The sequence below is a fragment of the Notamacropus eugenii genome, chromosome 3, assembly GCF_028372415.1.
Source record: "Notamacropus eugenii isolate mMacEug1 chromosome 3, mMacEug1.pri_v2, whole genome shotgun sequence".
In the NCBI taxonomy this organism is placed as follows: domain Eukaryota; kingdom Metazoa; phylum Chordata; class Mammalia; order Diprotodontia; family Macropodidae; genus Notamacropus; species Notamacropus eugenii.
Genome location: NC_092874.1, coordinates 277,360,729 through 277,432,817, shown reverse-complemented (window position 1 = coordinate 277,432,817; position 72,089 = coordinate 277,360,729).

The window sequence follows — 72,089 nt, the reverse complement described above, 5'->3', positions numbered from 1 at the left end:
ATATTCTACTTATTACAGCGTTTGGTCTAGAAAATTCTTACAAATCAACTATTAATTTTTTTTAAAAAAAGAACCCTGGCTGTATCTAATGACACATTCCTTTCTGTCTCTCCAACTTAACTCACCCACAAAGTGTATCAGGTTAAGGGGTTGCAGGCTCTCTAAGCATCATTTTGGTGACCATGAATCATGAGGTTATATGCCTACTCTCCTCTGTTCTGATCAGACTACATACGGTGTGTGATGTTTTGTTCCAGCCTCCCCAGTTTAAGCTGGAGAGTGGCCAGTCCAAGAGAGTGGTAAAGGGCTTTGAGTTTAAGCTCTATAGGATTAGTCTAAGTAACTGGGGATGTTTGGGGAGAAGAGATGATTCCGTGTAGGGCAATAATGATGTTCTTCATGCATCTGGAGGGCTGTCAGGTGGAAAAAGGATTAGACATGATCTGCTTGGCCCCAGAGGGCAGAACCAAGATCAGTGGGTGGAACGTGTGGGGAGGCACATCTAGGCTTGATGCCAGGAGAATCTTCCCACTAATGGGAGTGATCATTAATGGCACAGGTAATGTCAGGAGGGAATGAATTCCCTCTCTCCATCCCAGCAGGTCTTCAAGCAAAGGCTGGATGACCACTTGACAGCTTAGTAACAGAGGGCATTTTTTCTACATGTGAGTTCAATTAGATGGTCTCTGGTGTCTCTTCCAACTCCGAAATTCTGGAATCTTGTGATTTAGAAGCAAGACTATTGTATTCTGGGATATAGTGGCATACCTATATCGCTGGGATATATTCTGGAATACCTATATCACTATTGAGCATTGTGGTGATAAAAATAACTTGCTTTTACGGCTTCCTGGTATACAAAGTGTTTTACACACATTATTTTACTGGAGCATCACAGAAACCCTTTGAGGCATTATTAGGAAGCAGCTAGGTGGGACAGTGAATAGAGCACTGGACCTGGACTCAGGAAGACGAGTTCAAATCCTGTCTTAGACACTTCGTGTGACCTTGATCAAGTCATTTAAATTCTCTGTCTCAATTTCCTCACTTGTAAAATAGGAATCATAATGTCACCTACCTTGTGGGGTCATTTTGGGGATCAAATGAATATCATTATTGGGACAGGTAGGTGGTGCAATGGATAGAGCACTGGGCTTGGAGTCAGGAAGACCCGAGTTCCAATTCAGTCTCGGAAATTTCCTAGCAAGTGGTCTTAAGCAAGTCACTTAATCTCCTTTTGCCACTGGAGAACGAAATGGCAAACCACTCCAATATCTTTGCTAAGAAAACCCCATGGGCAGAGATCCATTATTGTGGGTCTATTATTATGACAGAGATCATTAGTGTCATTATTGTTATGTGGCGCAATGGATAAGAGTGCTAGACTTGAAGCAAGAAAGACCTAAGTTCAAATCTAACCTCAGACACTTCCTAGCTGTGTGACTCTGGGCAAATCACTTAACTTTTCTACTTCTGTTTCCTCATCTTCCATCATCCCCATAAAATGGGGACCATAATATCACCTAGCTCACAGGGTTGTTTCAAGGATCAGATGAGTTATAATGTGTGTAAAGTGCTTTGGAAACCTTAAATTGCTATACAAATGCCAGCTATTATTGTTATCAGACCCATTTGACAGGTGAAGAAACTGAGTCTCGAATGGTTAGGGGATTTGCCAGGGACAGTGCGTCATGGAAATGTTTGGCATCTGGCTGACCCCAAGGCTAACCCTTTCTCGACTGTGCACGGTACCGATCTGGGGACAAATGATGAACTCAGTATAGCTGGACACTTCAGTGAGTTACTTTTCTTCTTTGACAATTCAGCCTTCTGAGAGAGAGAGAGAGAGAGAGAGAGAGAGAGAGAGAGAGAGAGAGAGAGAGAGAGAGAGAGAGAGAGAGAGAGAGAGAGCAGGTGCTTCATTACTGGAAGGAGCAAAAATGAATGTTGGCTCAAATCCCCTTAGTGGGATTCTCCAGGTGCTATTCAAACTCGGACTGGTTTTCTCCTTCCACTTTGTGGTTTGTGTCTGAAGAATCATGGTTTAATCTCTGTGTTTCCTTCTGTGGCTCATGCCCATGGAACGGGTAGACAACCCCCACAGGGTCTGGGGGCAGGGATTGATTTATTTTTTCCTTTTTTCACATCCTTAGATCCATCTGGACCCCTAAGAAATGCTTTTCAAATGATGGACTGGTTGTGTGGACAAAAAAAACCCCAATAAACAAATGACCCATGGGGTTTGGAGGCTAAGGACCTGGATTCTAACCCTGTCTCTGACATTTCCTAGCTGTTTGACCCTGAGCAAGTGAGTGTTAACTCTTTCTTTCTCAGTTTTTTCTACTGTGCAATGGGGATAATATTAGCCTTCTCTTTGTTACTTATCTCCAGTTTCTCCCAACGACATCTTGTTTGTGTGTAGTTCGCATGTTGTCCTCTCCCATTAGACTGTGAGGTCTTTGAGATCAGAGACTGACTTTTGCCATTCTTTGTATCTCTATTGCTTAGCACAGTACATAGTACATAGTAGGTGCTTAATAGATGCTTGTTAACTTGATTTGACTAAAACAGACTTCCAGAACTTAACACTTATGATGGTCAAATAAGGTGGAAGGCCATACATAGCGAACAGGAGCATCTGCTGCCCTCTTTTCATTCTTTTCTTTGATTGCAGTTTCCTCTTTAAGAGTAGGTTGACTTCCTTTTCATGGGTAACTTAATTTCTCCGTGTTCCAGCCTGGGTTAATCTGAGCACGCCTGGGGAATCTGTGTCAGTTCCCAACTGGGTCAAACCTCTGGGTTCAAAACAAGGCTAAAAGCATTAAAGAAGACTTGTAAAAATGTGTGAAGGAGCCTTTTGGAGCTGAGTTCAAAGGAAATTGGGGAGAGGTCTCTGCTAGAGAACCGGAGATGTCCTAGCATTGTTTCTCACATACCAACATCTTGTAATTCCTGCTAAGGGCAATCTTGAAATGTTTCAGTGGATGCCTTTATATAATTTCCTTCCATTTTGCTGAATCTCATGGAAAATAAGCATATTTCATTTCACCTTTAGGAATCATTCCTTTCAGGTCAGATGCTGTTTCAGACATCTTATATGGGTGGTAGAAAAGGCTGTAAAGGTGCATTTCAAAGCCCACCTACACTTCTGTTCATGTGATCTAGTTATGCACCACCTTTTAAAAAAAAGAAAGAAAATCTAATACTTTTGTCAAGGTATGACACAGGTATCGCACAAATGCCATTTTCTTGGAGCATTTGTAGGGTGTGTCCCATTGAGTTGATTCTTTAGTCAATCAGCCAATCCATCGTCAAGCATTTATTAAGCACCTGCTTTGTGTCAGGTACTACTTCTGGTTTTCAGTCTTTCACCTGACTTCCTTCAAACACTCTCGTCTCCCAGTTCCTCAGTCTACTCAGCTCCCATGTTCTGTGTCTTTATTCTGCCTCAACAATGCACAAGAATAGTTTCTACCTCCAACATCACTTCACCCTCCTTCCTACACCCAACTTAACTGAATTTACTCCACAAGCCCAAATTTTGAGTTACTGCACTGAGTTTGGAGACCCTCAGTTTGTAACTCAGTCTTGCTATTTACTACCTATGGGACTTTGAGGAAGCTATTCTGTCTCTATGGCCTCAGTTTTCTCATTTGTAAAATGAAAGGTTGGCCTCTATGTCCCTTCCACCTTGAAAATCCTATGGTCTTACAATTGTGTCCAGGAATAACCTGTCAGCATAGCTGGGCTGTAGCATGGCTTGAATGGTACCAAGAGGGACATGGGGAATCCAGATGGGACATGAGATGAAGGGCAGACCAGCACACTGGGCATATCAGCCAACATGCCAGATTAGGGGCAAGGAACCGTGGGCAGGGATGGAGCAAGAGAGGACCCTACAGAGGAGCAATATAGAAAATACTTCCATACCCATGGTTTGCTGGGAACAGTGTGATTTTCCAAATTCACCTTTCTCAGGTATGGCTAATGAGCCTCCACTGGCATTAACAGACATAGGAGGAGGGAGCTGGGCATGTGATGGCAGAGGGCAAGCACTGTGGCTGGAGGGTGGGGAAGAAATAAACCAGATGATGACTTGGGAGGGTACAGAAGAGGAGCTTACTTCACCATTTTATCTCAAGCCAGTTTCGGGTGAAGTTATTATGATAAGATCCCTTAGGAACGTATTAAAGACACTAAACCTTTTCCAGAAGCTTCTGAACCAACAATGTGCCATCCATGGACCCAAAAGAGCAAGTAGTGAGCCCTTCATCTCACTCAGAGACTCTTGATGTCCGTCCCCCTCGATTTCCTCCTAATCTCTCTTTGGCTAGACTTAACAGAGCTGCAAATGTAATTTGCCAAAGAGTGTGCTCTGAGTGCTCAGGCCATAACAATCCTCTGCCTACAGCTTCTGCTGCTCTGAGCACAGATGAATATAAACTGGACAGGCTCTTGTCAAAAGTGTTCAATCAGAGAAATTTGTCTTCTAATCTCCCCAAGCTGCAGCTGCCCACTTTTTTCTCCTTCCTGATCCCCCTCGCCCCCATCAAAAAGGCAAAGTTATCCAGGGTTGTGCTGGAAGGCTCCTGAGAGTGTGAGCATTTATACCCTGGAAATCAGCAAATGCTAGATTTCTTTAGTCATATTGATCACTAGACTTAAGAAAGTGATGGAGAAAATATTGAGTAATGCAGATTATACTTAAACTAGCGTTGCGCATAGATCCCCCACCCCTCCTCTCAGAGGTGGCTTTTAAACATTTGTGGCACAACCCTGCAGGGATCTGACATCAGTCACTCTCTGTCTAAAAACGTTCTGAGCATGGCGTTCTTTCATGGACATCCTTGTAGTGACTCAGGTTCACAAGAGTCAGACAGAACTCTTCCCTCTTTTCCATTTGTTCTCCATATAAAATTGGAAGCCATCTCCAGTCGTCCTCATCTATATCTGGTCACTGGACCCAGATACTCCAGAGGAGAAAGTGAGGCTGGTGACTTTGCATGGCCCTCCCTCACTTAAATCTATTTCACTCGCAAGTCATGGCATCACCTCCCTGATGTCATGGTCCTCTTTGAAAACAAAGGGCAAATAATAACAACAACTAGATACAATCAGTTGAAAAGTCTTGAGAAAACCTCTTGTGGTTCTGTGATTATAGCCGGACCTGCATCCCCATTCCACAGAGGAGGAAACTGAGGGCTCTCCTCTCCATTCAGATGGCCACCACCAGAGCTCAAGCCCTCATCACTTCTTGCCTGGATTATTGCAATGTGTTCCTGTCTGCTCTCCTTGCCTCTGGCTTCCCTCCACTTCAGTGCATCCCCCATATATCTCCCATAACATACAAAGTGCTTTCCCTAAAGCACACATCTGAATGTACTACTCCTCTCTGCAAAAAGCTCCAGTGACTGGCTTCCCCCTGCCTCTTGGATAAAGTAGATTCCTCTGTTGGACACTGAAGTCCTTCATGGTCTGGCTACTGCGGCTGTCCCTCTTCCAGTTTACTGTACCTCACTTTGGTTCATGCATTCTGCTTTCCCACCAAACTGACCTTTGTTCTTCCCTGAACATGAAATCCCATTTCCTGCCTCTGTATCTTTGCATAGGCTGTTTCCTCTGCCTGGGATGTACTTCCACCTCACCTCTAACTTGTAGTATTCCTAGTTGTTGTTTATCAAAGCTCAGCTTCAGTGTCATACCCTGATATCCCTGTGGTGCTGGTGCCTTCCTCACTCTGGAAATTAGTTTTTAAAAATCTGTGTACAAGTTGGGCCCCTCCCCCAATAAAATACGAACACCTTGGGGTCAGGGATTGTTTCATTTTTCCCCTCTGTCACCTGGTGTATTTCTTAGCACTGTGCCTGGCAACAGTTGGTACTTAATAAATGTTTATTGACTGATTTTTGGACATACAGTAGGTACTTAATAAATTTTCCTTGACTGACTTCTTGGTACATAGTAAATGCTTAATAAATGCTTGTTGACTGGCTTCTTTTCACTTAGTAGGTGCTTAATAAATACTGACGGACTTCTTTTTACGTAGTAGGCACTTAATAAATGCTAATTGACCTCTTAGCACACAGTAGGTGTTTACTAAATGCTTGGGGGAACGAATGACTGAGGAGACAGTTGCCATAGACAAGACCAGGTATTCTTTTCAGTCCTTTGCGACAGGTGACAATTACTGTCTCTGCCGTTACCTAGTCTCAAAAGTACCGAAGTGAATAGAATTTTCTCATTTCAAGGGGATCAAAATGATTTTTTAATATAAAACTATATATGTGTATTTGTAAATGTGTTCTCACACCATCAACAATCCATCACTTCAGAGTTGCAGGTTATTACATTTGTACACAAAATATTAATTTGTTGACATTAGAAGGTGAACTCTGAAAACAGCTGCTCTCCATGTAGGTACAAATGTGACTGAAGAAATATAGCATATGTAGTATAATGGATGGAGCACTAGACTTGGAGGCAGAAGGGTCTGGGTTCAACTCCTTCCTCTGATACATACTTACTAGTTATGTGGCCATAGACGAATCACTTAGCTCCTCTGAGCCTCAGTTTCTCCATCTGTAAAGTGGGACTAAGAATAGTGGTGCCTATCTCACAGATTTGTCGTGAGGGTAAGGTGAGTTAAATTATATAAAATGTTTTACAAACTTTAAAGTGCTATAGATACCCCAAGATTTTTTGTTTGTTTATTTTTGGTCCAGGTCTATTGGTTTAATGGGTCTAGAAAACTCCCAGTGAGGAGTTTCTGCAAACTTCTTTTGCAGTGCAAATCTGTAACTGTTCAGCAACTCATACTAATGGCAGCTAGGTGAAGCAGTGGATAGAGCACTGGTTCTTGAGTCAGAAAGATCTGAGTTCAAATCTAACCTCAGAAACTTACTAGCTATGTGACCGTGGGCAAGTCACTTCACCCTATTTGCCTCAGTTTCCTCATCATGAGTGGGAAGAGGAAATGGCAAACCACTCCAGTATCTTTGCCAAGAAAGCCCCAAAAGGGGTCATGAAGAATTAGACAAAACTGAAATGTGACTGAGCAGAAGGTGGTATGGTAGAGCTTTGGAAGTCAGCGAGACCTAAGTTCAAATCTGACCTGAGATACTTACTAGCTGTGTGACCCTAGATAAGTCACTTAACCTCTGTTTTGCCTCCTAGAGTTGTGAAGATGGAAACTCTCTAAGACTTGAAGACAGAGTGCTGACTTTCCTGGGTAGAGGGTTTCCTCTCCAGGAAGTTCCTCATATGTTGATACTGATCCAGTAACCATCTCTATCTCACCAATGTGCATTGGCTTCCTCTGTCTTCTTGGCACTTCTTTTCATTCCCTGTTCTGGTCTCACCTGTTTTACTGCCAATATTAGAAGGGACTTTGGGAGCCATCTAGTCTATCTCCTATAAGGAAACAGATCACCCAGAAAATTGCCATCTAACAGAAGGGCTCTAAAGTAGATTAAGAGTATATAAACATGGGGGCAGAGCCAAGATGGCAGAGTAGAAGCAAAGTCTTGCTACAGCTCTGCCCCCAAGTCCAGTCAAATACCTGTAAAAAAATTACTATAAATTCTGGAGCCACAGAACCCACAGAATGACAGAGTGAAGCAAATCTCCAACTCAAGATAGTCTGGAAGGTCAGTGAGAAGCATCTGTTGTGCACTGGGAGCAGAGTACAGTCCAACGTGGGCCACATTGGCACAGAGGGGACTGGAGCACCCCTCAACGGGATGGAATCCCTGGCACCTGTGGTGGTTTCCAGACTTCATGACCCCAAAATGCTGAGGACAAATTGGAACATCAGTGGAAAAAACCTGTGGGACCTGTGTGAGCGAGTTGAGTGGTTCAGCCCCAACCTCAGGGTGGCAGAGGGGATGGAAGAGCCCATGGCAGCAGTAGCAGGAGTAGGGGCAGAGGCAGCCACAGCATGAGAAGAGACAGCAACTATTTCTGAAACTCTAGGCCCACAGATTGTAGGGGGATCCAGCGGCTGACAGTATACCCCTCCACCCCCATTGGAAGCAGACAACTACCTTGACAGAGCTCAAAAGTCAAGTAAATTGCTGAGGAAATGAGCAAAAACTGGAAAAAGAATCAGACTACAGAATCTTACTTTGGTGACAAGGAAGACCAAAATAGACAAACAGAAGACAACAAAGTTAAAGCTCCTCCATCCAAAGCCTACACAAAAAATATGAATTGGTCTCAGGCCATGGAAGAGATTAAGAAAGGATTTTGAAAATCAAGTAAGAGAAGCAGAGCAAAAATTAGGAAGGGAAATGAGAGCAGTGCAAGAAAATTATGAAAAATGAATTAACTGCTTGCTAAAGGGAACTCAAAAATGCTGAAGAAAATAACATCTTAAAAAATAGACTAAACCAAATGACAAAAGAGATCCAAAAAACCTATGAGGAGAAGAATGCTTTAAAAAGCAGAACTGACCAGATGGAAAAGTAGGTCCAAAAGCTCACTGAAGAAAATAATTCCTTAAAGATTGGAATGGAGCAGATGGAAACTAATGACTTTATGAAAAATCAGGAAAGTATAAAACAAAACCAAAGGAATGAAAAAATAGTGGACAATATGAAATATCTCATTGGAAAAACAACTGACCTGGAAAATAGATCCAGGAGAGACAATTGTAAAATTATTGGAGTACCTGAAAGCCATGATAAAAAAAGAGCCTAGACAAAATCTTTCAAGAAATTATCAAGGAAAACTGCCCTGATATTCTAGAACCAAAGGGTAAAATAGATATTGAAAAATCCACTGATTGCCTCCTGAAAGAGATTGAAAAGGAAAACTCTTAGGAATATTGTAGACAAATTTCAGAGCTCCCAGGTCAAGGAGAAAATATTGCAAGCAGCCAAAAGGAAACAATTCAAATATTGTGAAACACAATCAGAATAACACAAGATATAGAAGCTTCTACATTAAGGGATTGAAGGGCTTGGAATATGATATTCCAGAGGTCAAAGGAGCGAGGATGAAAACCAAGAATCACCTACCCAGCAAAACTGAGTATAATACTTCAGAGGAAAAAATGGTCATTCAGTGAAATAGAGGACTTTCAAGCATTCTTGACAAAAAGACCAGAGCTGAATAGAAAATTTGACTTTCAAACACAAGAATCAAGAGAAGCATGAAAAGGTAAACAGTAAAGAGAAATCATAAGGGACTTACTAAAATTGAACTGTTTACATTCCTATGTGGAAAGATAATATTTGTAACTTTTGAGATTTTTCTCAGTATTAGGGTAGCTGGAGGGATTACATACTTATAGACATAGGTCACAGGGTGAGTTGAATATGAAGGTATAATATCTAAAAAAATAAAATTAAGTGGTGAGAGAAGAATATATTAGGAGGAGAAAGGGAAAAATAGAATGGGGTAAATTATCTCTCACATAAAAGAGACAAGAAAAAGGTGAGAAGGAAAGAGTGAAGCCCACTCCCATCACATTTGGCTTAAGGAAGAAATAACATGCATACTCAATTTGGTATGAAAATCTATCTTACACTACAGGAAAGTAGGGGAGAAGGGGATAAACAGGGTGGGTGGGTGGGGAGGATGATAGAAGGGAGGGCAAATAGGAAGAGGGGGTAATTAGAAGTAAATACTTTTGAGAAGGCACAGGGTCAAAAGAGATAATAGAATAAATGGGGGAGGTAGGATAGCATGAAGGGAAATTCTTTAACATCATGACTATTAGTCTTTCACATCATGACTATTATGAGAGTGTTTTACATGATTACACATGTATAACCTATATCAAATTCCATGCCTTCTCAGTAGGGATGGGTAGGGAGAGAGGAAAGGAGAGAAATTGGAACTCAAAGTTTTAAAAACCAATGTTAAAAATTGTTTTTACATGCAACTGGGAAATAAAACATACAGGTAATGGGGTATAGAAATCTATCTTGCCCTACAAGGAAATAGAGGGAAAGGGGATGAAAGAAGGGAGAGGTGTGGTAGAAGGGAGGGCAGATTGGGAGAAGGGATAATCAGAATGCACAATGAACCTTGTGGTGGGTGGAGGGGAAATATGAGGAGAAAATTTGGAACTCAAAATCTTGTGGAAGTGAATATTGAAAACTAAAAAGAGATAATTTTAAAAATAAAAAATAAAGAGTATATAAACACAGACTCTGGAAACAAAAGTAATTTCCCTGTATCAGCTACATTATCATGTATGCTCAAGGAAACAACTTTGAAGTAAAGCCTGGGCCCTTACCAGGAATGAGAAGAAGGAAGAGCAATATATAGATGAAGTTCAGATGAGGAAAATAACAAAACAGAAGAATGTATTATCTGGAGGCTGGAATTAGTCATCTGTACACAACTGATAATAAATAAAATACCATAATAACTCCTAGGTTGTTGACCACAATGAGTCATTCTTCTGACAGGGAGTGTGCTTTATTGTAATGACAGAGTCAAGAAGACATGAATTCAAATCCTGCCTTAGTTACTTACAAGTTGTGTGGCCCTACAGAAATTAACTGGCCTCAGTTATCTCACTTGTAAAATGGGAGAGCTGGACTTAACCTCTCAAACCTCTTCTACCTCTAAATCCACGATTCTATGATCCAACAGTATTTCATAAAACTACATCCTTGGGCCCAAGACACATTAGTAGGTACTTTAGAATTAGTAGCATCTTTGCTAAAAAATAAAAGGATGAATAAAAAGAACTTTTTCATGGATGTATCAAAAGATTTGATAGAGAAGGAGTGTAGGATTGTGATCAGGAGGGGCTTTTAAAACTCTTTTCATTTAACCCTCTCATTTTACAGATGAGGAAACTGAGACCTACAGAGGTGATGGATTGACTAAAGTCATGTAAGGCACTGAGCTGGAATTGACTCCAATGTAAGGCATGAATAATAACTAATAATAATAACTAGTATTTGTATGGTATTTTGACATTTGTAAAGTGCTTATAAGTTATCTCATTTGATTCTCACAACAACCCTGGGAGTTAGGTGATATTATTGACCCCATTTTACAGATGAGGTAGAGAAAAGTTAAGAGACAGGGCCACACAGTTAGTAAATGTGTAAGGAAGAATTAGAACTCAAGTTTTCTTTACCCTAGGTATAGTACTCTACCCACTGAGCCACCTAAACACCCTTAAATAACAACTAAGGTACTATTTAATTACTGTAGAATATGTATTCATTCTGGGGTACCATCAGAAGAGCTTAACATTGGACTCAAGAAGAGATGCCCTGGGCAGATGTTTTACAAAAGGTGTTGTAACAGGTTTCCTGTAGTGATCTTGTTTGTTTCAAGGTCAACAGTGAATGCATTTTTGTAATGGGGAAGATGCCAACTTATGCTTGGTATCAAGGTCCCAAAGGATCTTGAAATGGTCTGAGTGAAAATCTCTACAACTAAGATCAATGTTTATATGCTGTTGGAGATAATTAATCTGGGTTTTGAAAGCCTCCCTTTTATGGCCTGTAAGATAAGACTTCCCTTTATTGAGTTTCTGGGTAAACACAACCATCTTAGAATGACTGAAAGAACATGAAAAGCATGAAACCAACCACTGCTGGTCTTGGAAAATGTCAACAGGCATTTACGGAGAAGTATTGGTAAATGTTTATGGGAGAAGGGGGAGGGGAGAGGCTACATGTTTTTCCTCTGTCTCCTTTTTCATTATTCCCTGCCTTTTGGGCTTCATAAAAACATTCCCACCAGAAAAGCAAGTGGATCATCAAGGTCCAAACACAAAGGCAGGCTACAAAGCTCCACTCTGCCCACGTGTCTCTTCCATGAGTTAAGAGAATAAAAAAAACCACTCCTGGCCACTCTCAAAAACAAAGACATGACCTAACTCTTGAAAAGATGTTCGTGCCTTTGATCGTTTTGAAAGGATTTTAAATGCCATCAGGGTGAGGAGAGAGTGCATGTTTCAGAGTGCTGGACAGCTCCTGGCTCTCTGGATCTGGAAGGTCCTATTTAGATGCATTCAGCAAAGAAACTTCTGAAGGTTAAGAGGTTTGTCAGCAAAGATGCACTTTCTATGGCAACCAGAGTGCAAGCCATCTTAGCCTGAATCATCATAATGAGTACTCTCTATCATTGACAATACAATGCTTTTCTTCCTAGCTGCTCAAAGTCTTTCAGAGAGCTTATTTCATTCATATCCCTTCCTAGCATAGGAGGACTCTCTATGCTGAGTGGGAGGAAGGTAAGAGGGGGAACAAAAGCTTAGATCCAGATGGTAACCCACAAAGCAATTCTGTTGATCTATTTGCTGTGTATTTGTATATGTATCTGTTTATGTATATATGTATTCTTGTTTATGTATCTATGTATGTATCTATGTATATGTGTCTGTATCTGCCTGTTTATATATGCAGGTATCAATTTATTTATTTGTTTATGTATCTGTTTATGTATGTATGTGTCTCTCTATCTCTCTTTCTGTCTGTCTGTCTATCTGTCTATCTATCTATCTATATTTGGGACAGACATACAATTTCATTGATTTACAGAAATCCCTCCTCACTATTAGGTACCATTTCTGCATGTGCCACTGTACCCAGGACTAGAATCCCTGACTTTACCCTCCTTCTTAGTTAGAACTTAAACTGATAAAGGATTTTATGATCTACAAAGTACTTTGCATATATAGGATCATCAATTTATAGCTGGAAAGGACCCAACCCCTTCATTTTACAGATGAGGAAACTGAGGCCAAAAGAAATGATGGGACTTACATAGATACTAAATGTCTGAGAGAAGATTCAAACTATTTCTCCCTGACTCCAAAACATACACTGCATCCACTGACATCATCTCATTGGATAGTCACAACAACCCCCAGCAAATAAGGTTTAATTATCCATGTAATTGCCATTATCCCTATTTTACAAGGGAGCAAACTGGGAGTCTGAGAAAGTAAGAGACTTGTTCAGGGTCACAAAGCTACTAAGTGTTTGAGGTGGAATTTGAACCCAAGCCTCAACACCATGTCCCAGAGATAAAGAGTCAGAGGCAGAAAGCCATGATCAACAGTTTTTGTGTGCTAGAAGCAAGGTCTGGGCATAGAAAACAGAACCAGAAATCTTGCAGAGTTCTGTCAACTTGGTGTGCTCAACCTCTGGCTGTTGTTCAGTTGTTTTTCAATCATGTCTCACTCTTCATGATCCCATTTGGAGTTTTCTTAGCAAAAATACTGGAATGGTTTGCTATTTCCTTCTCTAGCTCATTTTACAGATGAGGAAACTGAGTCAAACAGGGTTAAGTGACTTGCACAAGATCACATAGCTAGTAAGTATCTGAGGTGAAATTTGAACTCAGGTTTTCCTGACTCCAGGCCCAGTGCTCTATCCACTGCACCATCTAGCTGCCCCTCAGACTCCTGTGGGCAGACCCATATTTTTCTGCCCACATATGTATATGACTAGTCCACATTTCAGTTTCCTCTCAATCTCCCTTGGCCAGATAACTCCAGGCACCACTGCCCCTTCATTGTTCCCCACCACAACTCCATCCTTTAATCCTGTCTAATCTAATCTCCTCCCAAATTATATCTTGGCATTACTTTTATGTCCTTCCTCTCTTTTCTGTTCCCACTTCCACAATGGTCCTCATTACCTCTAACTAGGAACATTCCAATAAGCTTCCTCACCAGGCTCCTTGTCTCCAGTATTCATTTTTTCCTACTCCAACCCATCTTAACTATCATACCATATGAAGAAGCTCTATTGAAGGAACCAGGGGTATTTAACTTGGAAAAGAAGATGTTTAAAGCAATGTTGTCTTTGAAGGGTTATCACATGGAAGAAGGATTAACTTTACTGTGCATGGTCCAAGAGGGCAGGACTAGTTCCCTTCATTGGTGTCACCCATTTTCCCCTGCTCTGGCCACTTTACCTTTATTTCACATATATACATTCTGTGTACTGGGAGGCAGTATGAGGTAGTGGATAGAAAACTGACCCTGATGTCAGAAAGATCTGAGTTCAAGTCTTGTTTCTAAAACATGCTGCCTATGTGACCTTAGCCAAGTTACTTAACATCTCTATGTCCTAGATCAGAGGCATCAAACTTGGGATGGTCGCAAGTGGTCCCAGTGTAGCCTGATCTTTTATTTGGGAACTGCTTTACAAAATAAATTAAAATACAACTCAACATAGATAACGTTAATTTGTGTTTTTGTAAGTCAATATGTGGCCACCTTCAAGACTGGAACTTGCATAGAATTCTGACCTGTATGCACTGGTAAAGGGAATTCTTTTGTAGAAGCAGCCTATACTGGCAAAAGTACAGGTCCAATTAAAAAAAAAAAGAAATCTTGAATATACTTGAACATGAAGTATTCTCCTACTAGAAGTTGCGCCCCTTGAGGGAAAGGACTTGTATTTGTATCCTCCATATCTTACATGGTGCCTAGCACATACCCACACTTGCCCCTTGCAAATTAGGTTCATTTTTTTCTTAAAAGATACTGAAACCATCTTCAAGATGTAATTGGCTCAGGAGACTAAAGGCTCAGCCTGTTGACATAATTTCCCAGTTACCTGAATATGATATGAGCAGCTCCAGGTATTTTGATGCTTGACTGGTGGACCATGATGGGCAACTCCAAGGCAGAGCAGCATGTCTCAGTTGAAATAATTCTCAGTACCCTCAGAGCCTATCCCTGTTAAATATTCCCCTGCTATGGCTAAATCATTTCCTTTTGTTAATTGTTGAATGACCTCCAGGTATCTCATTTCATTCCGATATCAAACATAAACTCCCAGGAGACTGGCCTGAGTCAGCAACAGTCTGGAACATTTATGAAGTCTTCTTCTACCAGCTGGAAGTGATTACTCCTTCCTTTAAACTCTCATAGCATTCTCTTTGTGTTTGTATTTGTACTTTATTTTCAATATATTCTTTCATAGTCATTTGCACACATGTATCATTTCCTCTCTAAGGTTGGAGGCACCATTAGGGCAGAGACATGACTTTATTTATCTTACTGTCTCCCTCAGAGTCTAACATGGTGGATTAATAGCTTGTGGTGGTCTATATAGCATGAATTAAATTTGGGAGACCATTTCAGCAGAGTTAAGTCATGTGTGTAGTGTCACATTGGCACACATACCAGGTCCAGAAGGGGTTGATGGGTCTTTGTTTGGAATGATGACTGGTATTTGTTCTCCTGCATCTCATCATCTAGTAGCCATGTATTCTCTGCTCTCTATTACATTTTGTCAAGTAGCTGACTGCTATATTCTGTTTTGTAACTGATGAACACATGTATCTCGTTGTTAAGAACTAATGAAACTGCTTTATTTATGCATGCATATATAGGTATCCTTGGCCAACTAAGATTAGGGCCCAGTGATTTTCCATTGAGAGGAGCAAGCCTAGCAGTTCCACAGCTGCTTTAGTGGATGCTTTTGACTGCCTATAAGATGGAGGATGGGACTGTTTAGGAGCAGATTTGAAGATTTGTTGACTTGTATGAACCATGTGCTATTTACCAGCTTGAGGCCTGGGTGCCATACTCTAAAGAGAAATGACATCTCAGTGATGGAGGCGTGTGGGGAATCAGTAGTAGTGTTGTACAGGAATGAGCCAAGTATGTGCCTTGTACCCTCTCTCTCCCAACCCTTGGGTTGCAAGAAGCAGTATGATTTCAGTGTTGAGTTGGATACATGTTTGGTGTTAAGGGCTGAACATATCACACTCAGTGAACAGCAGCTAAGGAGGCCAAAAAACAGTATTGGAGAGAAGGAAAAGAGCAAAGAACAGTAGTGGAAGGAGGAATCTGATCAGAGTCCCACTTTGGCAGTGGTGTACAGCAAGAGAGCATAATGGGATAGATGCAACTAGAAATTAGAAGCACTCGACCATTCTGAGAATCTGTGGGAGCTGGAGTCATGCAGATTGAGTCAGGAGTTTTTCGGGCCATGACCAAAACCAAAATCTTTCCTGACCTCAGAGTGTGAGCTTTTCATGGAGTCATTTCCTTACTCACTGGCATTTGAATCTGTGGCATGTATATAGTACACTTGGCATATGGGGAGCTGAAAATTATGTTCTTGTTTAAGTTCCCCATTCTTTTACTATTCTGTCTCAATTAAATGCTTTGCTATTTGTTTAATAGTCCCTCTCATTTCTGTTGATAAAGAATGAACTATATGGAACCAGAAGTCAAATATTCCCTTCTCCCCTTCCTTTGCATTGAATCCAAGTACCAGTTTAATTCCAGTGTTAAGTTGGATACTTGTTATGTTATTAAGAGTTGCATTTGTTGTCTGACTATAAGAGTAGAAATATGTTAGGGTTTTTTTAAATGCCGAGACAAACTGAAAGGGAAATAGAAAAATCAGACCAAATATTTACAGTGGGCATCTAGTCTTTTTATAGATGTGGAAACAGAGTCTTTGAAGAAAAGTTAAGTTACTTGCTCAAGATTACACAAGGAGTAGGTCCAGCTTGTCTTTGAACCAAGGTCTCCTGAGTCTAAAGCCAGTGCTTTCCCCACTCTGAAACAAACTAAACAGACCCTTTTTAATATCTTGGATTGATTTGAAGTCAGAGAACCAGGTTTCAAATCCCAGCTCTGGCAGTTACCATTTATACACAATCTTGGGCAAGAGTCACCACTGAATCTAAAGGGCTTTAGAGTTTCACCATGAAACTGGCCAGGGATATGACTTTCTCTTTCAGTAAATAAGAATAAACATAGTGGAATGGTGTATTTTTGAAAGACCTTGAAAATATGAACAGAGAGGGAAGGACTTGTATTTTGAAGAGTGAAAATTCATCTTACTCCCCATACAATGCATACAGCATATGCCATGGGTACCGTTGATTAAATTAAATTAATTAAAGGACCCAAATGAGTGACGGCCAGAAATGCTAGCGTTGTAGACTCTAGGTTTAAAGAGACAAGCTAACTTCATTTCTTTGAGTTTCTTTCCACAATTGAAGTAGGGCAAAATAATGCCTGACATGTATATAATATTTTAAGATTTGCAGTTTCTTACATACATCTTTCCATTAGATCATCTAGATACTGTGTGCCATGATTATGTTCATTCTATAGATGAAGAAATTGAGAAAAGGCACAGTGATTTTCTCAGGATCCCTCAACTTGTCTCAGATAGAACTGGAACCCAGGCCTCCCTCAACCAAAATCCAGCCCTCTCTTCATAAGGATTGCCTCTCCATAAGGATTATTCACTCTCAGAAGAGAAAATAGAAATTGTATATTCTGTGGAAGAAGACATCTTCAGATAGTTCCTGGAATTTTTAAAAAATTGTCTACATTTTAATATAAATAAATCAGAGTGCTAACTATATACTTCATTAAAATTTAGACCCCATCCTGAAAGAAGATAGGGGAATAGATAGAAGTGCCACCAGTGATATATAGTGAGGTTCCTTTCAGGGCTGGTGTTTGAAAACTCATAGAGACCATTAGTCAATCAGTGGAATAGCAAACACTTTTGGTCTTTGGATATGCCACTAAATTATTTCTTTATTTTTTGAAACTGGGTCTCTCTATCTTGTCCAGGTTGGAAGTATAGCAGCTGCTCATGGCCCTATCCCTTTGCTACACAGTTTGGGAGCTTTGACCTGTTCTGTGTCTTAACTGGACTGGCTCATCCCTCCTCAGGAAACCTGGTAGCCGATTGCTCCCAGGAGCTTACCATATTGTCCCTGAACTTGGTGAAGATACCTCATCAACGTAGCTTATTGCAGCTGTAATAATCCATTGGACAGCCATCCAGGTAGTAGGGTCTACAGACATGTGCTGCCAAGCCCTACTACTATTTTTTTTAAAAGTAAACAAAAAAAAAAAAAAGATTTCAAGGAAGTCTCTAATAACCAGAGAAGTCCATCTTTAAAACTGAGAAATAACTCCAGTATTACTTTGACAGGAAAATCCTGGAGAATGGTGCTAACCCAAGATTGGTAAATGGCAGAGTTGGGATTTGAACCCTGGTCCTCTGACTTCAAATCAATCCCTTCCTTTCTTGAGGTAAAGAAATTAAGGGCAATAGGAGTTGAGAGTCACCCATGGTCCCTCAGGTAATAAAATAACAGATGAGATTGCCACCTAGGTTTTCCACCTCCAAATCCTCCTGTCATTCACTAGGCTGTGTTGCCTTTCCTGGCTTAACACATCAGCATGGCTTATGCATTCTCTAATCTAAACATTCATTTGACACATGAAGCTATTTTTCATTCACTGCTTATTCAACCAAGGAGAAGGTTATTTCTGCTTGAATCATCACATGCTCCCTCTCCTGGCTTTCCCCCATAGGCCATTAGGATGAGATTTTCTTGGCTGCCTGTGCAGCAGACATTTCAAGAAAATAAGATAATATTAAAATGTCATCAAGCAGCCCTCTTACACTGCTGTTGCTCCTAGTGGATTAGAGAGAAGCCTGTGTTCACCTCCCTCAATTTCACGGGAGAGAAGTAAGCAAGCATCTTAAGGAAATTAATAAGCAGGTACTGGGCCATTTTCAGCCCCATCCAGCTGTCAATTTCTGAAATCGATGAAATGAATAGAATAGTCTCAGAGTGAAAAATGTCACCCAGGGCTGTATCACCTTCTAATTAGATACTTCAGGTGAAGACTAAAAGCCACAGGTGTAACAGGAATGAAAAGCTTCGAGGCACATTGCATCGGATTTCTTGAGAAAAGGCTTAGAGGAATTTCCATTTGAGAATAATTTATGATGATGGGCATTACTGCTAAAGTATAATTACTCTTCAGCCTGAACGATTAATAATTTCATCTCTAAAAGAAGAAATTGGTAGGCTTCCTCTTACTTTTGAGTTATAAACACATTCATTCATTCAGGAAGCATTTATTAAATGCCTACTGTGTGTTAGGTATTAGGATTACAAAGAAAAAAATGACAGTCCCTGTCCTCATATAGCTCATATTCTACAAAGGGGTTCATACCTGTGTGTGAACATGGCTAAAAATATTTTGATGAATTCATTTCAATATAATTAGTTTCTTTTGTAACCTTATGTATTTTATTTTATTTCATGCATTTTAAAGCTTTATTCTGAGAAGGGGTCCGTAGGATTCACCCGATGGCCATGACACAGAAAGATTAAGAGCCCCTACTCTCCTGGGAAGAAACAAGATGTATTTGGAAGGCATCTCAATGCTCATCTACTCTGACATTTCCCTGAATAGCAATCCTCTCTGCAGCGTACCCATCAAGTAGTCATCTGGCTGCTGCTTGAATACCTCCAGTGCTCGAGGAGTTCATTACTTGTTAAGGCAGCCTATTTTGTTATTGTTGTTCAGTTATTTCAGTTGTGTCCTTTCTTCATGGCCCCATTTGAGGTTTTCTTGGTGGAGATACTGGAGAGGTTTGCCAGTTCCTTCTCCGGCTCATTTTACAGAGGAGTAAACTAAGGCAAATAGGGTTAAGTGACTTGCTTAGCTAGTAAGTGTCTGAGGTCAGATTTGAACTCAGAAAGATTTCAAGCCCAGTGCTTTATCTATTGAACCGTTTACTGTGGCTTGAACACCCCCAGTGCTTGAGGAATTCATTAGTTGTTAAAGCAACCTATTTGACTTTGGGACAACTCTAGTTGATCAGAATTCTACTTCCTGGCTATTTCCAAATCATACTGCCTATACTTCAGCCATCTTCTTCACCTACTTTCCACTGGACTCTGCACCCTAGGATCCTAGTTTCTGATAGGTAAGCTTTTGCCTTTTCTTGCCTGGAATTGAGCTTCCCTGTCCCTACCTAGCAATTGCTAAATCTAGCCAGTGCCAGGGGAGTGTTACCTCTCCCTTTATGTATGATCTTTCTTCATTTGAATTTCAATTTCTTAAAGGCAGGTGCTGTCTTGCTTATTTGTAGTTACCTTTAATGCTTAGCACAGTCCCTGGCAATGCTTTCCTTCATTCTTTCATCCATTTACTCATTCATCATTCATTCACAAGCAGTCCTTTCTTATTAAATGAGCTAACATATGTACAGTGCCTTGTAAACTTTAGAGTACTATGTAAATCCTTGCTATTATTATACTATGGCATTAATACATCCCTCTCTATCTTGTCCTTGGTGCTTCTAATTTTATTCTATGGGGTCAAGCCAAATAAAACAAATTCTTTTTATTTAACAGCCTTTCTGATACCTTGAGAAGCCTATCAATTATATCCCCTTCCTCCCATAGGTTTTCTCTTCCAGGGTAAACACCTCATCTGTCTTTTAACTGACCTTTATATAATTTGCTCTCCAGGTTTTCCTCACTATTCTTGGTCAGCCTTTTGAGGATGCACCAAAATTCGCCAATGTCCTTCCTAACGTAGCATCTAGAACTAAATATAATATTCCAGATATAGTTTGACCAAGGCAAAGTACCAATGGACTATCCTCTCCCTCATTCTTGAATCTGTAGGCTTATTAATTTAGCCTTCCATCAGTCAGTGTGTCATAGTTGATAGAGAACTTGTCTCAGAACCAGGAAAACTTGGGTTTATATTCCCCTTGTGACATGTAACTAGCTATGAGACCATGGGCAAGTCTCTTAATCTCTCTGTGTCCTAGTCAGTTCTGTATACCAATGAAATCATGGTCCTTAAACTAGATAACACTAAGAAAAACAAAACCCTTGTAACAAATGTGCACAGTCTTTACAATGTTGTTATTGTATAAATTGTTCTGGTTTTGCTTACTTTACTCTGCATCAGTTCATATAAGTCCTCCCAGGTTTCTCTGAAACTGCCTCTTTTGGTATTTGTTATAGAACAACAGCAATTCACTACGTTCATGTACTATGTTTTGTTATTCCAATTCTCAGTGGATATGTGCTCTCTTAGTTTCAAGTTCTTTGCCATTACAAAAAGAGTTGCTCTAAATATTTTGGTACATATGGATCCTTTTCTTCTGTCTTTGATTTCTTTGGGTTATAAGTCTAACAGATCAAAGCATATGCACAGTTTACTGACTTGGGCAAAGTTCCAAATTGCTTTCCCAAGTGGTTGGATCAGTTCAAAGTTCCAGCAGGTCATTAATGTGCCTATTTTCCCATAGCCCCTCCAACATTTGTCATTTTCCTTTTTTTGTCTTTGCCAATCTGATGAATATACAGTGCCATCTCAAATTAATTGGCTCTGAATTAAGGGTATTTACTCTTATCATATAGTCAGAAAAGTTGGGACAAACTTTCCAAGAGTCAGGGGCACACTGTCCCATAAGTGTATATAGAATTCAGGGAACGGTAGACTCATGCTTAGAGTGGTCATATGTGGCAGACGGGGTAAACTCACAGGTTTGGATTATCAGAAGTCTTTTTCTCCTTTTGTGGAGTCCTCTTGAAATTTCTCTTAGCATAATTTAACTTTCTTTTTTTCTTTTCTTTTTTTTTTTTTTATAATTTAACTTTCTGCTGGAATCCCTATGGAATTTTTGAGCTGCCTTTCCTCAATATGACTAGTTTTCTTCAATATGTCTCTCAGTTTCCAACACACTGTTGTTAGTTATTTCAAGGACACTGCTAGGACACTGACAGGAAGTCCCAAATCCTCCAAGACTGAAGTTCTCAAGGTCATCTTCTGGTTGAATGTAGAAAGGAGGAATGAGAGGCTCTTGCTCTCCTTCCAGATGATTGCTTCGTTCCCTTTATGGAGTCGGCTGAGTTCTGAATTAGCTTGCTATTTTATACAACCCCCACAAGGTATGACTGAATCTCTTCAACCAATCTCAATATACTTCCTATAAAGCATCATTTCATTTTACCCAATGGCTTCCACTCTTTCTAAATTGATTGAAGACTATTTCACGCCTTGTCTAATTCCTTTGATTTGTTCAGTGGCTGAGCAGAGGTGTTCTTACCTTGGATTTATTGATTAATTCAGTAGATGTGTTCTTACCTGATAAAGGATCGTGGTTATAGTATCTTGTTAATTATATTAATTGGGGTTGGATGATTGATTCAATTACTCCTTCCTGTTCCTATATAAGCATGTATAACACATTAAAGGCACTTTGATAGATGCTTATTGGACTGGATTGGACTGACAGTTCCATCAGTGGGGCAAACACTATGTCAGTTGTCAGGGCACAAACTTTGCCAAGCACAGGCTAGAGCTGCTTTGAATATGGTCTTGGGCATTGAATGTATTTCTCTTGCCTAAGAACCAATTAAACTTGGAGAACCTTATCCCTAGTCTGGTTGCAGAGAGATGAATTTCTTGACCAAAACAATTCTTTAGCACCATCTATTAAAGCCTAAACAAGTTGTGATTTACATTGGTAAATGGAGTCCCAGCAACAATGAACTCACCCGTACTCAGTGCACCCTCGATCACAGAGCTGTGTGGGGCCAGGGTACTTCGTGCTACCACCATTTTTCAGTTAGAAGTGGCAGGGAGAAAAGAACTTTCTTTTATGAACAAAGCAAAAACCAACAGTGACATGTGTGGCAAGGCTGAATCATTCCCATTCAAGTCATTTCCTGGATGTTCCACCTCCACTGCAGATGCAGCAAGCTCTTGAATGCTGAGATAAGTTGGAAAAATAAATCTGCTTGGCAAAGAAGATTGCCCTGTTTGGGTGCCCCCAGACCAGGTTTGGTTCTCATATTTTGGAAGCAGGAAAGTGTGGAAACTTAGAGGTCCTGGATTCAAATCTTGATTTTGCTACTCCCTGTTTATGTGATTTTGGGGACATGTCATCTGTCTTGGGGATTTGGTTTCACTGTTTATGACATGATGGAGGCTGGACTAGATGAGTTCTTAAAGATCTTTATTTCCTATTTTTTAAAAAAAATCTGGACTTAGTAAACATCAACTAAAATGAACACTTCCACAACAGGACAAAATGAGAGGGTTGAACCTGAATCTCTATTATGCATAGCTTGCTTTTCTTTTTAAATATGTAATAGTACAACATGAAATTTTCAAAGCTGTTCTGCTTGTCTGTGATTCCTGTTGGGCTTCTTTCTGTTCTCTTACCTGTAGGACTTTATTTTTCTTGTCTTTATTTTACAGCACAGCTAAAATGGAAATATGTTTTGAATAGCATCACATGGATAACTGATATATTGCTTCCCTTCTCAATGGATGGGAGAAGTACCAGAGGGAGGAAGAGAAGTGGGAAGTCAAAATTTCTTTTTAATATTGTAAAATTGAAGTATAATTATTTTTTAAACAAATGAAAGTTACTGAGGGGGAAAAGGAAGAGCATATCTTTCAGAAATCGGAAGGCTAAATGGCTTTAACTGTACTCTGCTTTGGCTAGCCCACATCTGGAAGGCGATGTTTAGGTGTCACATTTTTAGAAAGGAAGTGATAAGCTGGAGAGCTTTGAGAGAGGAGCAGTCAGGAGGCAAAGGGCACAACATTCATGCCAAATAAGAATCAGTTAATGGAACTGGAGATGTTTAGCCTAGAGAACACTCAACGGGAACATGATAGCCAGTTTCAGGTACTTGAAAGGCTGTCATGTGGAAAAGGGATTAATTTATTCTGCTTGGCTACAGAGGGCAGAACCAGCAACAATGAGCAGAAGGTGCAATGAGGCAAATTGAGAAGAAAAAACTTCCTAAGGGGCAGTGAATAGAGGACCGGCCCTGGAATCAGGAGGACCTGAGTTCAAATCCAGCCTCAGACACTTGACATTTACTAGCTGTGTAACCTTGGGTAAGTCACTTAGCCCCAGATGCCTTGCCTTCCACCCCCTCCACAAAAGAAAGAATAAGAAAAAAACATCCTACCGATTAGATTGTCCCAAAGTAGAATGGATTGTGTTCAGATAAAGTGGCTTCCACTTCATTGGAGGTCTTCAAGCAAAACTTACGTGACCATTTGTCAGCCATATTGTAATGGAGATTCTCTTTTGGGTAAGGACTGATAATCACCGAAGTCACTTTTTCTCTTGGAAGTAATCAGAGTTAAGTGACTTGCCTAGAGTCACACAGCTATCTGAAGCTGAATTTGAACTCAGGTCTTCCTGACTCTAAGGCCAGCACTCCATCTACTACACCACTTAGCTGTCCTTTGAAGTTACTTTGAACTCTGGAAATGTGCTTCTGCTTGCTCTTAGCCAAGCCTGTCTCTATCAAAGGCTGTTATGAAGACTATATGGGCAAAATATGGTCTCTATGTTGTTTCTTTGAGGACTTAGTTGCTTTGATGATATATTCTGGGACCCACAGGATCCCCTTTGGGCATACGTGGTGCTGTTTTGTTGTTCATTTGTTTTCATTGTGTCTGACTCTTCATGACCCCATTTGGAGTTTTCTTGGTAAAGATACTGGAGTGGTTTGCTATCTCCTTCTCCAGCTCATTTCACAGATGAGGAAACTGGGGCCAACAGGGTTAAGTGTCCAAGGTCAGATTTGAACTTAGGAAGATAAGTCTTCCTGACTTCAGATCTGGCACTCTATCCACTGTGTCACCTAGCTGCCCCCATATGGAGCTCTTAGGGTCCCTCAATTTGTGACTGCCAGAATCCCCCAAGAATAGACCAGCTCAGGTATTATCAAGGAAGCAGCTGTTTCTCACCTTGTGATAGAACATTATTATAGTCTAGGCTTTTGTGGTAGACTGTGCCTTAACACCTTCAGCAATTTGCATTCAGTACGGCCCCTGTTACGGTAATCTCCAGGGGACACACATGGCACAGATACAATTGTGTAGAAAGCCAGAACAGTCTAAGTGAAAGAATAATGACCCAGGAGCCTGGGCTAGCTCATTGTTTATAAGTGCTCACAGACATTCTTAGAAGGAGGAAGAGGCTGGTGCCCTGCTCTAGGCCATTGGGAACAGCTGTTGACTTTGCCCCAAAGCTGCTTTACTTTGTTTTTCTGACAGTTGGAAGAAGTGCCTTGATTCCACTCATTTACATTCTAGAATTCCTGCTCCATCCTTGAGATGCTCATGTTCATGAAAATTTTTCATTTGGAAGAAAAGCCCTTTCTGACTTGTTTGAATAGCCAGTCACTGGTTTCTGATAGAGATATTCTGGGATTCTCTAGAACTGGCTGAGCGTAAACCCAAACTCGGTAGTCATAGAAAAGAAAGAAAGAATAAAGAGGAATAGATATAGGAATCTGTGAATGGTCTTTGTGTCTCTGTAACTTGGGATGGTGTGCCTTATTTTCACTTTCCTGAGTAAAAAAGGAAAAGGGAAACCAAAGTAATGTGTGACCTGGGAATTCTTAAGAGGACCAAGAAGAATAACATGGGACAAAGTAATAAGTAATGATTGTAAGGAATAAGTAACAGTAGTAAATAATAGTAAGTAATAGAAGTAATAATAATAAGTAATAGTAAGTAATATTAATAAGTAATAATAGTAACAGTAAGTAATAATAAGTAATAAAATAGTAATAGTAAATAACAGTAAGTAATAATGATAATTAGTAATAAATGATAATTATAAATAATAGTAATATTAATAAGTAATAACATTAAGTAATAATAAATAAAAATAGTAATATGTAATAAAAATGAGTAATAACAGGTAATAGTAAGTAATAACAATGATGATAGCTGACATTTAAATAGTTCTTTGCACCCAAATGATCCCATATGGGTGCCCAGAGAATCCATATTAATGGGAATAATGATGCCTATGGTATCTGCCTCATAGGTTTGTTAATAAGTTTGTTACAAGGAACAGTTACAGTTGTAACAGCTGTAACATCTGTCACAGTTACAGAAAGGCACATCTTGGTGCATTGATGTTAAGGGAAAGCTACCACCAATCAGAGCTCTCCCTCCAGAAGTGGAAGGTGCTATCTCTCTCCAGAGGTGATAGATTCCCTCTCACTAGAGTTCTTTGAAAAAAAAATGAATTTTTAAAATTATGAACTGAACAATTATCGACAAACACAAACATCCCACTATATAACGAACAAGAAAGGCTTTTATAAGGAACTCAACTGTTAGCTTTTTAGAAAAGAAATATGTTTTAAAAAAAATATGTTCAATATAACAAGGTAAGGGGAAATGGCTCTATTCTGGTATCCTTTACCTGTTTTTGTTTTCTTCTGTGCATTTAAAAATGTTTTACTGATGCCCTTTCCCCATATCTTTCACTAGCCAGTGAAAGGCAGCGTGGTGCAGTAGATAGAGAGTTGGCCTTGAAGCTGGAAGGAAGTGGGCTCACGTCCCATCTATGATGCAAACTGGATGTGTGACCATGTCATTTAACCTCTGAGCGCCCTACACAACTAAGGCTATAAGCTGCAGAGAAAGGGCTGACTTCCACTGACAGAACGTCTTTGCTTACTTGGGAATTCTTTATCCCAATGAAATCACAGGACTCCTAGTCCACCATTCTATCCATAACCACCTATCTCACTGCTTAAAAGAGGGGGGAGGAGTGGTGTTCTTACTCTCCTCACCAGCACAACCTTCTTGCATTCCCCCCACCAAACCAACCCACCCCCTTATGTCATTTTGACACCTCAGACTTCAAAACTTGATGTGTGATTTTTTATTTGCCCAAAGAGAACTGGATTCATAGGTAACAAACAGCCTCAAAATGATAGTATATGCTGAATTACAAAATGAATTTGAATATTCAAAGTCTGCAGGAGGAAAACACCCATGAATATTTTTAGTACAAACATTATATTCCTTCCACATGTCCCTTAAGACTTTTTTCTGCCTTCATCTTCAGAGAGGACAAGGCCAATCTAATTAGGCCTGAGAAAATGAATTTTAAACATTTCATTCACTGCTTAAACAAACATACATAGTTTTTCTTTCTGAGGAGAGAGCTTGAGCTGTCTGCAAGATCAGAGCTTCTGAGATGGCCTGTTTAAGGGGCTCTTAATTAGTTGTCCTGCCTTGGGTGAGTTTCCAAGAGGCGGAAGGCCTGCATTGTTAAGGTGATTGAGTAGATCTGTCATTAAACTGGCAATGGAGAATCTCCCTCCTTTCCTCCTTCCCTTCCTTCCCCCTTCCCCCATTCCCTTTCTCTTCCTCTTTTTTCTCTCTTTTATTTCCTTCTCTCCTCCCTTTTCCTTCTCTTTCTTCTTCTTTCTCTCTCTGTCTTTCTCACCCTCACCCTCTCCCCTATCTCTTTTTTCCTGTCTCCACTTCTGCTTTCTCTTCCTGTCTCTATCTTGTGTCTTTTCCTCTGTCTTTTTCTCTATATCCCCTGACTCTGAGTCTCTCATTCTCTCTTTTTCACCCTGTCTGTCTGTCTCTAGGGGAATGGCCTCCGTGACACGCTGCAGTATGACTAGCTTATTGTCTCCGATTGTGGGAACATCCTTGTCATTTCTGACTCTAGAATTGAGCCTAGGTGTGTGAATTCTGCTCAATGAAAGTATTGCCCCTTTAAGAAATGGAGGGGTACATGACCTACAGGCACGCTTCTGCTTTTTATCAGAGTCAACTGTGCAGAGAAAAAAATGTCACCCAGGGAAAGCTCTTCTCCTGGCTTGTTAGATTTGGCTCATTTGCCCGTATATGCATGACCCCCTTTTTTGTTTAGTGCTGTCCGCCTTAAGGATCCACAGTCAGAGAGAATGCAGACCCTGGTTTAAAGATCCATCCAATCAAGGTTTGATTGCTGAGGATGGTAGCCACCAGGTGGCGCTCTGGTAGACTCATTCTTCTTCAGTGATTTTTCTAGCACATAGACAAGAGAGTATACTGAAGTCCTTCAGTGCCTAGGCTGTGCCCAGCCTCCAAGGTGGTACCTGGCTTTTTAGCATTTGGCTTGGAAGGGGGCTTTTGCTAGCCAGGTCCCAACTCAATGTAGAAGATAAAATGGGATATTATTTATATATTCCCTTATGAATCAATGTGACTCAAAACTCCAGCCTGTAGGGGTCATAACACCATAGATTTAGAGTTGGATAGTATCTTAGAGGCCATTTAATCCAACGCCTCATTTTACAGATGGAGAAACTAAGGCCCAGGGAGGGTGGATAGGAATTGTTCTTCTAAGGACTCATGATGAAAAATGCTATCCACCTCCAGAGAAAGAACTGGTAGAGTCTGCATGCAGATTGAATCATAGGGCTCTTTTTAACCTTGTTTATTTATTTATTTTTTTGGTCTGTGTTTTCTTTCACAACATGACTGAGGAAATATGTTTTGCATGACTGCACATGTGTAACCTGTATCAAATTGCTTGCCTTCTCAATGAGGGGGGAGGAAGAGAGGGAGGGAGAGAATTTGGAATGCAAAATTTTTTTTAAAAAGCAAATGTTAATTTTTTTACATGTAATTCGAAAAAGTTATTTTTTTTTAAAAAAATGACATTGTTTTACTAGTCTCTCTGTGCATCATTTCTCAGAGAGAGCCCTTGGAATTTCCAAAAATATTAAAAGAGGAGCTTGGACACTTGGTTGTAATGTATAGTGCCTTTCTAGGGTATTTCAGCCTCCAATTTGTACTCATAGGTCGAATTCCCTAGGGAACAACAACCCCAGGTTCAAGGTCCTCTGTGAGTCTATATTCTTAAAAGTATAATTCACAAGCCCCCACCGGTGAGCTTACATTTAATCAATTGACACAATCTGCTCAAAGCAAAGACACTGAGGTAGAATTATAAAAATAATAGCTACAAAACATTTTTTCCATAAATGTGGGGTGCACTTTCTCACAAATATACACATGACCAATGGAAGTAGTAGGCACAAACATAGAGTACCAGTGCAGGCACACATATCTCCAGGTAATTTGCATAACAGATGGGCTATCCTTGATGTCCTGCCTCTCTATGTGATCTCCTCATGTTACTCCCGTGGGTGCAGTATCTCTTCTGGGCTTACCATTCTATTGGGCTCCCTGGGCCTACTCCATCCTGGATATAGCATCTCCTATGAACATGGGTGTCTCCACTATAGAATACATGGCCAATGGGGGTGGACAGAGAGGGAGATAAACAGACTAATTCTTGCCCAAGTGGAATAGAGCAATTCCCTTTCAAGAACAAGGTTCTTTTTTATTAGGTGTCTCTCTGCTTCACTTAGACTGTTCATCTTCTTCTCAGTTGTCTTTAATTCTTGACTGCCTTCATAAAGTGACTCCATGTCTTGCTTTGTAAACAGTGATCAAGCCTGTGGCAGATCCTGTAGCTAGTGATTGGCTGGGTCCCACCTAACTCCATCCTGCTTGATTGAAGGGGCAGCAAAGGGCAAATCTTCCTTTAAATTTCCTTTTAGCGCTCATTTGTCTTTGCCATTTGCCCTTTACATTCTTTGATTTCAACTAGTAGGAAATCAGTTGATCAGGAGTCCTCTTATCAACTGCCCCCCCTTCCATAAGAGATATTAGTGAGACTTGATGGGATGAACTCATGACTAGAACATAATAAGGATATAGCTTATTCAGATGAAATTAAAGGGGAGTGGATTTTAGGACAACAAAAACAGTTTTTATGACTGTATTATGAAGAAGAAAATCAAGGAAAATGATAAGATGGACTATATCGTGCTAATATAAACGTGAGAAGGCAGAAATATTCAACTATTATTTTCTTTCTGTTTTCTCTATCAAAGAGAGACAAAGAGACAGGGAGAGGGAGGAAAAGAGAGAGAGACAGAGATAGACACACAGACAGAGACAGGCAAAGAAAGGCAGACAGACAGAGACAATTGAGAAGGATGGCTAATAGGCTAGGCACTTAAAACCCAAGAGAAGTAAGAAGGGCATAAAAGGGCATGTAGCAATTCTAAGTGAGTTCAAGTTGCCAGTCCTGGGTTAAAATACATGCATGATTTTGAAAGAATTTGTGTATACATTTGCTGAGTCCTATCAGTGATCTCTGAAAAATAATGGAGAACAGAATTTCCATAGGATTGGAGACAAACTAATGTCCCAGTTTTCAAAGAAACTAAAAAACAAAACAAAACCCCAAAGAGTTGTCAGGTGGCTAAATGCAGCCCATCTTGGGCAATCATATTCTGAAAGAGAAACCTGGAGGTGAACTCAGCTGGTTACCATTCAGAATTCTTGTACTAGACAAAATTTGAATCAGCCCAATCTCTCGTCATTCCCACTAGGCACACAGAAACATGAAGGAGGAAACTGATCTGGTGGACTAGCATGACCCAGACTTCAAAGTTCTGCTTCTGTTGGAGATGATAGGAGTGGAGATTTGTGGGAAGGAGAGTCAGGAAGCCAGGGCAGGTAGAGAGATAGAGGAAGCCAGTGCAAGTGAAGGATGCAAGGAAGTCATTATAGATGGCACTGGGGATGCCAGACTGGAAGAGAGATGGACCAAATCACCCTTGCTAATCATTGGAAGCCAGCAGATAAAGATTCCTAGTCTATAATGATATGGGAAAAGGTTTTCTCTCTCCTCCTTTCCTTTCTCTCCTCTTTTTTCTCTTTTTGTGTCTCTCCTTTCCTTCCCTCTTTCTTTCCTTCCTTCCTTCCTTCTCCCTCTCTCTCCTTCCTCTCTCCCCCTCTCCCTCTTTTAACCCCTTCTCTCTCCCCCACTCCCACCTCTATCCTTTCTTTAGTCCAATGAAAAGCAAATTTCCCTGGTTTTAGCCAATCCAATCACTTCCTGTTTTCCATTGTGCTAGATGTTTGGAAATGGGAAAAAAAAAACTAAGGTCTAGCCTTGCTAACCTACTTGCTGTTTCTCATGCATGGTGCTTGACCTCCCATCTATACTTTGTACTGGTTGCCATCTTGTTCCTCCACCTCTCATGCGTTGGATGATCTTCCTTCTCACCTCCATCTCTAAGAATCCCTGGCTTCCTGTAAGGCAGAACTCAAGGTCTAGCTTCTGTAGGTGACCTTTCCTGCCCTCCCCAGATGTGCTGCCTTTCCCTTTAAGGTTACCTTTGATCTACTGAGTGTATATCTTTTATGTGTCTATTTTGTCCCCCATTAAAATGTGAGCTCATTGAGGGTGGGGACTGTGTTTGCTCTTCCTTTGTATCCCTAGTGGTTAGCACAGTTTCTTGCCTATAGTGAGCACTTAATAATTACTTGTTGATTGAGTGAAAGGAAAGCCACACTTTTGAAGGAGAATGAGCATAAAAAGGAAATCCTACCCATGAGGAAGGGGGTAGTGAGTTTTCCTGATATACACAGAGAGGGTTCTAGACGCAGGGTGAGTGACATCTTAATCTGCCTGACTTGCTACCTATTGGTTGAATTTATTTCATCATTGTTTATTCTGAACTGGTATACACAATGTGAGGCTGGGCCTATCAATAATCTCTACTTTTTTAATTTGAAAATTTTATTCATACCTTAATGGTTTTTATATCACCTTCCTTTCTTAGCATTTACCTCCCTTGTCCTACTCATGGAGTCATCCTGTGTTACAAAAAATAGGAAAGAGAAGTAAAAAAAGAAAGTAATTCTGTAAAACTAGGAGCACATCGACTAGGGCTGCCAGTTTGTACAGTACTCCATGCACTTCTGCAATGAATGGGCAAAATTAGGGATTTTGGAATTTCTCCTTTGGAAATAGCCTTGGCCATTATAATGATAAAGATCTTGTTTCTGGTGTTGTAGTCATTACATGTATTACTTTCTTGGTTCTGATGACTTCCCTCCATGACACTTTGTGTAAGTCTTCTCTTGTTTTTCTTCTTCAAATTCATTATTTCTTACAACAGTACAATACTCTATTATATTAATGCACCACAACTTTCCCCATTTGAAATTCTAGCCTCGTATACTCATCATGATGCCTCTGCAGTGAAAGGAAATCCACAGAAAGGCCCACAGTACTCAAGGCTTCCACCTGGACACTCAACCATTCTCACTTTCCTTTGTCAGGCTTCTGCTAAAATGTACACTCAATGCAACCACTGTCTCTCCCACAATGGCCACCTTTCATGTGAACATCCAGAGTTTTAGTTCTCCAATCAAAGGACATGAGTTCTAATTCTGTAGCTGTCATTTATTACTTGAATGACTTGGGGCAAATTTCTTAACCTCTTGAGATACTGATTTCCTCATTGGTAACAGAGAGGAATTACACTGGATTACCTCTGCCTCTATGACCCCACCCAGCTTTAAATCTATGATCCCATCATGTACAATCTCTTTCCCATGCTACTGTAATCCCAGAACCCCAGCCAGCCTTCAGTCTCTCAAAACCATCTACACAAGTACTCTGGATACTTCCTGATGCCCCATGCAGATGGCTCAGGAGGAGAAAGTGAGGCTGGTGACCTGCACAGCCCTCCCTCACTCAAAAAAAGGTCACGTGCAAGTCATGTCATCATTTCTCTGATGTCATGGTCTTCTTTGAAAAGGAAGGATGGACACAACAATAACAAATAGCCAGTACCTATTTGTGTCTAATGGTAGCCATCTCTTAGGCTGGGAGGGGGAGGAGAGAAGGAAAAGAAGAAATTTACATGATAATTTTGTTGTATATTTGAAAGGATTAGCAACTTGTGTATAATAAATTTGTAGTTTCATGTATAATTGTCTTTTTTATTGTATTATATTATGGAAATGCTCATTTGATTCTATAAATTAAAAATAAAATTTGAAAAATTGCAATCATTCCCTCTAAGAGCTGCCCCCCACTACAGCAGGAAATAGAATGGAACTTTTCTGTGTGAGGATAAGTTATGTTTGTTTTCTCCCTTCAACTCTCTAGTGTTCTGAGCTCCTGACAGGGGCCATCTTCAAAAGGTAGTATAGTGAGTTTGGGCTTTGATTCCTGCAAAAGTCTATAATGTTTCATTCATGGTTTTCAAAGAGCCTTTGGGTTTTTGTGGGGTCATAATTTATGATTTCATTGGTATAGGGGACTGGGGAAATATGTTTCAGTAATGCAGACTAGCTTCCACTTATAGTCTTAAAGAGTTGCTTAGGGCAGTGAGAGGCTAAATCACTTACCAGGGGTCGCACAGCTAGTACATGTCACAGGTAAGACTTGAACACAGATCTTTCTAACTTCAAAGTTAACTTTCTACTCACTGTGTCACATAAATGCCTTTAATAAAAGTACATTTAAACAGGTAAGTATCTATTAAAAATGTGAGTTTATGAAAAATAAATCATGCTAACCTAAAAGTATTTTCATTTTGCTAACTTGAAATGATACAGGACAAGTAGGGAGCACAGGAGATAAAGTGTTGGGCTTGGAGTCAAAGAGACTTATCTTCCTGAGTTCAAACCTGACCTCAGAAACTTACTAGCAGTGTGACAGTGGGCAAGTCTGACATTTGCTTGTAGCAGTTGCTTGTAGCAAGCAAAATTTTGTACATTAATAGTCATGGAGACCATAGATTTTCAAAAATGTTAGCTGGATGTTGTAATGACTTTCCAGCTGTACCACTAAGGAAAGACATGTGGCCACACTAAAGAAGTCAAATGTCATTATTCCATTGTGAGATTATGATTTTTGTTAAATATTTTTCATTTGATCAAATTTTGTTTGGGGTATTACATATTCTATTTTATTAAAATCCTGCACACTGAAAAAATTACTCCTGCCTGCCTCAGTTTCCTCATTTGTAAAATGAGCTGGAGAAAGAAGTGGCAAACCACTCTACTATTTTTGCCAAGAAAACCCCAAATGGGATCACAAAGAGGTGGATGTGACTGAAAAATAAATAGTAATACAAGAGGATAATGAACCATCCCTCTTCCTCTCTTCCTTCCTCTCCCTCTCCCTCTCTTTCTAACTCTCCCTCTTCCTCTCTCTCCTTTTCTCTTCTCCCTCTCCCTCCTTTACTAGACTTGTAGCTGAAGACGATGCCATAGACATAGTATTTCTGGATTTCAAGAAAATGTTTGAAAAAGCCTTCCATACTCAAATTTTTTAAAAAAATGAATATCAAAAATTGTGTTTACATGTAATGGGGCAGAATAAAATATTAAATTAAAAAAAATCTTCCATGACATCTTTGTGGACAAAATGACATCATGTGGGAATAGATAACTAGTTGTCAGCACCATGGCCAGGGGTATTAGTGAAGCCTAGAGCCTTGAGGCTAGTCAGATTGCAGCATAGGACAGTGCTAAACTGCTTACAGCTGAGTAATATGAAGCTGTCACTATAGGCTGACATGAATTGGAGGATTTAAGGAGACAGAAGAACAGAGCCTACTCCATGCAGTAACAGACTTGTTGAGCCCCCTGGCAGTTTTAGTTGCATATGTACTGGGGATTTTAGTGGCCTGTAGGGCAGCCGTGGGACATAGTGGCCAGAAAGAGCAATGTGACCTTACAGCAGTGGATCAGTGGTCTCAGTAGTGAGGACGTCTTTCATCAGCACAGACCACAACTCCTCCATAACTTTTCATCATCGAACATCAGTGCAGAGACAAGGAGCTTTTCTTTTGTGTAATTGCAATGTCCTTTTGTTTTCTGACATCATTTGTGGGCCAGCTGTCAATCTGAATATTATTATGCATTTCTACAAGAAGTTGATTGGTCACTAGGGAAACCACCCCCCCAATTTTGGTGCATAGTGTCCATTCAGTGATACATTGGGCACCCAGATATCAAGTACTTCCCATGTGTAAGGCAGAGTACTATGTGCTGGAGATACAGAGATGAAAACAGCTAGTCTCTAGTCTCAGAGAGTTTTTGTTTTTCTGATAGGATACTACATATACATATAATTAAATACAAGATAATTTGAATCAAGAAAGAGCACTAACCCCTGGGGGGAGGGAATATCAGGAAAGCTTTGTGTAGGAAGTGGAATCTGAACTTAACCTTGAAGGAATCCAGGAGACTTAAGAGATGATAAGGAGTGACCAAAGGCATTTCAAATGAAAAGATATGAAGGGTGAAGATGGAATGTTAAGTCTGAGGAATGTCTAGTCTGGAATGAAATATGTCGGGAAATGTAAGTTGGAGCCAGTTTGTGAAGGGTTTCATATGTCACACTGAGCAGTTTGTATTTTATCTTAGAGGCATTTGGGGGCCCCTAACGCTTCCTGAGCAGGGGAATGACATGGTCAGAACTGTTTTAGGACTTCCAGTTTGGTGACTATAGGGAGAATAGACTTAGAGTGAGGAGAAAGTAGAAACAGGAAGATTAATTAGGAGGATATTGAAATGGATGACAGGGAGGGATCGTTGTCAACTGAATTTAATGCACAGCACCCTGCATATAGCAGGCACTTCATAAATGCTCCTTTGACTTGATTTGAATGAATGTGAATGTCAATGGGCAGCTCGGTGTCACAGTGGATGGAGGGCTGGACCTGAGGTCAGGATGACTCATCTTTCTAACTTCAGATCCAGCCTCTACTAGCTGTGTGGCCCTGGGCAAGTCACTTAACCTTGTTTGCCTCAGTTTCCTCATCTGTAAAACAAGCTGGAGAAGGAAATGGCAAACTACTCCAGTATCTTTGCCAAGAAAACCCCAAAGGGGGTCATGACGAGTCAGACACAACTGAAAAATAAGTGAAAACAACCATAAGGAATGCCAATATGGGAACAAAGAATGGCAATTAAGCTATAGTTATGGCAGCAAGGGAAATCATTACCACTGATACTGTTCATAAATAACTAACAAGGAAGAAAGCTAGAATGTGGCTTGGTTATGTAAAAGTCATCTGAGAGGAGAAATACCATGCTTGGCTTGGAGTCGAGAAGAACTGTATTCAGATCCTCTGATACTTACTAGCTTTCTGGTCCTGGGCAAATTATTTAATCTCTCTCTTATTCAGTTTCTTCATCAGTAAAGTGGGTGGATTGGACTCACTGGCCTTTAAGAGACTTCCATCTTGAAAGCCATAGTACTATAAGCATCATAATTACAAACATCTATTAGGAGAATTATTTGGAAAAACTTGTAAAATGGGGATGATAATAGCACCTACCCCCCAGAAATATTGTGAACATAAAATGTTTGTAAAGCACTTTGTAAAACTTAAAGTGCTTTGTAAATACTAGCTAGTTGATTAGAGCTTTCTGTAATTTGAATAAACTACCTTGGGAGACACTGAGTTGACCATCATTGAAAGTCTTGAAGTTAGAGTGGGGAGAGGGAAGAAATGTGAAGATGAACATATAGGGGAGCAATACAAGGTTTTAGGGGCTAGATATGGTTGGGCTATATGATCTGTGAGGTCCCATCCAACTCTGAGATTCTGAGGTTCTCAAGCCTTACATTTTCTGAGAAGTCTTCCCTGATCAACAACACTTTGACATTTCTGTTACTTTGCAATGTGTAGATGAAGGAAGAAGGTTGAGGTGAGCCTTGAGGTGATTTCACAAAATTCATGTGACTTTCTGTGTGTGTGTGTGTGTGTGTGTGTGTGTGTGTGTATAAACATTATTCTAATCTTTCTATTAGGAGGGAGAGAAAAGAAATACTTGAAAAAAGTACAGTGAAATAAAATTTGCATTAAAAAAGGAATTAACCTTATTCTGCTTGCTTCCAGAGGATAGAACACAGAAGGATAACAAGCTGTCCTAACAATCAATGCACTCCCAAAGTAGCATCACCTGCCTTGGGAATTGTAGGTTTCCCTTCCCTAAAGGTCTTCAAGTAGAGGCTGAATACCCTTTGGTTACTGGAGTTGCTGAGGGAGGATCTTGTTTGAGTACTAGATGGCCATTGAGGTCTCTTCCACATCTGAGGTGCAGAGATTCTGCGTCTCTTCTTCTGGACCTTGATTTTGGTGCTCCACCTGTGCTTTTTCAATAATCCCTGATTTCACCAGTTTAGGTTATCCCTCCATAGATGCAGATTGCATCCTGAAAACTAGAGTAGATCATCTTTTAGGATTTCCACACAGGGCTGAAAAATTCACTTCACCTCATGCCAACCTGGGGAAGAGGCTCTTAGAACTTAGTAGAATGATAATAAGATGACAGATATCCTGGAGTCCTTTCTAGCTTGATAGAAACTGCCGGAGCTTGAGCTCTGCTGCCTCGCCTTGGAGAATGCAACATCATCACACTACAAAGAAGCCATTAGAAGAGGATTTGAATGGAGACTTCTCACTTATTCTTAGAAAATCACTTTAAAAGAAAAAAAGCTTCCTTACTTTCCTCTCCCACCAGCACCCTGGCCCATCTCCATCTTTTCCTCAAATAGTATTGAAAGATTTAGAAGACAAAAAAAGTGATTCCATTAGATTACCGTTTGTTGTTGTTTGGTCATTTCAGACATGTCTGATTCTTCATGACCCCATTTGGGGTTTTCCTAGCAAAGATACTGGAGTGGTTTGCCATTTCCTTTTCCAACTCATTTTGCACATGAGGAACCTGAGGTAAACAGAGTTAAGTGATTTACTCAGGATCTCAGAGCTAGGAAGTACCTGAGGCCAGATTTGAACTCAGGAAGACGAGTCTTCATAACTTCAGACCTGGCACTCCATTCACTGAGACACCTAACTGCCTTCATTAGTCATAAAAATCATTGAAACACCCAGAGTACACAAAGATATGCCTATCCACATTAGGGAGTTTACAGAATTTCAATTAGACATGGTCTCTGCCTTCAGGGAGTTTACAATCTGTGACTGGCAGTATGTTACTTCTCAAGATGGAATTTGTTCCTGTGTATCACTCAACTTTCAAGGAAAAGAGTGATTACAGTCATGGGTTTAGATGGATGATGAAATGGGGAATATTGGATGTATGTTAGGTTCTATTTCTCCCTTTTGAATGTTTGAATGATTCCTTGCATGGAAGGTATAGAGTCAAAAAGGAAACAGGTTTCTGATCCATTCTGGATTCACTTTTGCAGAAATTCTCAAAGCTGGTTAATGATAGTCTTGAGAATTTGGGGGGTTCAGAGAACAAAGACGGGATTTGTTTTGTGCATGCAATTTTCCACATGATAGATCTGTAATCAATAGGTGGGCCCAGGGCTTTATTTTCCGAAGATGAGAAATTTAAAGAAGTGATTGTCTCTGAGTGCATTGACCTTGTGGTGCCATGTGACTAATGCCTATTTAGATGGAAAAACTCTGAAAGGCATTGTAAAGCTATTGAACTGAGGTCTTCACTGTTCTTTGTAATGAGCTTGTTCCAGTCTATTAGGGGATTAGCGTTAATTAAATCAGTTGCTACACTAAGAAATGGTTTTGTGAATTTAAAGAACTCTAATTGGAAGGAGGAGAAGGTAAGAGACCCCATGGTATAGTAGACAGAGCACTAGGCTTTGGAAACTCCGATTCTGAGTCTGCCACCTGCTATCTATGTGTGCCCATGGGCTGGTCAACTTCTAAGCCTTGGTTTCCTCCTTGGTAAATAGTGATAATAATAATTATATTACATGTCTCACATTGCTGTGGAGAATAAAATATCTAATAAACCTCAGAATGCCATGTTAATCATTAGTTTGTTGCCCGTGTTCCCCCCAACTCTGAAATTACATAAGCTGAAACCCTCTGGATTCATATTAAGTGTGTATATGGAGGGAGGGAAGAGGGTAATTTGGAGGCTAAATGTTCTTCAGTTGGCTCCAGCTTCCATTCTAGCACAGCTTGGGCACTTTTTTGTCTTTTGACCAGATCTACGATTTCTTTAGGGAAGGGAGCTCCAGGTGAATAACTTCCCCTTCCAATGCAGGTGAACACTTTCTCTTACTGTATAGTCTTAGAGAATTGCCTCTTGCTTTGAGAGATTTGTTGTTTTGCCCAGGTCCTGCAGCCATTTTATGTCAGAGGAGGGGCTGGAACCTAGGTCTTTCCACTTCTCTCAACTGCACACTCGTAAAATCAACAAAACCCAGTTTACAGAAGACTAGCGGATCAGACAAAGATAGTGATAGTAAGATGACAGACATAAAATACTTTCCCAAACGAGCACAACATCGTTCCTAATTTCCTCCCAAATAACCTAGGAAAACTGTGTCTCTGTGATTCAGGCCTCTGAAATGGGAAATATTCTCTCTCTTGTGAATTCATATGGCCATAGGAAGCTTGCCGAGAAGGGTTTAGCCTCTAATGCAGGAATCCTTTCTTGAAGACTGCATTTATGGTATCTCACTGTTCCATCTCTCCCCTCTACTCTTGGTAGCCATCTTCCCTTGCTCCATGTTGTCTCATGCTGGGACTCCTGGGTTTCATGGACTGAGCAAATGTATTCATTCCCTCCCATGTCCTTCTTGGAAGTGTCTTTTGCCCTTTCAATGCAATGAATATTGCAGTGACTCACAAGAATTGAATTCCTGAGAACCTTGAATCAGGCTCATTTTTGAAGCTCAGTGTCTCATGGGAAATGTAGTCCTTTCCTTAGATCTTCATGGTGAATCTGATATGAGCATCCCACCATGGTTGGGACATGAAATACTCCTAAGTCATTGAACAGTTCCCCAAAGGGGTGTTCTTAGCTATAGCAAAGAAAGAATATCAAAAAGGGTACTGACACCCTTGGCTTCAGTTTTTGATAGACGTGCTTTCCTCCATTCCTGGTTAGCATCTGTTCATGAAAACCAGGTATATTGATTCTCCTGGCATTGTAACACCCATCAAGTATGAAATGGCCAGACTCTATATGAGTGGGACTTTTTAATGCCCTTAGGTGACTATAAAGTCATATAGATATGACCAGAGACCTCCAGGAAGCTGTGTTAGGAGAATAAGGAGCAAATCAGATCCTAGGAATAGCTTTGATGCCTTTAAGAGAAATTTAACCCATGTTGAAGGAGGAAGGTGGATTCATGGGAAATCCTAATAGATACTGGTTTTATCCCATCAGACATGCCTCTATTGTATCTTATTATAATAGTGTTGAAGATGATGGTAGAATTATGAAAGGAACAGTGATAAGATACTATAGCAGAGCAGAGCTGGTAACTTTGCATCATCAAGACACTGAAGGTAGCGTGAATGAGAAGTATAAGGAGATAAGTAAAATGAACACTTGAAAAACCTTTATCCTTATAGCTGAGAAAAACAAAGAAATCCATCTAAAGGACAGTTACCTTTATCCAAGGATGAGAATCATAAATTTTTTTGTATCAGTTCTAGACACAAAGTAAGCACTAAGTGAATAGATTCATAGAATTTTATTTTTTTATGTCATTTTCAATTCTAAATTCTCTTTCTCCCTCCAGCCCATCCCCCACACATTGAGAAGGCAAGTGAGAATGATACCCATTGTACATGTGCAGTCAGATTCATAGAATTTTAGTTAGAAAGGACTTCATGTTACATTAATTCAACTTCCTCATTTTATAGATGAGAACATTAACGTCCAGGAAGTTAAAATGTTTGCATAAAGTCAACTAGATAGAGAACTCATTCTCTTCTCCTCCAACCCTCCCCCAGCCTTCCATTTTCTAAACTTCCCTATTACCAACAAGGGTACCACTGTCCTCCCAGTCTTTCCAGCCTTGCCATCTTTTCAGCTGCCCTGACTCCTGGCCTGCCCATGGATACAGTCTGTTGCCAAACACAACATCCCTCATATGTCTTCCCTTCTCTTCACTCTCACCACCCCCTGTCCAAGACCTTCATTGCTGAAGAAGACCATGCCATCGGAGAAATGATGGCATGACTTGCACTTGACTTTGCTTTGAGTGAGAGAGGGCTGTGCAGGTCACCAGCCTCACTTCTCCTCCAGAGCCATCTGAATCCAGTGACCAGATATTCATCAGGATGACTGGAGATGATCCAGGATGAGGCAATTGGGTTTAAGTGACTTGCCCAAGGTCACACAGCTAGTGAGTGTCAAGCATCTGAGGTGAGATTTAAACTCAGGTCCTCCTGACTTCTGCACTGGTGCTCTATCCACTGCACCACCTAGCTACCCCCATTGATTTGATTACTGTGCTGGAGAAAGAGGTGAAAAGGGTGGGCAGGGGGAGGGATAGATAGTACATGTGGAGCAGCAGAGCACATAGCAAGATAACAAGAATGTATGACTGATTAGGAAGTAAAGCATACTCTGCTGGTATGAACTTTAGCCAGATAGATATGCTGGTCTAGGTACCTTAGAACTCACACAAGCTCCAATGTCATGGATTCTAGAGAGTCAGAGCTAGCGTAGAGGATGCTGGGCAGGGTGGGGAGAAGTATGGCAGCCATGGAAGGAGGGATGGTAAAATGGGTAGGGAGTGGTGGAGATATGAGCTTTAGGTTGATAAGAATATTGTCTAGCTTCCTAAACACCATCCAACCCAACCTCTTTTTCCTAGTAAAAACATTTGTGTGTGTGTGTATTTTAAAGTCATAGAGTCTCTCAACAGTCCTGTGAAATAGGTACCTCATATTTTGTTATAGGTGGTAGGTGAAAAAACACATTCAGTGAGATTGATTTGCCCATGGTTATACAATTTCTCCATTGTTTCTATGTGTATTTAGTCAGGTTTAGCTTCTCTTGTTATTCATTTTTCAGTAACGTCTCACACTTTTTGACTCCAGTTGGGGTTTTCTTGGCAGAGAGATTGGAGTGGTCTGCCATTTCCTTTTCTAGTTCATTTTACAGAGGAGGAAACTGAGGCCAAAAGGGTTAAGTGACTTGCCCAGGGTCACACAGCTAACAAATGTCTGAGACCAGATCTGAATTCAGAAAGATGAGTACTCTATCTACCATGCCATCTAACTGCCTGTGAGCTTCTCCACCCAACTTTGTCTTTTCAAGTGCCATTTTTCACTCTTTCCCATGATATTTTAGATATCCTGGTGATAGAATCCCAATGTTGCCATCTTCCCTGCTGATGCTTGCTATAGATCATGTTAGAAATAAGAGCAGTTCTATTTAATTTCACATCTGTTCATTGAACAGACCTCTGCCCTCAAGAACTTACATTTTGATGGGGAAAAAAAAAAACATGTATAGGGGAATGGTGAGCAGGAAAAAAAGGAGGTTTGGTTTGGGAATCAAAGGGGTTATGAATAAAGCCAGCAGGCAGTTGATTGTCACAAACTTTTCAGGAGCAAAGGTAGTTTTGATTTGATTACTATTTCTGGAGCAAAAGGAGGAAATTTCAGGATTGGGAGCAGGTAAAGGAGGAACATGTGCAATTATAAGGCAAGTCAGATGGCCAGGTGCTGGGGTTGGCTGTTTCCTGGGGTGTATGGCTGGATGGAATGTGAAACATGATCTGGAGCTTGCTAGATATCAGCGGGCCAGATAAGTTTGAGCTCTTACCAGTCAGGACAACCCAGCATCAGGGTGGAGTTCCAAATCTGAGAGGGTTAACTCCCTAAGAGGAAGGGCATGCCCGTTCTCTCCAGGGTAGCAGATAGCAGGTAGAATGTATAAATACAGTTTCTTCCCTCAAAGAGTTTATCTGATTCTTACAGCAACTTGGTGAGATAAACCCTGCAAGCTTTCCTCTCCCCATTTTAATAGCTGAGGAAACTTGAACCTCCACAAGATTAAAAGATTTGACCAAGGTGATGCAATTGGTGTCAGAGGTGGGGTCCAACCCATAGCTCCAAATCTAGTGCATTGTAATATGCTGTCTAACCTGCTACATCATTAACCTGATGGTATTCAGAGGGAGAAAGCATATGCAGCTGATGAAATAAAGGGAAAGGATAAGGGAGGAACCAGTGGGCTCTATCACTTCTACCCATCATTCAACAATGCAGTCAGCAACCACAGTCGTCATGCAGATAGACAACCATAGAAATCCAGACAGGATGTTTTCTTTAATAAGCTCATAAAAATACCTGCTATGTTCAATACGACCATCTCTGTGATGCCATTAATATTCAAGAAATGTAAAAAAAATTATTAGGGTGATTCATCTCCAGTCAATAACTAATGTCCTAGAGCATTTGGCAGTCAGAACAAAGGGAATTCGCACACATCTGGCAGAAGTGTTTACAGGCTTTTAAGCCTCTGATTTTTCACTGATGCTTGTCACATCACTCACCTGTCACAGCAGACTGAGAAATGCAAGCTCATTTCGATGCCTTAGAATGCTTTCCCCCCCTTCATTTGGCCAGTGAGGCGTGTAGGTATCCAAATCACTTCCCTTCTACTGTGCCAGTCCTCCTAAATCAGGTTTTTACTTCTCTCTGTTTCATTTGTCCTATTAAGAGCGTTTGAAGAATTTTGCTCAGGAGACCCTGGATTTCTTTATGGGAGTCATGCAACATCCTACTCTGTTTTTCTTTAGTAAGCATCCGGATCCCACAGTATTTGCATTTCCATGGCTAGGGAGAAAAGTCACTTCTCTCTCACTACTTTCTCACCAGGTTTAAGATTTGGAGTTGGAAGACTTTTGGGAGCGATCACTAGGGGAGAGAGTTACTTCAGAGTGGGCAAAAAAGGTCTTTGGGAAAAGTGGAGAGAAAGGAAGGCGTGTTGAGTTGTCATTTGGGCCATGGCTCCATCCCCTGCCCGCAACAAACATCGCTGGCTCCCTATTGCCTTTAGAATCAAATAAAACTTTTCTTTGACATTTAAACCCTTTCAAGAATGTGGCCCCAACTTTCCCTTGCAAACTACTCTGTAGATTTGTGACACGGGAAGTGCGGTGTGTGTGTGTGTGTGTGTGTGTGTGTGTGTGTGTGTGTGTGTGTGTGTGTGTGTGTGGCCCGCCCGTGGAAGCTCATGTCCCCCGCCCCCCGCGGCGGCGGCAGTCTCCGGCCACCTCTCGGAGGCGCCGCACACACGCATGTGCGGGAAGGGGGGAGCGCAGCACTCGGGGCTCCACGGGCGCAATCCGCTGCTCCGCTCCCGGCTCCCCAGGCTCCCGGCTCCCCGGCATCCAGGCGGCCCCGGCCCCAGCCCGGCTCCAACATGCTGCTGCGCAAGGTAAGGAGGCGCCTGAGCGGGACCGAGTGATCCGTGACTAAGTCGGCTCTGGCTTCGGGGAGGCTGAGTGTGCGGGTGCCTCCGTGTGTATGTGTGCCTCTGGGTGTGTGTGTGTGTGGGCACGTTCGCGAGTGTGCGGCAAAGTGTGTGCGTTAGTGCATGGGCACGCGGCAGCGAGCGGGTGCCTTCATGATGAGTGTGTGTGTGGAGGGGCGTGTGCGTGTGCGCGTCCTCAGGGGGCATGAGTACATGGTAGTGCGGGCACACATTAGCGAGTGTGCGTGTCTCTTGCGGGCTCCGGAGAATGCCCCAATTCTGAGCCTGGAAAGCCCAGCCTGGGGTAACCCCGAGCGCCCCTGAGCGTGGAGCGGGGCACCCGGGGGCCGGAGCCCTGGCACTGGGACCGGATCAGGACCGCATACCTGGCCCGGGAAGAGCAGTGCGCTCCCCTCCTCCCGCACCGCGTGCCAAGACTGCCCCTGAGCCCGAGCCCCGAAGGAAAGGGCTCCTAGCTTTTGGAGGGGAGCCTTGGGTCCCCGGCGCCAGCCTGAGCCCCGAAGCTTGGGCACGCCCCCCAGCTCCGCCCCCTTCGAGCTGGAACTCCCTGAACCCAAGCGCCCACTAGGGGTCCCCGGCTTCCGCGAGGCAGGGCGGCCACATCTGGGGGAGTGGAAGCCACCCCTGGCCACATCTGCCTCCCCAGCCCGAGTGACAGCCGCCACATGCCTTTGGTGAGCCCAGGAACCGAAGGGGCGCGTCCCTCCCGCTCACCATTTTCCTGGGCCATCATTCCCATCGTCTTGGTCCCCCTTGGCCGCTTTGGGGGCTCTTTCACCGCACCCCTCCGCCCTGTTTTGTCCTGGGAACCCTTTCCAAACTTTGCCCATCTGCACCTCTTCTGCAAGCGTGGGCTTTCTGGTTCTTTCCCACCTCTCCCTCACGCCCTGATTTTTTTTGGAGGAGGAGTGGGTGATGGTAGCGAAACGTCCTAATTCTAGGTCAGGTTTGATTTTAGACGTCCATCCAGAAGACAGATTCCATGAGAAATCCTCCTTTTCTGCCTCCAATATACTCATGTGCATCTGTTCTCTCTCCGTCCTGGAGCGTTTCTTAATACTGAAGTCGGCTACTTTGAAGCACTCTGGTGGAATGTTGCCAAACTAAGGTCTCTGAAAAATAGAACTTCGAAGTTTAATAGTTTGGGAATAGATTTGATCATTAAGGCCCTACTGTGTGCCCGCATTGTGCTGGGTACAAAGAAGAAAAAAAAAAGTCTCTGTCCCACGAGAAGTTACATTTTACTTAGATGGGGAGATTCAGGGATCCTTTCACCAAAGAAATTTTCCAGTACTGGCTGATGTTGCTCACTTCACAGGCTATCAGGAGGGGCTTTGGGTTTGTCCTAATGAATGGAATGGTCTTCTCCGTGGTGTCCACAGTTTAACATGGGGTCATAGCTTTTGAGCAGGTAAGGACCTTGGAGCTTATCTAGGCCAAGTTTCTTAACCTGGGGGACGAAAGGGGGGGGGCAGTTAACTTTTAAAAATTATATATTTTGAGAACTATTTCACTGCAATCCATTAACTTTACAGTCCTATGTATTTGATTTTATGCTTTGAAAAATATTCTGTGAAGGGTATCCAGGCTTTACCAGACCAAGGGGATCCATGACACATCCAACCTCCTCATGTTACAGATAAGGAAACTGAGGTTCAAAGAAATGAGTTGCTCAAGGTCACACAGGGGAGCAAGTTTTGAGTTAGAGTTCACAGTGAATTCCTCTGATACCAAATCTAGCAGCCTTATTACTTAGTGTTATGAGGCTACCCTCCTGGAAATCTGGGAGCTACAAGGGGGAAATATCTCTTTCTTTTTGAGTTTTCACTTAGGTCTTCAGTTATTTCCTGAAGTTGGTAGTTTGGACTAGAACCAGAGGTGTCAAATAAGTGGGCCCAAACCAGATTAAAATGTAGTTCCTGTTTAATTTTAATGTGTTGGTATATTTTAATATATATATGTATGTATACATACATATGTACATATATAGTTACCACCTGATTTTAATGTATTGATGTAGTAAAATATACACACACACATACATATATGTACACATATAAGTTCCTATGGAATTTTAATATGTTGGTGCATTAAAATATGCATACATGTGTACATATGCACATGCATATATGTATACATGTGAGTACACATCCCATTTTAACATGGTATATTTTAATATACATGCACATATGTATATTCCTATATACGTGTGTGTACATGCATACATTCCTCTCTGATTGTACTATGTTGGTATATTTTAAAATATGCATATATGTATATATACATTTCTGTGTATAAAGATGTGTTCTTATGTGATTTTAACAGATTGCTATATTAAAATCTGTTTGCATGTATGTATATACATGTGTGCACATATAAGTTCAGGCCTTGTTTTAATGTGTCATATTAAAATATACATGCATATATTTACATACACACATGCTTATGTGTACATATAAAACTCCTCTCTGATTTTAATGTGTTGATATATTAAATATACATACACATATCCTTGCATACACACATACATATGTACACATATAAGTTCCTATCTGATTTTAATGGTGTATTAATAATTAACACATATACATATGCATATATATATATATGTGTGTGTGTGTCTACATATAAGTTAACCTGCGGCTCACAGGGATCCTTTTATGTGGGTTAGTGGCCCCCATTTCTATCAGATCCTGATGCCGCTGGCCTAGACTTGCTGCTAGGCCCAGCTTGCCTCTGTGTTCACAATAGGTGTGAGCAGTGTAGCTTTCCTGCCCTGCTGGGCTGCCCTGCTTTCATTTCTAGCCCCAGACCGACAGAAAAAAGTGAGTAAACAGGGAGCAGCAGGGCTGATTCCTTTTCTGAACAGCCCTGTTCCAGAAGGCAGAATGCTTCCCTTTAACCCATAAAGGAACAATTTATTTAGAGTTCTGTGGTCCTGGAAAGGTTGACAGAGTACTTCCATCCCAGCAGCAATTCAATTCTTATTCCCATTTTGCAGATAGGAGACTGAGGCTCAGGGAAATGGACCAGCTTGCCCAGGGTCATGAAGACAATAACTGGCAGTCCTGGGATTGAGAGGCTGGTGTGTTTTTCTACTCCAGCCCTTTCCTTTGGTTACCTCTTTCCTGAGACCTGGGGACAGTCATCCATCTAGGAAAATGGATTTAATAAAGGCAAAGTCGCACTATGTCTTTAAAACCCTCAATGCAGTGGAACCCCATTCACTGCTTATATTATGGGGGTCCTCTTGGAAAGAGTGATGTCTCAACCCAAAGGTGGGATTTTTTAGGACCTGGGTTTGGGAGCTCCTTTAGGATCCTTTTAAGGTTCTCTACTCATGGGATAAGCAGCTGGATGGTGAAGTGGATAGAGCCAGACCTGGAGTCAGGAAGACTTATCTACCTGCATTCAAATCTGGCCTCAGACACTTACTAGTTGTGTGACCTTGGAAAAGTCTCTTCACCCTGTTTGCCTCAGTTTCCTCATCTGTAAATAAACAAACAATAACAATTTTCACTCACTCTACATCTTATCTTAGAGTTGCCGAGGGTCATGATTCTTGCCTAGGGTCACACAACTAACTGTCTGAAACTGGATTTGAACTCAGGTCTTGACTCCATGCCCAGTGCCTCTCCACTGTGCCACCCAGTTGCCTAGCTATTTGATATCTACCTATACATATGTGCATGTTATCTCCCCAAGCTAGACTGTAAGTTCCTTGAAGGCAACAACTGTTTCCCTTCTGTCTATGTAACCTCAGCATCTGGCACATAGTAGATATTTAATAAATACATGATTGATTGGCTTATCACGAGCCAATACACAGCTCATACACAGCTGTGTAGTCTTGATCAACTCATTTACCTTTGCTAGACCTCAGTTTCCTTATCTGTTAATTTAAGATGGATGATTATATTTGAATCACCTACCTCACAGGGTTGATGTAGGTATTAAGTTAGATAATGTTATGTATAATACTTTGTAATCATAAAGCCGAGCAGCTATGGCACAGTGGATAGAGTGTTGGGCTTGGCATCAGGAAGACTCATCTCCCTGAGTTCAAATCTGACCTTAGACACTCTCTGGTTGTGTGATCATGGGCAAGTTACTTAATCCTATTTGCCTCAGTGTCCTCCTCTGTCAAATGAGCTGGAGAAGGAAATGGCAAACCACTCCAGTATCTCTGCCAAAAAAAAATCCCACATGGGGTCACAAAGAGTCAGACATGACTGAATAACAACAAATCATAAAGCCTCATAATCATGAAGATTATTTTACATAATGTAGAGATGAGTATTAGAACCGAAGGTCATTCATTTCCTCTGGGGTTTTGTGGAAGAGAGATAAAAAGACGTGGATGAAATTATTCCACCCAGAGCACATGTCACCAAGCTGAGATGAGGCAAAAAGGTCACTTAGCTAATGGGACCTTGTTCATCCAAACCAGCAGCAGATTTCCCATGTGCCTCTCCTTTCCCTTGTGAACTAATCTCAGAGAAAAGAAGTGTCTTTTTAAAAAAAAAAAAATCTTTTGGGGGGTAAATTTGGTACAAATTCTACAGGGTTGTTTTGCTTAGTTACTTGGAGCAAAACAATAAAAAAGGCTTTTAAACCAGCCTTGGAAAATAGTATTGAGTTAGAGATGTAATTCCAGTGTTCCCTGAAGCATGCTTTTTTTGGGAAAGCATTCCTCTCTTCTGGGCCACTGTCTGACCTTTCATTTCTCATTCAGGTCTTGTTGATGGGAGAAATCTCTATCTCTCAAAGCCTTTCAGTAGTAACTATGGTTTCAATGACTGGACCGAGGCTGGGGAGACACATGATGCTTCCCTTTTTGCAGTTCGAGGAAGCATTCTCAGCCTCAACTGGTTTTCTTTTTCCTTCCTTCCTTTTGCCTGTCTTGTCCTCTCCTGGATTCTGCCTCTTGGTAGCTAAAGATGCTTTGTCTGAGATGTAATAAAGGGAGAGAAAGCAGAGAATCGGATCCAATTAAGTAAGCATTTATTAAGAATCTGCCAAGCGCCCTGCTAGGTATTTTGGCTACAAAGACAATAAATGAACCCATCTCCACCCTCAAGCAACTTTCATTTACTGGAGTGGCAGGGTGGGGGAAGGGATAGATTTTGCCCACAGATGAGGGAACATACAATGATTTCAAAAACTAGAGCCCACAACTAACTGGGGGCATCAGGAAAAAAGGAAACTTGGCATTGTAAGGGCCTGTGGTGAAGGAGGAGAGCATTTGTGATTTAAGGGACCATTTGTATAAAGGAATGAAGGTGAGATGTGAGGTGTATAAGAAGACCAGCTAGTGAGCCAGTTTGACCAAAATGTACAAGTACATCTCACCTTAAAAAAAAAACAAAACACCCAAAAAGCACCTCGTAAAAAGGATTGGAATTTTATGAACTCACAGATAAACATGACAGAATACTGAGAGATCAGGTCTGACCTGAGGATTAACCAAGGATCAAGTTAGAAAAAAGATCAGCCACCACTTGGCCTCTGTTAATTTGTCTTAGAAAAGGTGTTCCACTATGCCCAAAGGGCTACAAAAATGTGCATACCCTTTGACCCAGCAATATTGCTACTAGGACTGTATCCCCAAGAGATCATAAAAATGGGAAAGGGTCCCACATGTACAAAAATATTTATAGCAGCACTCTTTCTAGTTGCCAAAAACTGGAAGTCAAGGGGATGTCCATCAATTGGGGAATGGCTGAATAAATTATGGTATATGAATGCAATGGAGTACTATTGCGCCATAAAAAATAATGAACAAGAAGACTTCAGAGAGGCCTGGAAGGACTTATATGATCTGATGCTGAGTGAAAGGGGCAGAACCAGGAGAACTTTGTGCACAGCAACGACCGCAGTGTGCGAGAGTTTTTTCTGGTAGACTTGGAATTTTGTAATAACGCAAGAACTTATTAAAAAATAAATCCCAGTGGTGGTTTTCTAAGGCAAAATGCCTTCCACACTCAGAGAAAGAAATATGGAAGTCATTCATAGAAAGTAGCAGATCATGTTTGTGTGTATGTGTGTTTTTGTGTATCATGTTTTGATTTGTTATATGATTTCTTCCATTTATTTTAGTTCAACTACATAGCATGACTATAGTAAAAATGTACTCAATAGGAAAGTATATGTATAACCTATACAGAATTGTATGTGGTCGTGGGGAGGGAGTGGGGTAGTGGGGGATAGGTGTGGGGGGGATAAAATCTTAATTTTATGGCAGTGATTGTTAAACATTAAAAAATAATAATAATAAAATTAAATTAAAAAATATAAATGAGAAAAGGTGTTCCAAAAGTCTTGGTGACAGAGTAAAGTGAAATAACATGAAATGAGAATGGACAGGCCGTCAGATTGTTGAGGCTTTAAATACCAGGCTGTATTTTATCCTTAGAGGTCATAGGGAGCCATTGAAGATTTTTGCATAGTGGAGTAACATGGTCAGACCAGGGTTTTAGAAATATCACTTTGGCAGCTCTATTGAGTATTGATTAGGAATTAAAAGAGAAAGTACCCATTTACTTAATTTACCATATGGTAATAGTCCAGAAAACAGGTTGTGTTTGTCCTTTGTTCTCTAAGAGAACCATGACATCAGGGAGAGGATGACATGAGTAGCAGCTGACTTTGATTTAAGTGAGGGAGAGCTGTGCAAGCTGTGAGAGCCTCACTTTCTCCTCCACAGCCATCTAGGTGCAGTGGCCAGATATTCATCAGGAAATGAGGGCCTGAACTAGGATAGATACCACTGAAGGGTTTCTTGGTGCTTGGGTTGACTGCATTCAATTTCTTCCTCTAGCTCCTTAGATCTCCTGAAAGTGTGAATGAATCCCTCCTAACCTCCCCCCAAAACCCTCTGATCTTGAGGTGGCGGTAGACTGTGCACAAGACTGGTCTGGAGAAGAATATTCCAGGTCTGCAGATGCCCTTACCTTAGCTGTGCATTCCCTCACGTCTCCTCATCGACATTCAGCCTACACAGTGAATGAATCCACCTCGCTGTGACGTAGATGGGAAATCCCAGCAGGAAAATCTATCTAGGCTCTCAGTCGATTTGTAGAAATCCTTTCCACCTTGATTACCACAGTGTTAACTGGATTTCCTAGGCACTGCACCTTAGATTTAAGTGAGAAGAGAGGGCATTGAAAGATACATCATTTCTTTTTAAACAGTTATTTAAAGACCTGAAAACTGAGGTTGAAAGTACTGCTTTTTGTTTTTATTTTTTTCTAGGCTCATTGTATCAGTGCCACCTCTTCTTCTTCAGAGAAAAACATAGGTAATGGTTGACAGAAAAGCATGAATGTAATCTATAAGCCCCAGGGACTATGTAACCCTCTGGATTTAAAATAATTGATCCTTTCATGCTTCAATGGATCCAGAGCTAGAAGGGACCCTAAAATTACATAATTCATCGACTATGACTGGAAAGGACTTGAGTGATCCTTTTATCCAATCCCCTCCTTTTATAGATAAGGAAACTGAGGCCTGAAAAGATCATGGGGCTTTCCCAAAGTCACAAACAGAGCTGGACTTTGAACTGAGCCCTAGGAAGCATAGAAAGAACCAAGGATCAAGTGTCAGACACCTGGGTTCAAATTCTGTGTCTCATGCCTACTCTTTGTGTGACCTTGGGCAAGTCAACCTCCCTAGGCCATCATACTTCTGATGTGTAAAATAAGATATGGCTTCTCTGAGGTTCCTTCTGATTCTAGAGCTATGAAACCAGGATCTAAAGTCACTTGACCTCTCTTGTCCTCAGTTTGCCTATCTGTCAAATGAAAGGGTTTGATTAGCTGACCTCCACTGTCTCAAAATCTCCTCTTTACCATGGTGGAAGTGAATATGGCAGTCTCTCCATGCCTCCTCAGTCCTTTGGTGACTTGTCTTCCATCCATTCCTTCACTGGAGTCAACCCACAATGCTGGAGATGTTCTAGGTCCCTGAATGTTCTGTGGGGTATTATTATAGCATGAGGACCATTCCACTGGCTGCAAGATCAGTGAAACCAAATCAAAGCAAAAATGGTTTCCATTTTCCATCACATGTCTGTTGTTTGCCATATACCACAATCAGATCATCTCCAAAGTCTTAGTGCAGTTGTGAACTTCAGTAAGCTTAACACAACACCAAGACTTTGGGGATACCTTTTCTAGGAAAGATTAAGTGGCCAAACAGTGGGTGAGCTTTTTTCTAGTTTGATCCTTCTGTAATCTCAGGGGTCAGACCATATCTCTCAGCATTCTGCTGTATTCATCTAAGAGTTCATAAAGTTCCAATCCTTTTTACAAGGTTCTTTTGAGGGTTAATTTTTTTAATGATGAAAACATGTATTTTCCCATGTCAACCTGACCCAGGCCATGTTTTTAAGATTCCTGTTTCAATTCTATTACTTCCGGAAGTGTGATGCCAAGGACAGACCATCCCCTCCAGAGTGAAACATGTTTAATTCTGAAAAAGTGCTCAAGGCAAGGTAGCAAGTGTTCTCATAGGGAAACTATTGGGTGTGGGAGATGTTTTCACATTGGATTTGTAGATTTTAACTGTTGACTTCTCCTGAACGTTAATAGGTAGTATTTGCACTGGGCATCCCAAAAGTCTTAGTGCAGTTTTAACAGCTCTAGACTCTTGGGTTACCCTGTCATAGCATATTAAGATTTTTTTCAAACCATTTCACTTACATTGCCTCACTGTGTCCTCACAACAGAAGGTGGAATTTTCGGGGGTTCATTTTGGCCTGTTCTTTCTCTATAGAGAATCCACCAAAGGGATCGAACGTTATCTAGTTCTTTTAACATTTTGTGGGTGTCAAAGTAGCTTTCAAGTTGAAGCTGTGACCTGCGGACCCCCATTTTCACCATATGCTTGGGTTGGCTTTTCTAGTCATGCATGTTCATGATGGTGTTATTTCGGGTGCAAAAAGCATTGGTGTGCTGTTAAATGATAAACAATTGGCTCCCTGAAAAAACAGGACACACAGGTTTAATCTGCTTTGCTGATATTTCCACCATCACTTTCTTAAGTCTAGAATATCTACAAAACAAAACACCAAACTCTCATTTTTAGCATTTGCCATGTAAATGCTCAGCCCAAAATTTAACCATTGGCTCTCATCAGCCAGTTTGAGCTGGCTCCAGCATACCTCTGTGTGCATCTGACTGGTGATACCTTCTTACTTACAGTCACCCTGCATATTTAATTTTGTCTGTGAAACTATGATTCTTGTTTATATGTAGCTTTTTTTAAAAAAAGAAAAATGTATAAATAAAAATGTATAAATGTATAAATAAAAAAAGAAAAATGTATAAATGCCACCTTGTTTTTCTGTGTCCCCTTATGAACTTCCTTCTCTTCTCCTATGTGTATTTTAAAAGATATATCTCATTGATGCTCTTTCTTTCTTTACTTATTTTTTTCGAGGAAGGGGCTATTTCCCCTACTCCCTACCTCTCCCCCGCTACAAGTGAAAGCCCTCTGTTGTAACTAGTAAATATAATAAATAGGCAAAGACCCTGCAGGTTGGGTTGACTCATTCCATACCTCTAGTCCATCAACTCTCTCCGAAGACTTCATGCATGTTTCCGTTCCTCCTTGAGAGCGGTACAGACAGAGGAGTTAGATCTGTGATTTCACTGGTATGAAGATTTCTCACTGAGGAGTTTTCTCTGCCAATGCCTTCTCTGCAATATAGAACTCTAGCAAATTATCTGGAAAATTGAGAAGTGAAGTGACTTGGCACATAGGGAGCATGTGATAGAGGCTGGTCTTCATTCCAAGGCTGACTTTCTATCCGCTCCACCATGCCGATTCTCTGTTACCCTTTGGCTTATTTGCATTTTGGTTCTTCTGAGATCCTAGGGCTCTATGATGAGTAACCATTTCGCAACATTAGGAAAATACTGGTCTTAAAAAGATAGATTTGCAAGAGTGAGCAGCTTGGGGTCATCTGAAGCACTACCTGGTTTCCAGTATGTGATCTAGCCCCATATTTTCCTCCTGTTCAATTCTAGATCAGGTTTATTATCTATTTGAAGCTCTCATCTTATTGATTGATTGAAGCTCAACATCCTGACATCGAACAAATTGCAAGTTTTTTTTTCATCCACTTTATTTTTTCCATATGGTTGATATAGCCAATTTAACTTTCTCTTTAAAAAAAAAAGTTTTTGGTTTTTGGTTTTTGCCTTTGTTTTCTGTTTTTTTGCCGTTGTACCAGAGTCATTTCCTGATATATCCCTTCCCAATCTCCTGCATGCTTATCACATCCTTCTCTGTATCAAAGAAAAGCCAGTTTAGAGAATTTGTCTACCGGTGCATGCACTATTTTGTGCCCAGTGTGCCCTGCTTCTCGACTGAGAGGATGGAGGATGCATATTTCTTATCTTTTTTCTGATTCAGATACTGGTCATTACAATTAATCATAATTCTGTTGCCTTTTTTTTTAGTGGGGTTTTACTTTATAATATAGGCAGCTAGGTGACATAGTAGTTAGAGTACTCTACCTGGAATCAGAAAGACTCATCTCCCTGAGTTCAAATCTGGTCTCAGATACTTACTAACTGTGTGACCCTGGGCAAGTCACTTAACTCCATTTGCCTCAGTTTCCTCACTTGTCAAATGATCTGGAGAAGGAAATGGAAAACCACTCCAGTATCTCTGCCAAGAAAACCCCCAGTGGAGTCCCAAAGAGTCAGATACAACTAATAAATATTTTGTGTTATTAATTACAAACCACTTTTTTTGAAGGAACACAAATATCATAGAGGAGGTGTTGTAATCTCCAGGGCTTATTGTAATTAGTTAGCAAAAATCATTTCTAAATTGGCCCAGAATCTTGCCAGAGCTCCCATTTTTACAATCACCCAGATTCAAAACCTCGCTCTTATTCTCTACAACTCACTCACACTCACCCTCACATATGTTATGCATCACCGGATTTTGTTTCTGCCTCTGGAACATTTCTTGAGTCTGACTGCTTTCCTCCACTCCCTGACAAGACCTCCCACTGACAAGACCCTACTTCAAACTGTTGTCACCTGTTGCCTGAACTATTCCAATAGCTTCCTCATAGTCTTCTTCATATTCCCCTGCCTCAAGTCTCCCCCCTTCCAATCCAGCCTACATCAAGTTATCCTTGTGTTTGTCCTTCATTCTAGAAGAGGACCATGACATTGAGATGATGACATGACTTGCAGTTGACTTTGATTTGAGTGAGTGAGGTCTATGCAAGGTCACCAGCCTCACTTTCTCCTCCAGAGCCACTCCAGGTTATCCTAGTGACTTTCTTAACCTACATGTCTCACCATGTCAATCTCCTGCTCCAAGAAAGCTAATGGCTCCCTTTTCTGTCTAGAATCAAATGTAAGTAGCTTTTTGATATTTAAATCTCTTCATAGCTTGCTTCTTCTTTTCTTTCTAGCCTTGTAAGTTTTATTTCCCCTTCATGCAGTCTACATTGTCTAGCCAGACTGGTCCTTTCCTCATTTCCTTTTCCTCCCTGCCAGCTCCTGTTGGCAGTGTCAGTTCCCCATGCCTGGAAGCTTCTTTCCCTTCTTGCCCCCATCTCATAGAATCCCTCACTGCAGTCCAGGCTGAGCTCAAACCTAACATGAAGCTTTTCCCGATCTCCCTGGCAGCCAGGACCTCCCCTGCCACCTCAGCTATCCGTCCTCTATTTTGAATATGACTACATATGCTATTTCTCTGTATTAACTCGTAAGGTCCTTGAAGACAGAGACTACTTCCCTTTTGTCTCTGAATCCCCTGCATAATGGCTGACATTTTTTTGCTGTTGTTTGATCATTTCAGACACATCTGACTCTTCATGACCCCATCTGGGGTTTTCTTGGCAAAGATACTGGTGTGGTTTTGTCATTTCCTTCTCCAGCTCATTTTACAGATGAGGAAACTGAGGCAAACAGGGTGAAGAGACTTAGTATTTGCTTAATAATAAATGCTTCCTAGCTGATGGATTGCATAGGCTGTACACTCCATGGAACTTAATTAGATATAGATTTCTCGCTTGATCTTGATAAACGAAGTGTTTGAAGTAAATTATGGTCATAACTGTAGTACCATCTTAAACAAATGTCAGTCAGCAAACATTTGATAAGCCCTTGCTGTATGCCATGCACTGTGCTAAGGGCTAAGGAAACAAAGAAAGGCAAAGACACAGTCCCTGCGCTCAAGGGGCTTATGGTCTAGCAGGGGGGGACAACATACTAAATAATGATGCTCCTCAACAGGTCGTGATAGTATAAATGGGAGGCCACCTCAGAGGGGAGACATTAGCAGTGGATCAGACAATGGGAGTCGTTGAAGGCCTTTTGTAGAAGGTAGGATTTGAGGTGAATCTTGAAGGAAGCCAGAAGACATAAGCTGGAGGTGAGAAAGGAGACCTGTCCAAGCATAGGGGTGGCAGGAGCCAGATCAGGAGAGGGAGTGCCATGTTCGAAAGAAGAGTAAATAGGCCTGCGTAACTGGCTTCAGGAGTAAACAGAGGGGAACAATGTGTAAGAAACCTGGACAAGGCAGGAAGGTATGCGTGTAGTAGCCTTTATCACTTTAAAAATTTCAGTCAGATACTTTGTCGAAATCAACAACAGTGAACTCTTGTGTTCCCTGCACTTCTCAGCCAGTTCTGTGGCTGGAAAGATAGTATTTACTGTACAGAATTGCCTGTGAAAGGCTGCCTGTTCCCTTCTCATCAAGGATGTCCTTATTGGATGAATAAACTGTCTTCAAAGATTTTGGAGAGATGATTAAAGCTGGCACAGGGATTGGTTGTTACAGATGTCTTCTGGACACCTCTAAAAAAAGCCTAGCTAAAAAGTCTTGCTTTTTCTCTTTTCCATCCTTTTGGAATCTTTCCCTCTTTGAAATATATTGGAAATTAATTCCTGCGTATTTAAAAAATTCTCCCTTCTAGCCAGAGGTGTGCTGGCTTATGTTTAACAACTGTGTCCCTGAAAAAGAAATGTGCATAGGAAGTGAATAAGCTTTTATGTAGTACCTACTATGTGCCAAGCTCAGTGCTAAGTGCTTTTTAAATAAATATTACTTCATTTGATCTTCACGTCCACCCGGGGAGATAGATACTGTTATCATTCTCACTTTACAGTTGAGGAAACTGAGGCAGTGAGTGGTTAAGTGACTTAGCCAGCGCCCCACAGCTAGGAAATGCTCGAGGCTAGAGCTGAACTTGTTTTCCTGATTCCAGGACCAGCGCTGCATCCACTGTACCACCAGCAATTTCTCCATCACTTTCTTAAATCTTGAAAATCAATAAAAGAGTAAACCAAGTCCTGATTGTATCACTGCTGATTTCTGAGATGTAAATACAGGGAAAATTTTGATCTGGCTCCAGCACGGATATCTTCTATGTGTGTGTGTCTGGTCTAGATACTCATGAGGTTGGAGGGATATTGTTGGGGGGAAAGAGGGCAACAATGACAGCTCGTCAAAGATGGAATGAGCAGCCCTTGGAAGTAGTGGAGGTCTTTATGATCACGTGTTCGGTAAGGTGTAGAGCAGGTATGTTAGGTTGTCCTACATGGCCATTGGGACATCATTTCCCATTCTGAAGTCCTGTTCTTCTTTTGATTTCATCATCTTAAGTGCTATTGCCAATCCCAATACAGTAGAGGATAAATGTGGAGGTGCCACCATGATGATAGAAACGCTGGTGGATATATCCCATTCAGCTCCATTTGTTCTCCCAATTCCATCTATAAATACTCTTGGAGTGACCTAGCTTAGTTGGACTTCTCCAAAGATTTGCTTTGTTTGCCATGGCTTTATGATGTGATGTTGCTCTTTATCTCCTAGCCTCCTTCTCCAAAACGTTTTGCAAATGAGTTTATTCTCTAGACTGGTGCAAATCTTGCCTGCCAGGTTCTTTGTTTGGCAAGTTATTTGGCTGTTTACTGGATGGGGTGTTTTCTGGGTCTTCTTGGCTCCTTCTTTGTGGTGATTGTCTTGTGGTTGTTTTGTTGTTTGCCCTTCATTTTTTAAGAGGACCAATGACGTCATGGGGATGATGTCTTCACTCTTTTGTGAATTGGATTTATGTGAAGCCTCACTCTCTCTTCCACAATCATGGAAGTCCAGTAGAGGGACAAGTCAAGATGACTGGTTATGGCCTGGGGTACAATGGATAACCTTGGTGGTTAAACATCTCTAAGAAATAGTATTAGCACTTTTAATTTTTTTTAATTGAACCTGGGATTTTGTTGATATAAGGAAGTCCTGATGAGGAAATTCCCTCTTCTGATGCAGGTTCACAATTGTTCTACAGTTGATAGGAGAAAGTGAGGCGGGTGACCTTGGACAGCCCTCCCTTGCTCAAAACAAAGTAAAGTACAAGTCATATCATCATCTCAATGTCATGGTCCTCGTCGAGAATGAAGGACAAACACAACAACATTGAGTTGATAGTCTTAGGGAGTCACCTGGGACACTGAGATATTAAGTGACTATCCCGGGGTCACACATCTAGTATGTGTCAGGGACAGAACTTGAACCAAGGTTCATCTTCCTGACTCTATAATGCTTTCGTTATTTTTGTCTGACTCTCAATGACCCCATTTGGGGTTTTCTTGGCAAAGAGACTGTGGAGTGGTTTGCTGTTTCCTTCTCCAGCTCATGTTGCAGATGAAGAAACTGAGGCAGACAGGGTTAAATGAATTGCCCAGGGTCATAGAGCAAATAACTGTCTGAGGGTGAATTTGAATTTAGGGCTTCCTGACTCTAGGTCCAGCACTGTATCCACTGAGCTACCTAGCTGCCCCATGCAGTGCAACATGGGTAATGTTAATTTGTGATTTTCTAAGTCAATGTACAGCCAACAACAGTTCTTGAGTTTGACCCAACTATTGTAGTATATAGAACACTTAATTTGAAGTCAGGAAGATCTGAGTTCAAATCATGCCTCAGACATTAGCTCTGTGATCCTGGAGAAGTCACTTAATCCCTCTGAGCCTCAGTTTCCTTATCTGTAAAATAGAGATAATAATAGGACTTACCTATTTTTGAGGATCAAGAGAGCATCCTCACTTTGCAAAAATTAAAATGCTAACTATTCTTATTATAATCTATTAATATCTTGGAGAAGTCTTTTGAGAAATGGTTGACATCTTAGCCTTGCATTTTTGATGGCAGAGGAGCTATATCTATATTCCCTTTATGGTAAGTCAAATCCTTTTATTATATGAGTAATACTCAAAGCACAGGTGATTTTTTTTTGTCTCTATCTCCTCTCCAGGCTTCAGTTTCCTCCTCTGAAAAATGACAGGTTTGAATTATGTATTCGCTAAGCTCCCTTTCATTCCAAATGCTATGGCTTTCATTTTAAATCATAAAGTATATTAAAGTTTCTATCCACAGAGTAAGTTCTGTGGTGTCTACAGTATAAGGTAATTTTCTGCTGTAGAGGCAGCTAGATGAAACAGTGGGTGGAATTCTGGCCCTGGAGTCAGGAAGACTTGAGTGAAAAATCTGCCTCAGACACTTATAGTATGACCAGAGATAAGCTATTTAACCTCTTCCTGCCTCAGTTTCCTCAACTATAAAATGAGGATAACAATTGTGCATCCCTCCCAGGGTTGTTATGAAGATCAAACGAGAGAATATATGCAATTAGCAGAGTTCATGGCACATAGTAGGTACTTAAAAATTCTTGTTTCTTTCCTTTCTTTGGAGTTTGTGATAAGAGACTTTCTGGCTCAGCTTTATTACCGCCATTTACTTAAGGTCGTGTAACTAGCTAAAGTCTGTAAAATCAAGCTGAGGCATCAGCTACAGCCCTGGTGTTAGCTGGTTAGTTTCTGCTCTGCCTGATTGCAAATTCCAACTTGAGATATTCCCTATGGGTACCATGCCACTTTCCTGTTTTACCTGATATAGAACTTCCCCTCACACCATCTATTCTTTGGTGTGAAAATCAACATCTTCCTTTCTTTACTCTTTGAAACTCCATCGTACCCATACAGCTTATGTCACCAGAACCTATAGAAGGTTGCTAAAAATTATACTCTTGACTTACTAATTTTTATTTCAATAATGCCCATATTCTGTGCATAATAAACCGATTTTTACCCACCTCTGTGTTGATTGTATAACTGGCAGCATTATCTACCAAAAAGATCCTTGAACAATTTTTTCGTCACAGTTATTGGCAATTCTAGATGGGACAGACTAAGTTGACTCAAGATTGAATTTCCAGCCTAGAAATCTTCCAGGGCACACAAGGTAATATTTATCTAAGGCGATTTCTGGGCAGGAAAAATTGACCAGTAAAGTTGCTGTCCTATCTAGAAAATCACAGAGAAAGGTTGAGTGTTCCGTATACTCATCTGTATTGTGTGTTTGTTTATCTCTAGCACCTGAATAATCCATTAGACACAAATGGTTGGACTCTGGAGGGATCAGTTTGGCAGTTGCCCTGATTTCACTGATGAGCATGGCACTGTGATTAAGGAGTCAAAAGCAAGGGCTGGGCTGAGAATCTTTGGGGACTTAACAAGAGGCCCTCCTCTCCCCTCCTTTTTCTGGGTAAATACCCAGGCTATTATCATAGGGTTTCATGCTAATTTGTGAAAAACAAAAAAGGGTGACAATGGGGGAAGGGGTGGTAGTGCCCTGGGTACCAAGATAGCTAACCTGCTCTGGACTTTCTGAAATGTTAACAGAATCAATAAAGGTAAGATCAGCAATCAATCTATTTGGAGTAGGCAGCCAATAATATAAAAGTCAAAATGCCCTGTTATGAAATTCCAGGTTCTTTAAATGAAAATCTCACTCTGTTGAAAGAGAACCTGGCACTACTTGGTCCCAGAGGACAGAAATATGTAGAAGTTCCAAAGAGACAAATTTAGACTTGTCAGAAAAAAGTTTCCTAATAATTAACTAGAACTATGTAAACATGAAATGGGCTGCCTTGGGAGGTATAGTAGGTTTTCATCATGATTTAATGGAAAAAAATATTGAATTTGGAGTCAGAAGACCTCAGGCCACCCCATCAAACCTCCACCCCCAACTAATCACTAGTTGGCAAGTCACTCAGTCTTTTTGGGGTCTTAGTTTCCTCATCAGTAGAATGGGGATATTGGACTCATTGTCTTATAAGTTTCCTTCCAGCTCTAAATCTGTGATCCCAATCATTATCAGAGGTCTTTAAACAGGGACTGGATGACCACATACCCTGGGAATGTTGTAATAGGATTTGTGCCTGATTTGGATTCGATATTTCTTATGTCCCTCTGCGCTTCTGTAAATACTGGCCTGGAGCTGTGCCAGTAAGTCACTACAATAAACCATTATGCCCTATTATCAAATGATTTCCAAACATTAATTTTTTAATGTAGAATATTTGCCTTTTTCCATCCCCATGCAAACTGTGACATGGAACACTCTAACAAGCTGTTCAAATGGAAAGGACACCCCCTAACTGCCCCAAATGACAGGGTCTGAAGGTCTTTTGACAGTTGGATGAGTTGACTTGCTCAACAGTCTTAAGTGCTTTCTATTTCCTAGTGTCTTCAGATATAACAAAAGAGAGAGAACTAATAACAGACCAGAAATATCTCTGATGTGATAGACCTTCCTCCCACCTTCCATGGAAATGAATGCTCCTGTCGTCCTTCGTTTTACTTTGTATTAACCTTTACATGGCACTGTTTGAATATAAAAGCTTCAAAAATGGGAAACCTCATTTATAAAGTCTGGGCAAAGTAATTCATTTCTCTGTTCCAATTAAGTCCCGTGGAAAGTCCATTCAGAGAGTACTGTTGGCTGAACCTACTCTGTCTTCTCTCTTCTGCGCACCCATCATTCTAATAATGGGTGTCAGCTCACAGAAACTCCCTTCCCTGCCAACCAGCCCTCTTTCCTGCTTAGGAAACCAAAACCATTTCTTTGCTGACAGTTGAGAGATTCATGCTGCTCTTTGGAATGTGGACACTCTCCCCAGACTGCTGATAAGCATGGAGATTTTCAAAACCCATGACAACTACTTATATATTCTTTTGCCTATGGCTGGGGGATGCTGCCCAGAGAAACTAATCCAGTTATAGAATTCTAGAGGAAGATAGAGTTTCAAAGTCTTCAGTCCTTTAGGCTTACCTGGAAAGGTATTTGGTATCCTGACATTGGACAGTTTTAAAGTAAATAGAATCTTTCCTTGGTATATCTGTGGATTTTCCTCAGAGGTGGAACACTTTTCTCAGGATGTTCAAATTTAGGGGGCACTCATAGTACTTGTGCTCAAGCCTTCAGCAGATAGGAGCAAATAAGTTTAGCACCTAGTTAGCAAGAATGCTTAGTTAAAATAGGAAGCTAGAAGATGGTCCATTATTGTCTCTCATATTTCTCTAGACCTAGGAAAAAGTTCCAAATGAGCTCTTTCCTGATTTGGTCCTGCCATTCTTCTCTTCCTGTCCTCCCCCCAACCCCTAGCCACACTCCTGGCAGGGCCCCCCTTTTTTTGTCCTGGGTGTCCGTCTTCCCCCAACAAAACAGAATCTATTATATGCAGCTCTGCTAAAGGATTATAGATTCAGAGGCAGAATATAAATTAAGAGGTCTGGTCCAACCTCCTCATTTTACAGTGAGGAAGTGCCTGAAGTAGGATTTGAACTTAGATCTTCTTGCTACTAGAGTTAATGTACTATTTACTACACTGTGGAGCTTTTTGTCCTGAGGTCTGAAGTCTCTTCCTGAAGTTTTCCCCAATCCTTATTTTCACAACTCTGTGGTGGTACAAGTAGTAACATCTTCCTTTTTTTAGATGACAAAGCTGAGGTGTAGTGCAGTAAAATGACTTGACCAGGGTCACACAGTTGATTTTGCTCTGCTAGTTATTCAGATACATTTTGTAGTGCTTTCCCTGGTCACTAGTGACGCTAATGTCCCCCCAGAAGAACTTAAATTGTGCACTGGTTCTTTTTTCTTCTCTAGTCGCTGCAGGGAGTGTGTGCTGGGGCAGGGGTGGGAGTTGTGGCTGACTTTGAAAATTAGAACAAAAAGGAGATCTATTCATTATATATACTGAAAATGTCTCTCTAGACAAAATGAGTAGAGCACAGGTTCTAAACCTGGGATCCATGAACTTAAACAATTTTTTTAGATAATTATTTCAATCGAATTGGTTTCCATTGTAGTCCTATGAATTTTGCTTTACGCATTTGAAAACATAATTCTGAGATGGGGTCCAGACCAGAAGAAGAAGCAGAAGTATTCTGACACCTCCCTCAGAATACCTGCTTGTGTTGTCTTCTCTTGTAATTCTTACTCTGGAAGACTTTCCTTTACCATCTTCAGTCTCCTTAGCCAGATTCTGTTGGCTAATTCTACTCAGTGTGATTGTACGTAACCTCTCTGCCATGCCACTCACAGGTCGGTTATTTCTAACTCATCTTAGAAAATTGCTTTTCTGAATAATTTTTGTAAATAACACTGGGCCAACATTGGCAGATGCGGGTCACATTTGTCAAAAAGCCCCAGAGTAGTATGAACAAAACAAGTTGATTCTGAGTTTCTCACATTCATCTTTTTTTTGCCTCAACTTTTACATATAAGTATTTAATTATAGATTTCAAATGAACAAAAATTTCCTCCTCCGCATTGGCAGCTTGAATTTCCTTCCACGGTAAGACTCAGTGTATATGTGCATACATACATAACGCTATCAGACGGTACTCTCTACCACCTTCCCAATACACCAGAAGGTTTGGAAGCCACGGGATGCTACGCTATACTTTACAAATTTGGTGCATTGAAAAACTGACTACAAAGTGAATTTCTATAAACCAAGAAAACATTTCCAACTGATTTCCATTATAAAATGGAAGCAAGCCAAAGCTGACCTTGGAGGTAGAAAGATCTGAGTTTGAGTCTTGCCTCTGACCCATACTGGCTATATGAGCCTGGGTAAGTTGCTCCATCATCATCATCGTCATCATCATCACCACCGCAACAACAGTGCTAACAGCTTGTCGTTGATGTTTGTACTTTGTTTTTGAAGAAGACCCATGACATTATAATGGATAGTGTCTTGCCTTGTGCATGAATTGCATTTAAGTAAGGCAGAGTCGTCAGCCTCACTCTCTCATCTAGTCATTGAGATCCAAAGGCAGGACGAAATCAAGATGAGTGATGATGACCCATGATGCAGTGGATGCCCTTGGGTCTTGCATGTCTGACCAAGATCTAAGTGCTCCCCCAAGCTTGCTTCAGCCATCTTCACATACCTACTATCTACTAGGTGCTTTAGGAATATTATCTCATAATAATATTCACAATAATCCTGGGAGGTGGGTTCTGTTATTATCCCCATTTTAAAAATGAGGAAATTGAGGGAGGCAGAGGTTAAGTGATTTGCTTGAGTTCACCCAGGTAAGTGTCTCAGGTCAAATTTGAACTCAAGTCATCCTGATGTCAGGCCCAATGCTCTTTGCACTGTGGTGCCACCTGCTAGATCCCTCAGTGCTCCAGTCATCTTTCTAAGTTTATATTATATGATCTTATGATTATACTACCATAGGGTCATAGATCGAGTTGGAAAGGGATTCAGAGGACATCTAGGTTGACTCCTTCATTTTATAGATGAGAAAATTGAGGTCCAGGAAAGTCAAATGACTTGCCCATTGTCACAAAGTTACTTCATGTCCAAGGCAGGATTGTGCCATAAGTCACCTGGGCAGGTGCCAATTTTTGTTGGTACAAAGAGTTTCCTCACTAGGAGTTCCCTACTCTAATGAAAATATAGGTCTGGAATCCCCCAAAATAGATGTAAAGATTGTTCCCATGGAACACTAATAATAACTCAGTTTTAACAGTGACTTTAGGTTTGTAGAGCACTTTCCTTATATCACCTCTTATCTCTTAGAAGTGCACAGGCATTTTTAATACGCTTTTTACAAATGAAGAAGCTGATGTGGGTGAAGGGTGAAGTGACTTGGATGGGGATCCCACAGTATTCAAGATTCTGAAGTAAGATTCACACTCAGGTCTACTGGTTCCAAATAGCTCTTGATCTAATATTTCCTGCTGCCTCTATGAATGGGAGGAAATGACTGTAAGTTGTAATAAAAAGATGTTTAAGAACGTGTTACATCTTTTACGAATCATGCTCCAGTGGCAAAGGCTTCAGGAGCCCAGGATTGTCTCCATACCACGATAAAGCATCATTTGTGGAATAAGTGGAGGGATCAGGGAGCGTGGGAAGTACTGAGGAGATGCATTCCAGACACAGGGGACCATCTTCCATCTTTCTTTCTGTCCCTAGTACTGAGTACCATGCCTGGCACACAGTAAATCCTTAATAAATGCCAATTGATTGACTGACTTGTAGAAAGTCTTTGCAAATGCCTGGAGGTGGGAGATGGAATGTGGAGTTTGGGGTACTTCTTTTTCTCCTGTAAAGTGAAGAGGTTGAATCAGATGACTTTCAAGGCCCCTTACAGATCTAAATTGACAAACTGATAAATCTACCATCCTAGCAAGGGTGAGAGATAATGGATGAACATTCCAGAGGCTCCACTAATATCCAGGAAATATTCTAATATATTGTATGGGGGAAGGCCATCTATACATTGAGTAGATCATCTATGGAAGATTATTGGAGGATATGGCAAAAATCAGAGGAGAAGTTATGATTTATGATCTGTACTGTATGATCTGTATGTAGAAGTCATACTTCTATCTCCCTCTCCTGCTACCACTATGTACTTAAGTGGGCACGTTGTTGCAGTTCCTAAACTCTTAACAGAAGACTCAGGTGGGGCAGTAACCAGTCAGGACATTGGAGGCCCAGATGGAAGCTCCAGAGATAGAGGGTAGTGCAAAGTGTTAGGATAGTTGAGATGAGTAGTTGAGAGAGAGATTATTCCCAGTTGAGGGAATCAGAGGATGTTTCATACGGGAGGTGACCTTTGCACTGGACCTCCCAGAAAAGGTGGGGTATTAACAAGTGGAAGATAACCTGTTTGGATTGGTGTATTCCAAGCACCAGAAATAACCCAAGCAAAGCAAAAGATTGGAAAACACAAGGTCTCTATTGAACTCAGCAAGATTTTCAACCAGAAAGTTCATGGGATAATGAATGGGACTGACACGTCCTCTTCAGAAAGCAGAGTAGCATTGATCAACCATGGTTCCAGCACTGGAGTAGTGAGATGGGGAAGGTATCATAGCAAGGCAAGTAGATTGTCTAGACAATGCAAAGCTAACTAGCTAGCTAAAGAGAGATAAAGCATTTATTAGTCACTTACTGTATGCCAAGCATTGTGCTAAGTACTGGGAGTACAACTATAAGCCAGATACCCTCTGCCCTCAAGGACCTTATTTTTTAATGAGGGAAAGACAAGACATGAAGAGGAACTAGAAAGGGGGTGGAGTTAATGGAACTAGAGGAAGATGAAGGTTACAGTATAGGTGGCATGGTTCAGAAATGGTGGCCCAAAAGTGAGGTAGAGTTACAGTCTGAGGAAGATAAGGTGAAAGGTCAACTATCAGAACCCAGGTTTTTCCAGGGTTGGAGTCGAAAGGTTCCAGTGGAGAAGAAACAGACATGAGGGCTGGTTGGCAAATTTAGACTTGGTGGCAAGCAGAGATTATTACCCAGGTCCTCCAACCCCAAATCCATCATTCTTTCATGACACAATGCTATACCTCAGCTACCTCCCATAGTAATCTCCTAATAAATTCCTCTTGACTCAACTTGGCTCCCATAGTAATCTCCTACTAAATCCTTCTGGAATTGGCTTGACTCCCATAGTAATCTCCCAATAAATCCTTCTGGAATTGACTTGACTTATTAAATGACCAGCCTACCACTTTATATTTATTAGATAATTTCATTCCTATCCCTTCTTGCAACCTTAGTAGTATGCTGCAGATGAATCCATAACACCCTGTGGAAATAACCAACGTTCATAATGATGACCATGAGCTGATTCAAGGGCATGACAAAATTTCAAAGACTTTAACCTCCAGGACTCTCATTCATCCCTCCTCAGTGGCTAAAGGACTAGCTAAATGACTGAGTTGGGAATGAAGGTTGTGTTATAATCCAAGGCAGACAGGAACCTAGGGAAGAATTTACCCCAGACAGCAGTATAGCCAATTCCCTCTCCTTGGGTTCAGTCTCTTTGCAAGGACCTCTTCCAGTTCTTCTCAAGAGCCAATATTTTATCTGACTATTGTGCTATGCCAAAAAAAATCCCATTTAATATGGCCTCTTCCAAATGACTGGAATGGTAAATCTCATTATAAAAATGAAATAGAGGAGTAGCAAAATGAAATAAGAACTATTGGGGGAGGAAACAATAAAACAGAACTGATGAGAGAAAGAAAAGTAAATTTTTAGTTGCGACTCAGGATAAAGAGAGTCTGAAATTGAACTTTTTAATTAAATTGAATCCAATCTACCAAGCAGTTATTTAGTACGATAACAGACCAGATGGCGGCAGCTATAGCATTCGGTGGATAGAGAGCTGGATCTGGAGTCAGGAATACCTGAGTTCAAATGTGTCCTTAGACATTCACTAGCTGAATGACGCTGGGCGAGTCACCTCACCCTGTTTGCCTCAGTTTCCTCATGTGTAACATGAGCTATAGAAGGGAATTCAAACCACTCCAGTATCTCTGCCAAGAGAACCCCAAGTGGGGTCATGAAGAGTCAGATAACACTGAAAAACTAAAATAATAGAGCAGACACTGTTTTAGGTACTGGAGACAAGAATGATGCTTGTCGTTCTTGACCTTAAGGATCTTATGACCTTCTTGGAGAGCTGAGGGAACAGCATGTACACAGAGAAGTAAATAAAAGCTATCTACCAGATAGAGAAGGATAGGGACTTGGGGTTTCATATATATATATATATATATATATATATATATATATATATATATATATGGAACTAAGAGGAGGAACCCGCCTCTAATATTGAGGCTTTGAGAGTTTGCCTAGACCAGTAATGTGGTGGGGGCAAGGAGAAGAGAAAGGGAGGAGAGAGAGAGAGAGAGAGAGAGAGAGAGAGAGAGAGAGAGAGAGAGAGAGAGGCAGAGAGAGAGACGAGACAGAGAGACAGAGAGACAGAGACAGAGAGGCAGAAAGAGAGACGAGACAGAGAGACAGATAGACAAACAGAGACAGAGAGAGAAGTGGGAGGTGGGAAAAAGAGAAAAGGAAAGACAGAGAGAGGGGAAAGAGAAGAAATGTCTGGAAAGATAGACTGGAGGCAGATTGTAAAGGGCATTAAATGCCAAGCAGAGAAGTTTCTATTTTATCCTAGAGGTCACAGAAAGATAGGGCAGCCTTCTGAGCAAAAGAATGGTCTGTCAGACTTACACTTTGGGACTATCAACTTGGCATCTGCATGGAGGATGTTTTGGAGAAAGGAGAGACAAGAGGGAGAGGGGACAATGAGGGGTCCAGGCAGGTGGTGAGGATGAGCCTCTGAGAAGGGAGTGTCTGTGTGTACTTGGAGAGAAGGAGACAAAAGCAAGGGAAGGTTTGAGGAAATATCTCACCTGTATCAGCAGAAGTCCTACTATTGGGTTTATTAAGGATGTCATCATAAATCACTCCTCCAGGTCTGCATTGTTAAAATATTACTAAAAGTAGATTGATTTTGTTGGCACTTACTTTTTCTCCCCTAACTTATTCAATAGCTGTCACACTTACTGTGGTGTCCTAGTGAAAATTTATAGCCCAGAAGATGCACCCTGATGTGGTGGGAAAAGAACTTTGTCTCATCCCAACTCTGCTGCCGATTAGTTGCAAAAACTTTGGCAAGTATTAAACCTCCATGCCTTAGTTTACTTGTCTATAAAATAAAACTTTGGCTCGGCGATCGCTAAGATTACTTCTAAGACTGTTCATGTCCATCTCGGCATAGTTACTCATTCTTCTAAGATTACAAAAGAAAAGACAGCCCTGAACCCAGGCTCAGGCTTGCCCTGGCAGTGCATGCACGCCTTAGATGCCATGTTCTCATGGTAGAATGGGGAATAGGGCAAACCACCCTCCCCTGCCCCAAGAAGGAATCAGCTTCAACTACTTCTGATATGATAGTAATCTGTAAGGGAAGAGAACACTGAGGGGGTCAGGGTGGGAGTGGGGGCCTAATGTCAATTTTGATTGTCCTCTGAGTCTCCTTTCTGTTCATAGGTCAGTAAGGGATCTGCTTCTTCATCTCAAAGAACTGAGTCCCTACTCAGTGTTCAGTACAGCATATGTGGTTATCAAAAGAAGAAGGGTCAACTTCGCACATACCCTGGTCAAACCCTGCCACAGTAGAAACATGGGAACACTTTTATAAAGTGATCCAGACTGGGGAAAGCAGAACCACAAGGCCAATATCCATGATGGCCATGTTATTATAAATAGCATCACTGATTGATTGTGATTAAATGTTATGAGTAATTTTAATCCTAGAAAACTGATGAGGAAATGTAACGCCCTCCTCTCAGTCGAAATGTGGGAGATTGTGTATATGTACTACATAGTATACACTATTAGGGGCCATTAGATGGTGTAGCAGATACAGCCCTGGGCTTGGAGTCAGGAAGACCTGAGTTCAAAGACACTTATTAGCTGTGTGACCCTGGGCAAGCCATTTAACCCTGTTTGCCTCAGTTTCCTCAGCTGTCAAATGATCCGGAGAAGGAAATGGCAAACCACTCTAGTATCTTTGCCAAAAAAACAAGCAAACTGTAAATGGAGTCTCAAAGAGTTGGACACAACTGAAAAATGACTGAACAACAAAATTTTGTTAGACTCGAGTAGATTGGTTTTGCTTAAATACTTTTCTTTGTTCTAAGAAAAGTTCAATGCATAGCGGCCGGGGGCATTATAGAAAATGGCTTTGGTGTGAAGTCCAAAGGCAAAATAAAGCCTAAAAAGCATACCTTTCTATTTCCAGGGACCGTAAAAAATGCCAGGTTCAAAGAGTTGCTTCTCTTGAACTAGAAGGGAACCTTTAGCATGACTTTGAAGTTCTCATTAGTGCCCCCAAAAAATTGAAAGGGAAAGAAAATTGGGGCTAATTGAAGGAGACAGGTGTCTTCTGGGAGCGTGAAATTGAAAAGTCAGTTTCTGTTTCCAAGCAGCCAGATGTGAGATGACAAATATTCATCTGAGTCCCTCCATGCTAGCATGCGCTAGCTCCAGCAGAACTCTGGAGCACCTTTTCCGAATTGTTGATTGATTAAGAAAATAGAACGTTTCTCCTTGGGAGAAGGTAAGTGGAGAAAGTATTATAGGTAGTGTCCACTCTCATTACTGTCAACGGAGAGGAGAAAGCTGTTCCCCTGCAATGTCACTCATTGGTTTAATTAATTGGTTTTACAACACTTAATAGGTGGTATATTTAGACAGTGCTTACCGTGTGCCAGGCTTTGTGCTAAGGGCTTTATAGTTATTGTCTCATTTGATTCTTACAACAACTCTTTCAAGTAGTATTATTATCCTCATTATACAGATGGGAAAACTGAAGCATATGGAGAGTAAGTGACTTGCCCAGGGTCACATAGCCAGTCATGTCATCATTTCTCTGATGGCATGGTCTTCTTCCGCAACGAAAGACGAACACAACCTTTCATTAAGTGCATGTTCAATAGGAAGTTCTAGAAGTAGGACTATTCATTCATCCATTCATTTTCTCATACAGAGAGCAAGCATTTCTTAAGTGTGCCAGGTATCATGCTAGGCTCTTGGACTAAGACAAATAATTAAGTGCAATTTTTATGCTCAGTCTTACATTCCCCAAAATACTTCAGTGAGTTCAAGATCTCACTGTCATGGGTATTCCCTCAACTGGTGTTGACTGTAACCCATTAGGGTCTTCTTATCCTATGCATTTCTCAAGTATATCCTCTTCATAAGACTTCCGCAGAGGATCTGTCCAACGTACTAGAGGTCTTCCCTTTAAAAAAATCTTTTAATTTCCATCTCGCTTTGGGCTGTCTGGCATCTCATTTCTGATCCACCTCGTTTTGGTCAGTTACACATTTTGGGTCTGATATCTTTCATTCAATTTCTTGAGTGTGAGTTATCATTGGTAATATGTTGGTAGCCTCCATGCCTCTACTATGTATATTTCCATTGCCCTTTGGGTCTCTTGCAATAATGATTCTTCAGTGACAGATTACATCAACTCTCTACAATGACCTACCTAACCAAGAGGGCTGTGCTTCCCACTGCTAGGTTGACCAGTAAGCAATGACTACTTTGGCCATGGCGGCCTCCAATGCTCAGAGAAATATGGATATTTTACAATATTATAGGCATACTATCTATGCCTTTTCTCAAGTTACTGATCAGAACAGTCAGTCACTCTATTAAAGAACTCCATCCAGCCTGACAAAATTATGTCTCAAACATTAGCTGTGTGAACGTGGGTAAGTCTCTCTAAACCATCTCAGCTTCAGTTTCCTCATCTGTAAAGTGGGAATAATAACATCTACATTACCAGATAGTTGTGAGGATTCAAATCACTTTGCAAACCTTTAAGCATTATACAAATACCAGTTACTATATTATCAGAGAAATTGGCTATGAAGATTTCTTCCCTTCTCCCCTCCCCACCCAATTTTCCTTTCTAATTTAAACTGTAAACAAATTAAAGTGATAGAGACCAAGAATTGACCAAAACTTAGTATCTTAGTCAAGTGCTTGAGGCATTGAGTTGTCAAAAGACTTGCTTGGGGATCATATACTTGATGTTTGAGATATTGTACTTGGACCCGGGTCTTTCTGTCTCCAAGGCAGGCTCTGTAGTGACTGTCAATCTACCTCTCAGACAGCATGTACTTACTCTCAGTGAATACTGTCAAGGCCAATTATTGCCAAAGAAATGAGCAGCATGTTTTTTTTTTTTTTCAAGAAATGATTCACCTTTATAAAATATGCTTTTAAGAAACTCTCAGGACAAGATGACCTCTGAAGGCTCTTATAACTCTGTAGTTATGATGAAAAGCCTGGAGCCTATCTTGGGGGAATTGCCTGGGAGTGATTGACTCAACACCCAAATTCCTGTCATTCAAGAAGGGATTTGGAAATCATTGTGAACAAAGCTGTTTCTGACCACAAGTATATTTTTAAAATATCCATGTCTACTAGATACCATACTTAAGTTATTATATCTTTATTTGGGGTGCCAAGACATAGGATGCCATTTCCTCCAATCCCTATATATATATGATCCATCATTCAAATCTCAGCTCAAATGCTAAATCTTCTTTGAAGTAAATAGTGGTTGGAGACTTCCCAAGAAAATACTTCAGAATAAAATAGAACAACATAATTTATTTTTTAAAGTAATTCTATGTTGTTTTATTTGGACATTCCCTTAAATTTTTTTGTTAAGTTTAATTCCTCCTGCCCATCCATTGAGAAGGCAAGCAT